Source organism: Drosophila mojavensis, unplaced genomic scaffold (genome assembly GCF_018153725.1).
Source record: "Drosophila mojavensis isolate 15081-1352.22 unplaced genomic scaffold, ASM1815372v1 contig_136, whole genome shotgun sequence".
Taxonomy (NCBI): Eukaryota; Metazoa; Arthropoda; class Insecta; order Diptera; family Drosophilidae; genus Drosophila; species Drosophila mojavensis.
In genome coordinates this window covers 4,812,215-4,873,162 of record NW_025318667.1, presented here as the reverse complement: position 1 = coordinate 4,873,162, position 60,948 = coordinate 4,812,215, and the positions used below count along the sequence as shown (strand labels likewise).

At 42.4% G+C, this 60,948-nt stretch overlaps 6 protein-coding genes and 1 pseudogene across 7 annotated transcripts in view; 4 read left to right on the top strand and 3 right to left on the bottom strand.

Moving 5' to 3' along the window:
• Positions 1 to 7,078: 7,078 nt before the first annotated feature.
• On the top strand, positions 7,079 to 19,483 carry LOC122756831 (annotated as a pseudogene).
• Positions 19,484 to 28,955: 9,472 nt separating this feature from the next.
• Positions 28,956 to 31,276, top strand: LOC6585922 (innexin inx6). Its single transcript, XM_002011510.4, has 2 exons — positions 28,956 to 29,850; positions 30,385 to 31,276. Exons 1-2 carry the CDS (start codon positions 29,167 to 29,169, stop codon positions 31,093 to 31,095), a joined length of 1,395 nt encoding a protein of 464 aa, XP_002011546.1. The 5' UTR covers positions 28,956 to 29,166; the 3' UTR covers positions 31,096 to 31,276.
• Positions 31,277 to 44,607: 13,331 nt separating this feature from the next.
• On the top strand, positions 44,608 to 45,252 carry LOC6585920 (RNA-binding protein pno1). Its single transcript, XM_002011508.1, has one exon. The coding sequence runs from the start codon at positions 44,608 to 44,610 to the stop codon at positions 45,250 to 45,252; it is 645 nt and encodes a 214-aa protein (XP_002011544.1).
• Positions 45,253 to 45,903: 651 nt separating this feature from the next.
• Positions 45,904 to 46,868, top strand: LOC6585919 (RNA-binding protein pno1). Its single transcript, XM_002011507.4, has one exon. It carries the CDS (start codon positions 46,019 to 46,021, stop codon positions 46,730 to 46,732), a length of 714 nt encoding a protein of 237 aa, XP_002011543.1. The 5' UTR covers positions 45,904 to 46,018; the 3' UTR covers positions 46,733 to 46,868.
• Positions 46,869 to 47,072: 204 nt separating this feature from the next.
• On the bottom strand, positions 47,073 to 48,629 carry LOC6585918 (syntaxin-16). The gene is made up of 3 exons (XM_002011506.4): positions 48,419 to 48,629; positions 48,209 to 48,342; positions 47,073 to 48,130 (listed from the first exon to the last, which is right to left on the bottom strand). The coding sequence occupies exons 1-3, from the start codon at positions 48,497 to 48,499 to the stop codon at positions 47,287 to 47,289; spliced, it is 1,059 nt and encodes a 352-aa protein (XP_002011542.1). The 5' UTR covers positions 48,500 to 48,629; the 3' UTR covers positions 47,073 to 47,286.
• Positions 48,630 to 48,752: 123 nt separating this feature from the next.
• On the bottom strand, positions 48,753 to 51,258 carry LOC6585917 (O-acyltransferase like protein). The gene is made up of 5 exons (XM_032733143.2): positions 50,938 to 51,258; positions 50,138 to 50,864; positions 49,657 to 50,022; positions 49,042 to 49,603; positions 48,753 to 48,983 (listed from the first exon to the last, which is right to left on the bottom strand). Exons 1-5 carry the CDS (start codon positions 51,119 to 51,121, stop codon positions 48,849 to 48,851), a joined length of 1,974 nt encoding a protein of 657 aa, XP_032589034.1. The 5' UTR covers positions 51,122 to 51,258; the 3' UTR covers positions 48,753 to 48,848.
• A 1,457-nt stretch (positions 51,259 to 52,715) lies between these two features.
• Positions 52,716 to 60,948, bottom strand: part of LOC6585916 — a 32,733-nt gene continuing 24,500 nt past the window's right edge. Inside the window, exons 4-5 of one of the 2 annotated variants that reach the window (XM_044008965.1) lie at positions 55,986 to 56,484; positions 52,716 to 55,906 (exon numbers count right to left, since the gene is read on the bottom strand). In XM_044008965.1, the coding sequence (XP_043864900.1) occupies positions 52,920 to 55,906; positions 55,986 to 56,484 (3,486 nt within the window). In that variant the 3' untranslated portion in view covers positions 52,716 to 52,919. The remainder of the gene's footprint in view (positions 55,907 to 55,985; positions 56,485 to 60,948) is intronic. The other variant, XM_002011504.4, reaches the window with a different exon arrangement.

Below are 60,948 nucleotides of genomic sequence, written 5' to 3'. Positions count from 1 at the left end.
TCGAAAGTAGCGCTAAGTGCGCAAGCAGCCGCAGCAACTATCAAGTACAGCAACAGCAACAGCAAGAACAACAGCAGCAGCAACAGCAACAGCAGCAGCTGCAATAATACCCAGCAGAGAAGCTGACTAAGAGCATGCTCGACGGCTACTTGAGGGCACATATTGCATATTAATTGGATACCCATTGAAAGCTGTGTAGCACAGCGAGGGTATGTTGCTGTTGACGCGAAACTATGGAAAAGACAGAAGCAAGCAGCCCAGTATGCCCATTCTGCTGCAATTACAGGGTATGCAATTTATTTGTCATAACTTTGTTTGATGATTTAATATTAATATGAAGCCAGCAGTTGCGTAGCTATATTGCTGATGTGCACAAATATCAGGGTGTACTACAGCTCCCCCCCTTCCTGCCCTGCCCCAATCCCATCATACCGACTATCTATCTGTCTCAGCACATATTTATACTGCCATAAAAATGGAAGAGCTGCAGCGCATGATTTGAGTGGAGCTGCAGACTTCAATTATTTTCTTCCCCTGAGCCCTACCCTTGTCTATTCTTCCTCTCTCTTTCTCACTGTCTCTCTCTCTCTCTCTGCCTCTCTGTCTCTATCGTTTTATCACTGTCTCTAAATAGCAAAAGACAAACTGTTACCGTTTTGAGCTTTTCTATATGTAAACACATAGATCTCTTTCATTCTCTCTTTCTCTGTCTCTTTCTCTGTATCTCTCAGTCTCGCTCTTTCCCTATATATATCTGATATTGTATCTCTCCACCCTTCACACATACTGTCTATATTGTTATCTATCAGTCAATGTAACTTTCTCTCTTTCTCACTCTTTATATTGTTCTCTATTTCTCAATGTATCTTTTTCTCTCTTTTTCTCTATATTTGATATTGTATCACACTTTGTCTCTCTTACACTCTCTATGTTGCTCTCTATTTCTTAATGAATCTCTTTCTCTCTCTCCCTCCCCCTCTCACTTAGTCCGTTTCTCTCACTTTCTCTTTCAGTCTCTATATCTGTCTAGCTGTCTCTTTCTTTCTTGCTTTATATATATTTTTACTTTCTCTTTCTTTCCGCATTTCTTAGTTAGTTCACTCTCTCTATATTTCTTCCTCTTTCACTTCCTCTCTCTCTGTCTCTATCGATTTACCTCGCTCTTTCTCTTTTGCTCGCTATGTCTCTATCTCACTCAATCGCTCTTTTCTTACATTGTCCATATAAGTTATAGCATTAAGGGATATTAGACACTCACTCTTCTCTCTCTCTCTCTCTCTCTCTCTCTCTCTCTCTCTCTTTGCATTCCTCTACCTCTTTTGCTTCTACTTTATCTATGTTATGCGCCGCGAGTTCATGTTGTGACCATATTTTTAGTGTCCAGTTTGCAGTTATAAATGTCTGTGTGTCCAAACGTGTGTGTGTGTGTGTGTGAATATGTGTATGTGTGTGTGTGGTTGCAGCCTCACTTTTGCTGCTGCTGTTGCTGCTGCTGCTCTTGTTGCAAATTTAATGCCACATTTAGCGCTGTGGACGGCACGATGAATGGCAAAAACGGCTTTAAAAGCGCGCAGACATCTAAGCATACTGAAGTGCGAGAGAGAGAGAGAGAGAGAGAGAGAGAGAGAGAGAGAGAGAGTGTGTGTGTGTTTGTTGCTGTTGCTATTGGAATTGAAGTAGTTCAGTTCATTGCATACAATAGCATAATTGGCAAGTTTTATACATTGCTCGCTTTTTGTCGCCATGCGAGGCGGTCGTCGTGGCGAAGGCGGCAGGGCGTGGCCGGGTGCAAAAATACAAAACGAAATCGCTTAAACTGTGCACACCAATAAATTTAAAGCAGCTTAAGCGACAACAACAAGGACATTCAATAGTGAGCACTAAAGGCCGCATCAGACATACATATATATATACATATATATATATATATATATATATATATATATATATATACAGAAATATACACATATATGTGTATGTATGTATGTAGCACATGTATAGATATACTTATCTATCAAGCACAAAAGGCTACTTTGATGCCACGCCCACTGGAAATAATATATGTGTATATAAATATGTTTTCTATATATGTATATACATATATAGATATAAAAAAGCAGGCAAATCGCTGCAATTAAATGCAAATCAGCTGACAAAAGGACGCTGGACAAAGGACAAAGGCGCACCACACTCTGCACCACAATTGCAGCGGTTTGCCTCCGCTCGACCCATCTCACTGTGGCATAGCATATGTGGAGCATAGCAAACAGTGGGCGTGGCTCAGCTCAACTCAGCCCATTCAAGCTGCTCCTTTCGCTGGCAGCGCTCGAGCTGTGTTTAGTTTGGTCGCCAGCCATGCATTCACACTCACACTCACATTCACATTCGCATTCACAGGTAAACATAACCGTTATACCCTGTAATCATGGCGGAAAAGCCCTGCCCTGCCCTGCCCTGCCCTGCCTGAGCCAATGAATTCTTAAACATTTCCTGATTGTGGCCCAAAATTTCAATGATTCTAAAAGGAATCATGATTCTAAAAGAATCATAACTTGAATGAAATCTACAAATTTAAGAGTCTTTATCTAAATTGCAAATTTGAAATCAAATCGAAATAGTTTACTCCAGTCATAAGTTTTGACATTTTATCATCATATCATATATGTCATGTCTCTTAGAAAAATTATGAATAATAATGAATCAAAACATATATTCGTATGACATAAATGTATGTATATTAAGTAAATTGTATTCGATGCTAATACGCCCATTTTTTCGAATTCACTGAAGGTCAGAAGTGCTTAATAACATTCATATGTATAGGGAGTATGCGAGAGTCTATGAAAATTCCATAAATATTACCAAATGAAATACCCTACAGTCATACTCAACAGTATATACTCAATTCAAACTCTATTTCTGTACATCCTATATATCTTGTATATTGGCTAACGCGCATATATAGATATTATGTGTAAGCACACTATATATTATCTATATAAGTCTCATATCAATCCATTTTTCATTTGCATACCCAATTTATATATCTAAGAGACTCCAAAACATTTATGAGGATCGCCTAGAAAGCACATTGAAATAGAAAACTATGATTATACTCGAAATCCTAATTAGGAAAGTCCATGCAGATCTATAGTTCACTGAATAGCTATGGCTATGGCGTTCAACACAATTTACAGGGTATCTTCAAGTCGTGCCAGCACTGCAACTTGCTTTCTTTATATGGCGCAGTTATACATAATGTGATGCATGCTTATAGCTGCCATTCAGACAATATATACATACATATATATATATATATTCGTTTGTATATATGTATATACATATATAAATAGATATATATATACATATATATACTTATGTAGCATAGGTATGTCTGTGGCCACACCTCAGCGCACCTCAGCACACGCCCCTGGCCATCATTGCTCACCTGTCTGGCCGAAAATTTGAGCAAATGGGCAGCCGGCTTCTGTCTGCGCCTGTTTTCACCTAGCTGGGCAAACACAAACGCTATTCAATTCATTCCATGAATGCATTTGGACAACAGCTGGACGAGCCGCACACACACACACTCAGGCACTTACACCCTACTGCATGCATATATTTAAGTGCTTGTGTGTGTGTGTGTGTGTGTGTGCTTGTCACGCATCTGTTGGCCATGAAATAATCCTTAAAAGACCACAAAACGATTTTATTCAATTAAAATGTCAAAACGCTGTTTGTTTTCGTTATTTAATGCAATAAATATTTACACTCTTGTATATATAACTCTCTTTCTGTATGCGTGTGTGTGTGTGTGTGTGTGTGTGTGCTACAACAACAATGAGTGCTGCCAGCCAGACGAGCACATCAAGCAAAGCATCCAAGTGACTCGCCAAGTGACTCTGTCCAGCCAGTGCAACTGATTTACATTCAAAATGATTCAAAGTGAACAGCGAAAGCATCTCAAGACAGTTTCCATCAGATGCTAGCATTATTCATATAACTCAAACAAATTAATGAATGGATCATCCTATGAATGTGCAATATTTCAGAATTAATCAGTGATCTCTCAAAAGTTTCATTCGTTCCTTAAATAATATGCATATATTTGAATGATTCAGTGGCCCAATTTTTTAATTCATTTAGGTATTTAAGTATTCGAATTTATACCTAAATCATAAAAACTGATGAATGGAATTAAAAAACTCCAGAGAAATAGTTAATGAATGACTCATATCAACAAAAACTCAGACATTTAATCAGCTAAACTCTAAACGTAATCAAAAGTTTCATTTGATTCCAAAAACTCATTTTATGAAATTCACAAGATTAAATCATGCATTAAATCACTCAAGTAATAAGAACTATGAACCATTCAGTAGAATAAAACATTCGCTTAAAACTCAACATGAGATTTTAATCATACATGCAAAAGTATTTTGTTAACTTGCCTTCTGAATCATGTTTAATTGATGCAGCTATTCCGTTAAAAACAAAAAGTAAAAAAGTCAATGAATCATATTATATGAATCAATGAGATATTCAATTGATAAAAAATACTCAGAGAAATATTCAAATGACTCATTTCAATCAATTAAGAGCAACTCATGCAGCTCATCCCTCAACAAGGTACTGAATTGATTCATTCTGCATTTAAATATATTCGAATGACTCATTTGGTCAACTCATAAGCACTCGAAGTGGTCAAAATGACCTTAAAATGTAGCTTGAGTGCATTTTGAAGTGCTTTGCTCTTTTTTCGAATGGCTTCTGAATAGCCAAAAGCATAAACATTGCTTTGATAATGATTATGATAATGATTATGAATATGAAGGCTTGTGGATGTGTAGCGGGGTGGGCGTGGTCGATAATTTGTTGTTGCATAAAATAAAGTAGACGACCAGGCGAAGAGGCGAGCTGGCGTGAAGGCTGGCGGAATTGTTTGGCCTATTGCAAATTTTGGGCACGTACAACTCGTAAAGACTATTTACGATTCTAATAAAAACCGTTGGACGCTCCTTTGACACAGGTCCACAGAGATACAGAAGGCCGGAGAGGGAGCCGGAGCCGGAACGGATGAGGTTAAGGGCAAGCGAGCGGGCGACCCAAAGTTCTTCTTCTTCTTCTTCTTTTTTCCTTCGTGACAATAACGAGCGGGTTGTATGTGTGTGTGTGTGTGGAAAATTGTTGAATTTGCTGCTAATTAAATTGCCTCTGAAGCGACCGAAATTTGCATTCGCTTTTAATATAGAGCAGACGGTGTCGGGCACTACCCGAGTGGCTGCCTGATTAGAGTTAGCTGTGGCCACTTGCTTATCCCTGACGTGGCACAAAAATATCTGTTGCACACCACAATCTGTCAGAGGCTATCGCATTTACGAGCCATTCAATTTGTAGCTGACCCACCAGTAACCGCAAACCCAACCACAGCGCCCGCAGTTGACCCACCGTTTGCCCGGCCACCGCATGGTCGTAAAACTCTTTTCCACCAGGGTCGACCTCGAGACTTGCTAGCCTGTTGGCTGTTTGCTTTTATCTACTAACAATGATCTGCTGATTGATTGATTGACTGAGTGAGTGAGTGATTGACTGACTGATGGTCAGTGCTCAGCTAAGCAGTTCAAGTCTAGATTGATTGACATCGTATACTGTATGTACAAGCAAATATAGTAAGGAAAAAGTGTTAAAATCGATAAATATAAAGATTCGATTAAGATCGATCGTAATTGTAAGCTCCGATCAGGCTTTCAAACTGATCAAATATGAATTGTCAGCAAAAGTGTCTAAAACTGACAAATAGTATATCAATATATGTTGATATATATATCAGCATGTTCATTAAAAGAAAAAGTCAAGCAATTTAAAAATATCGATTCCAGTTATCTGGATCAGCCCCATTCTCGAAATATATTATATAAATATATAGTAAAAATATAAGTATAATGGATATATAGTACAATGATTTACACATTAAACCAATATCGATAATTATCGATTATCTGCAGCAGTTAATATATAGACATATAATTTAAGATTGCATTTTATTAGATATATAATACAAAAGCTCATATATATCTTAACAATGGTTTACACATCATAATACTATTTATAATTTGTACCAATATCGATAATTATCGATTATCTGCAGCAGTCCCTATTTTGACATGTAATATAAAACATTTTTCTAGCTAATATGCAATATAAAAATGTATATATGTATATCTTAGCAACAACTTGCATATTCTACTAATATCGATAATTATCGATTATCTGCAACAGTCTATATATATACATATAGTATGCAAATTATTCTATTTGATATATATAGTACAGCAGTGCGTATATATCGTAACAATGATTTCCACATCATACTAATATCGATAATTATCGATTATCGGCAACAGTCTCTTAAGGTCTGCGTCCAGGACTATAAGAACAATCTCTGCTTTCGTATACCCAAGGATACATGGAATATGCCAGAGTGTTTGTTTGTGTTTAGGTCAGCTCATAGCTAATTACAGGATATGTGACAGTCGTGCACTCCCGAGTGAAGCCCATGTACTTGTTGCTTTTGTTGCTGTCGCGTTCGTTTGTAGCTCTGATTTTGATGTTGGCTGCGCTTGCAATTTTTTACTACCTTTAACTCAAGCGCTCATTGATGTTGATGTTGTTGTTGTTGTTGCATTGATTTCCCACTGGCACCTGTACAATGGAGTCGGCCAGCCCCCCCCCTCCCCAGGGGAGGCGTGGCAATGGCAATGGCAGCTGACTGCAGTTTTTAAATCAATACAACAAATTTCGCTGCTGGTGGCCGCCGTTTAAAATGTTCCGAGTAATTAACACGCGCCGCATGTAACCCCCGAAAGGCAGCAGCTACAACTTCGATTGGGGCGAACGATGGAATCGACGGGAACGATGGGAGGGGCTGCCGGTGTGTGTGTGTGTGTGTGTGTTGGGTGGGGGAAGGGGGGGAGGGGTTTGGCTGTGTGTAAATGTGCAGCGTAAGCGCAGGCTATAACAGACGCCCACGCACATGGGTCAAAAGACCAAACGAAAACATAGTAAAGAGCAAGAGAACATGAGAGGTGCACGACTGACAGATACCCTGTACTGCGTAGAGAGTCGAGCTAAAGAAATGAGTTCGTAAGACGATTGAGCTGAACTGAGAAGGAAATAACTGTGTGTCTGAGATAGTTAAGCACAGAGCAAGACGACTAATAGATGCCCTGTGGAACGACTAAGAGATACCCAGTAGAGTGTGGAGTGCTGGGCTGAGCTGACAGGGAATTGAATAGATGACAGGCTAATCTAGCAAGCAATTATGTTAACTATGTATACAGAGAGAGAGAGAGAGAGAGTGAACAACTCAGAGATACCCTGTACATAGTGAATAGCTTGGCTAATTTGGTTGCTCTTTTAATTTTCTTCTTCTACAAATTTATCCATTTCTATACAATGCATGCCAACTCCAGCTAAATGTTTATCGATAAACTTTGTTATCGATGCGCTTGCCACGCATTTTTCTTTCCTCCATCCTTTTCTCCTCCTTTTATCCCCACCATATGCCCCATTTAAGCAAATTCATACAGAGTATCAAAAGTTACACATTGCCACAGCTTTATAGCTCTGTGTGTGTGTGTGTGTGTGTGTGTGGATGTGTGTGAGTGTGCGTAACTTTTATTTATTGATTTAATACTTTTTCAATTTACTGCAAATAGCCAAAGGAGCTGCGTTGCGGTTGTGTGTCTCAGCCATAACTAGCAACTGCGCCAGTTACCTTGCCTGGAGAGAGCGGACCAAGCAGGGCACACATATACATACATATACATACGTATGTATCTGTGTATATGTTGCACTGTGTTACATTAAAGAAACGAACGATCCATGGCCATTTGGCATTGGCAATTCCCGGCGTCGCAATGCCAATGTCGCGTTCCCAGCGACACGAATGCAGTGCGGCATTAACGACATGTCCCCAGCGCATAGAGGGGCTCACACACACACACCCACACACACACACACCCACACACTCACTCGTGCCCTTCACTTGCTCCGCTCTGGCTAGCATTGCTCGTAATCGCTGTTGGCCATGGTGGCAGCTTTTAATTCACAATTTAATTTCACAGTTAGTTGCTCAATAAAAACTTTTCACAGCAGCAGCAGCAGCAGCAGCAGCAGTTGAATGTCTGTCAGAGAGCAAGGCAATGCGCTGCGAGGGGGCGTATGTCTCGGTGTGTGTGTGTGTAGAAGGTGTGGCAAAAAAGTTGAGCGGATCACGGCTGTTCGGAGTCGCTTTTGACTGGCGCAACTCTAATTGAAATATCTCATAATTGTCACAAATCAAAAATTTGTGAAAGGCAAAAAAAAAGCGAGCATAGGAGAGCTACATGAGCATATATAATCAATTTATTTTTTTAATTGGAATTGGATATATAATAATAAGAAATGCTCGCTCAAAAAATGTAATACCAAAAATCACATACAAAAAGGTAGAAAACTGCTTTTATATGGCTTCATTTGAATGAATTGATTAACAATTACATCTGTATGTAATTCATATATATAATTATATATTTGATTCATAATTTTTTCTGCACTTAGCGATCTAGTTCTCTTTAGTATTTAACTTATTATACATCCAGAGCTTGCCAAATAATATTTTAAAAATTTTAGCTTCTTGTTTTTCGAAATGAAATCTTTTTGAAACTCACACAGCTTAGTTTGAACTTTGACAATTTTCGACTTTCGATTTCAACAGTACTCCAACTGCTCAATAGCCAAAAGATTTACCAAAAATATCATCCAAGCTCTTGCTTAATACTATAATTAAACTATAATTAAACTTGCATAATACTATAATTAAATCTTCCCAATTGTTGACTATTCAAATCAAGAAATAATGGAATTCTTGGCTGCAACTGAGGGCTAAGAGGATTTACAATACATCCTTACGTTCAGACTCGATCCAGCAGATCTTGAGCATGGTGACGTCTAGGCCTTCTCCTGCTACTGGAACCCAACCTCACTTTTGGGCACCTCTTGGATGTAGTTTCTAATTTTTGTCAGCTTATGGCTAAGGGCGAGGCTAAAAACTGACAAAAATTGGGAACTACATCCAAGAGGTGCCCAGAAGAGGACTTATTAGGCCTTATTAGACTCTGATATACCTACAGTTGCATCCCGATCACTGTTATCTCAAGCACTTAACTCCTCGAGCTCTAACAGCTATGTTAATTCAAAAATGTAAGACTGTTAAAAAAAACGGTTAAAAAAGTCATTGGCTCAGGCAGAGACTTCGTTATTCGATCTATGCCAAGACCAAAACTAAATATTTCAAAGAACTAATTATTGCACTTTGGAGAGGGCACATAGTTAATCTGTAATTCCAATTCGAGATGTGAAGCCAAGTCCCTGGAATGCCAGAAAGACGAACTTGTTGCAGCAGTCTTTGATCTGCAAATTGAAATTGCCAGCGAAGTATTCCAGCGGGATGTTTGAGGGTTATTATATGTGACGTGACTGTGCGCACCAAACAATTCGTTCAATTGGCTTCGGGGGCGGCTGTGCTGGGCGGGTTACGACTTGGCTTGCGACGGGCCATAAAGAAAAGAAACATAACAAGCGAGAAGAAGCGACAACAACAACAACAACAACAACGACAACAACAACAGCAACAGCAGCAGGAGCAGCAGCGCTGGACAGTGTCAAGTAAGTAGGCGTGGTCGCTTGAATGGGGTCAAAGAGGGCAGAGCGAAAGGGAGGAGGGAGAACGTAAAGCGTGCAGCGTGGAGCGTGGAGCATGGAGTCAGGGGCAACTGCGAATGGTAAACATTCAATGAAGCGAAATTGATTTGATTCAATTTAAAGTTGGCGCTGAGCAAAAACTGATTTTCATTTCATTTTCATGGCCGGCTCGCGGCTGCAATTGTTAACAATGATTGGCGCATTGTTCAATTGCATTTTCTTGCTGCAGCCGGGCGAGAGCTGGAGAAATGGAGGGGCAGGGCTGTGGCCAATGAATTGACAAACAAAGCCCAGAGCTCAGCGCCCGGGGCCAGCTTGCGCATTTGCATCTTGTAAATACAAGGAATTGATGAGTGTGCGTGTGTGTGTGTGTGTGTGTGTGTGTGTGTGTGTGAGCCACAGGCATATGTGTGACAATCGAATTTCCTTTTTGCTGCCCTTCACTCTCTCTCTCTCTCCCACTCCCTCACTATTTCTCTTTCTCTCCTTGAACAAGTCAGCCAAAAATTGCGTATACGCATTAAACATTGCGTATACGTAATATTTGCATTTATTGAAATGTTTACGCACAAATTCCAAATATTTTGTTGAATTTGCATTTCATTTCTAATTTCAATAAATTTTAATAGCAGCCTTTACACTGTATTCACACATGATATATGTATTCAGATTTACGTATTTTACACAGCCTCCGCATCTGTGTGCACGTGATTAGCTTTGCTCTATGCTCTTCTTCTTTTTTCCTCTCTCGGGATGTTGGGCTTTCTGTCTGCTGCTTTTCGGTTTCCTTTTCCATTCATTTGTCATTTCTCTCTCTCTCCCTCTCTCTCTCCCACTCTCTCTCTAGCTCCTTGTCTGTCTCCTTATTTCCCTCTTCCTCCCTCCCTCTCTTTTTCTCTCTCTCTCCCTCTCTCTCACACTCTCTTTGCTTGTTTAAGTCTTTCATTTCATTCAACTTCCATTCTTCTCTCCGTCTTTCTCTTTCTCTACATCGTTTTGCCTCATATTACTCCCTATCTCTGTTTATCTACCCTTTTCTCAATTAGCTATTTTCTCTCTCCCGCTATATCTCTCTATTCATCTACACATTTCTCTCAAACTGATTTTCTCACTTTATTTCGCGACTCATCTCTGCCTCCCTTTCTTCGTGCTTTTCTGATCTATCTCCTCTCCCATAACTTTTCTTTTCTCTTTTTCTGTGTCTATTATTCTTCCTCTCTGTCTCTCTGCCTTATTACTGCTTCATGGTCTTTATCACTGTGTTTCTCTCTCTCTCTCTCTCTCTCTCTCTTACTCTCTATCTATATCGTTTGATCCCTCGCTCGCTCTCTTTCTCTCACTCCTTTATCTATCTTGCTCTTTCTCCCTCTCCCTCTGTCTCTCTCTCTCTCTTTCTCTCTCTCTTTCTCTCTCTCTCTCTCTCTCTCTCTCTCTCTTTCCAACTTTGCAATAGAATTGCCTTTATATTCCTTTTGCCTTACACATTCGCTCACTCATTTACACACACATGGCCCTATTTATGTATATAGATTGTATGCCTCGCCTATTTATTACCCATATCAGTTGTCGGTTTTCAGAGCGTCAGCCACTCACTCACCACGTACCTGGTACTTGTTCGTAATAACCATTCAGATAGTAATCGAAGCTCGCTTTTGGCTGTTTCGGTGCGTTGCTTCCACTGACAGCTGGTTAATGCTTGTCCATTGCCACGCCCACCTGCATTCGATGAATGCGCGCATTGTGCGCCTTTATTGTTGTTGCCACTATTCTTGTTGTTGTTGTTGTTGCTGTTGTTGTTGTTTTAGCTGGTGCAGCTCCAGCTGCCGATATATCATCAACGGAAACAACGTCAACTCGAGCGTCAATTGCAATGAAAGGGCGAGAATGCCCATAGGTTTTATACGTGGCGAGCCAGACAATGGGGTAGTCCGATTCGAGCCGCTGGCGAACAATGGGAACTTGATTGATGTTGATTGATAAATATGTGAAGCACACATTGAATATGCATACATAGATCTATAAATGTACTGAGTTAATGCCCATATAAATCAAATAACTGTTATGATGATGATGGGTGTAAAAGACTTTACAATTTGTATCCACATACGTGTGAGTGTTGATTGATTGGCCAAGATTGATGACTTTCAAATAATGTTTCTGATGATGATGATAAATATGATGATTATGATGCTTAATATGTGATCTATTATATTGTTTTCTTTTGGTTTTAGTGATTGATGCACTGTGATTGATGATGATTGATGGATGTCAAAAACTTGCCGCTCTATTCCATTAGGCCCTTTCAAAGATCTACGCAGAGTTTAAGGGCAGATGATTGCTGTTTGATTGACTGATGATTGATGATGATTGATATATGCAAATTACTTGTTCTATTTCCATGCCATACATTTTCTAGATCTATGCAGGTTGTAGAAAGACTGTTGATTGACTGATGAGAGCAGCAAGCAAGCAACATGAGCTACAGACCTATATAAACGCTCACAATGATTGATGATCAAACAATGAATGATTGATTTACGATGTACATGGCTTCTATACTGCAAGAGCTATTAGCCCAAAGAGTAGTATAAGCTGAAAGTAAATTTAAACTGGAATTTTTCACTCCGGCACTCCCAGGGCATCTATGAACCGTACACGCCCCAAAACGTGCGCTGACAATATTTATTTTTAGCTGTTGTTCACATGTTAATATAGCGCCAGATAGAATGCATGTGTAAACGCCTTTCGATCCGCCTTTGTCTGGCGAAACAGAGCGCAATCGCTGTTGTAGCGAGCGAGGCTGCGGCAGTGACCTATGGGGCTTAGCCTGGCTGCGGGCCTAATGTCAGGCATATATTGTGAATAATTTGATGTTATGGTGGTTATTAGGAGCTAACGGAATTGCGACTGTGATTCCATCTTGCGGTGCATTATGTAAATCTATCAAATTTCCTGATTAATTATCGAGGATATTTCAAGACCGGCCTAATGGCAATGGCTTGCATTGTCTGCTGTTGTTGTTGAGCCTGACTCTCTAACAATGCCAGCCAAAATACCTGAAATACTAGAGTTCAATGTGTGTGGGTGAGTCTCTTTATATATGTGTGTGTGTGGGGGGGTGTATTGGCTTTGTTTGTGTGGTTAGCTCGTATTTCAGTGCACTATTATCCGCTGTTCTATGCAGATGTAGGCAATTTGTGCCAGCTCCGATTGCAGCACAAGCGAGACAGAGAGAGAGAGAGGAAGAGAAAGAGAGCGAGAGAGAGAGCGGGAAAGAGAGAGTGTCTAATGAAGGAGCCAGCGACGGGGGGCTTAACATAAATCAAAGTTCCAAACTCAGAGCGAGCGACAGGCATACAAAAAGCGTTGCTGCACTCTTGCTTCAGGTGGGGGTGGTACTATAGATCAGGGGGTGGGAAACGGGCGTGGCAGGAAGTGCCGTGTGACACACATCCAGCTTCATTTTGGCACGTGCACTTGAAAAGCCGTGCAGCGCTTTTGACATATTGCCGACTTGAAGAGCGAAACAGGCGACTGCAATAGAAGCGGCTGGCAAGAGCCGCAAGGGAGAACTCGAGCAGAGCAGCCACAGGAGAGGGGACTGTAAGGAAGATGTATGTGTTTGAAAGACTCTAGAGGAGGCTTAAGAGAAAGGACAGTGAGAGAGACAATAAGATGGTGTCTAAGGGGAGCTATGAAGGGGGGGTAAAAGAGGGTCTAAGAAGCTGGAGAGCAAGTGATCTATTGGGGTATAGAGGGTGATATGAAGGGGGAGGTAAAGGAAAGGAGCGAGGGATCTATTGATGAAGAAGGGGTGATATGAAGGGGAGGTAAGGGAAGTAAGAGATCTGTTGAGATCTAAGGAGGGATATGAAATGGAAGTAAACGAGGGTCTAAACAGCAGGAGAATGTGAGGGATTTATGTGGTCTAAGGAGAGATATGGAGGGGAGGTAAAGGCGAGTCTAAGAAGCTGAAGAGAGTTTGGGGTCCATGGGGTCTAAGGAGAGCTATGAATGGGATATAAGGGAGGATCTAAGAAACAGGAGAGAGTAATGGATCTATAAGGTATCAGAGGTATAAGGGGGGAAATGAAAGGGAGGTAGAGGAGGATTCAAGAGGCTGAAGAGACTAAGAGGTCTATGCGCTCGATAAAGACTATGTGGTCTAAAGAGATATATGATATGACAGAATGAGAGATCTGTTGGGTTAGAAGAGGACCTATAAATGGAAGATAGAGGAGGGTCTATGAGGCCGCTGAAAGTAAGGGATCTATAGGGTATAAGGAAAGATAAAGGAGGGTCTAAGAGGCTGGGGAGACTGACGGCTATAAGTCTGACCAATTGAGGAGAAGCAGATCTATAGATAACCAACTATACTAGCTAGTAAGAGAGAAAAGGGGGATAAGAAAAAAACAGCTAGTATGGAAGACGTTGCTTTCTAGTGGCGAGGGGAGGGAGAAGTGCGGTCGTTAGTTGCCCAGAAGCTGCGCCGTTTTGTGCAAAATTAGACAGTTCAAACAAACTTCAGCGTCAGTTTCATTCGTTCTTATTTGCCTGCTCCTTACAGTAGCATCGATGGGGGCCAGCTAGAGGGGGGAAGCTGATGTATGTCTGTCTATGTGAGTGTGTGTGTGGGTGTGTGTGCGGGTGTGTGTGTGTGCAGCTGAGAGGCGTCATTGCCAGTCATATCCTAAGGGGATAAGCGCACTTTATGCAAAACGCACAAGTTTTATTCTATTTTGATTTCTTTCGTATGCTCGTCTCGCTGATGCTGCCGCTTCGCTTCGCTTCGTTTTCTTTTTTCCTCCAAAATGGGGGGCGTGCCTAGTGGAGATTGCGGGGCCGCGCGAGGGCTGCGAAGGCAGTGAGAAAAAAGTGTAAACAGCTACAGCTGCGTGTCCTTGTTATGTCGCTGACAATGCCTGCCAGTTGATGGCTTTCAGCACAGATTTGCCTGACGACGGCAGAGGGTGGTGGGCAGCGAAGAGCGCGAGGGCGTGGGCGGGGCCGGGGCGTGACAGGCAGTAAAAGGCACAAAGGCAGCGACAACGTTAAAAGCGAATGGGAATTGATTGAAAAGTAAAGAAAGGAAACGAGCCCAACTATAGAATAAAGACATGTCGCATCCTATATCCAAATGTATGTACAAACATACATGCATATACGTATATGTGTACGTATGTTTGCTTATAAGCATATTGACTTGCAGACCCCATAGAAAACCTTTTGATTATGCTAATGAAATAACAAGCACATAAACTTAAAAACTATGCCAAAGCCCATTCACACGCACGCAATGCCTCTTCCACCACCGCCCCTCCCCCCTCTCTCTCACAGCCTCCCCCAAAAGTTTTAGACATAAAAACTGTAGAGGAGTTGGGCACTAAGAGCCTGAAAACATAAAGAAAAAAACATAGCTAGGTCTCAATAGTAGCTAAGCCATGTCTAAGCAGCTGAGATGCTTCACGGACTGAGCTGCGACTGAATTCGTTGCCTTCCTTCATAAGCTCTCTTATCTGAAGACCCGCTAGCCAAGTGGTAATATAGCCCTGAAAATAATAAAAAGAGAAATGTTTGCTAAGAGTTTTCAATAAGCTATTGTGCGATAGATCAAGTCAAACGGAATAACTGGGCATTGCCAAGGAAATAATTGCTCAAAACTTTTAAGTGAGTGGAAGGAGCTGCAGTGGGGCCAAATATAGTGCATGCATATACATGTATATATGTAGGTGTAAGTATGTATAGAATGCAGATGGAAACTGAGGAATACATAAGAGGCTAACAGCAATGGCTAAAAGTAGAAGCCAACAGCAGAGGCTAATAACAGAGTGTGGCTACAGTCAAAAGAGGCTAACAGGAAAACGTAATTGGCTAACAGTAGAAGCCAACAGTTGAGTCTAACAGGAGAGGCTAACAGCGGAAGCAAGCAACGGAGGCTAACAGCGAATGGACTAACAGAACAGGCTAGGCAAAGTCAATCGGAAGGGTATAACAGGAGAGGATAACAGTAGAGTCTAACAGCAGAGGATAATAGCAGAGTGTAACAAGAGAGTCAGTCAGAAAAGGCTAACAGGAAAGTGTAACAGCAGAGGTTAACGGTAGAAGCCAACAGTTCAGTCTAGCAGCAGAGGCTAACAGCAGAGGCTAACAGCATATGGGCTGACAGTACAGGCTAATAGCAAAGTGTAACAACAAAGTCAATCAGAAGAGGATAACAGAAAAGTGTAACAGTAGAGTCTAACTGCAGAAGCTAACAGCAGAGGCTAATATCAGGGTGTAACCAGAGAGTCAGTCAGTGAGAAGAGGCTAGCAGGAAAGTGTAACAGCAGAGTCTAACAACAAAGTCTAACAGCAAAGTCTAACAGTAGTAGCTGCAAAAACCAGGCAAGCTAACAGCAGAGCCTAGCAGCAGAATTTAACAGCATATGCTAATAGGAAAACCTAACAGAAGAGGCTTTCAGCTGAGTAGCAGCCAGAGATCTAACAGCAGAGTCTAGACTCTAGACTGACTGAGAGCTTGCACAGAATTGAGGGTGGAAATATCCGAGTGAGTTCTGACTCTTATGCTTAAAGTGTAAGTGCGTAAATGTTGTTGCTAATTGTAGTCCCGGCGATTGCTGAGTAGAGATAAGATGAGATGACTTATTAGCCCATTGGGACGATCCTGTTCTGATGATAGTGAGTGTAAGCAGGGAACTGACTGGAAATTGTTATTGTGAGAGGGAATTCATTATGGGAAGCGCTTATGCAACTAGACAATCAGAATGGAATATGACTAATATAATATAGGTTTGACTTATTCCATATATATTCCATAAATCCCAGAAATCTTCACTTGAATGTTAGCCAAAGATCCAAAAGGATAACTGAAAGCGGAATGTAGAGCGATTTTATATGGTGGCCAGACATCAACTGACTAAAGGCAGAGCTCATAGAATAGGTTCGCTCATAAATGTTATCGATAACCGATATTTATCGTTCGGAAATAGTATCACTCTAGCTTGGTTAGCCCAAGCAAAGAGAAAGCTGAATCACGCTTTAATATTATTAATAAGCTGAGCGAGCATTATGCAGTCATGGGCGACCGACGACAGCGGCGTTATTTAGAAACATCTACTGATTGCTGTATACATATATAAATTGATTATTTCTATAGAGTTCAAAGTAATATATATCATAAAGGAGAGTGGAAGGAGGCAGGAAGCAAAGAGAGAGAGAGAGAGAGAGGAGTATAGAGTCGTGCATTAAATGGCTACTAAAAGGTATATGAGTATGTGTGTGTGCATGTGTATGTGTCTATTAGTGTGTGTGTGGCTTAAATTGCTTGGGGAACTGCAGCAACACCTTGCCATCGGAAGGTAAAGCGAAGCGAAGACGGCAGCAGCACGCGACTGTGCAGTGGCAGAGCCAGAGACGGCGGCGGCGACGGCGACGGCGAGGGGAACGGGAACGGCAACTGGACGAGGGAGTCAGCAGCACGCCTTGACGCCGCCTGTCGTCAGCCGCCCGTGGGGCATTCGCAATGCAATGCAATGGCCAGCCAAACACTTATGCGCTGCAGGGCTCGCTCAGCTCGGGTCCCAGCTCTCTAGCTACAATGCCAGCTCCCCAGCTGCCCCGCTGCCCCACTGCCCGGCTGCCCGCCTGCACCCACCCATGCGCTTGCAGCTCAGCCAGCTTCCTCTCAAGCGTGCCTTGGCTTTTATTTTTTATTTAATTTTCTTCATCTTCCTCTGGCAACGTTTTTTTTTTTTTTTGCCAGCACTTTTTGCATATTTATTGTATAGTTTTGTAGTTTTATCAAGTTAGCTAGTTAAAAGTCAAGATGCTGGCTACCTGCACAGCCCCAGTTCAGGCCCCACTCCGCCCAGGTGAGCTGCTGGGCTGATGGGCGTGGCACGTGCTGAAACGCCTTGTCGGCGAATGGCATAGCTAAAGCTTCACATCTTCATCTGCATCTGGCGCAGAGTCGTGGTGTGGCTTTTATTAGCTACGTGCGACGCGTCGGGTCAGCCGCCCACGCCAAGGGGCGTGGCTGCAGGGGAGGGGTGGAGGGGGAGGGGGTGAGGCAATGTCTGAGGGTTGCAGTTGTTGAGCAGAACTTGCCAGCGTTGGCGATAAGATGAGCGTGCTAAAGTTTTATTGCCGCATATTTAAGCTATTAAAAAATTCATGCATAAAATGACACACTGAGAGCGAGAGAGAGAGAGAGAGAGACCGAGCGAGCGAACGAGATGGCGAGAAAGTGAGTAAAGCATAACAAGAAAATTAAAAACGCAGCCAGTTTCCAGGCAGCCCGTAGAGTTAACACAAAACTCCCATACACTGCGACGTGTCCAGTCACGCGGAGATTTTGAAGATATCGCCAATCTATCGGCAAAGCGATATGCGTGAGCTCAAGGAAAACTTTGCGTTCACTTGACCTACATCTCTACAGTTTCTGTACAGGCAACATCGTTCGAATGTTTACAAGCGATATGTCTACAAGCGATTGGCTAGCTTGTCGTCGGTATCGATAGACCATACTTCTCGATTTACGTGAAACACTATGTGGAAAAGTTTATCGATCAAAACAAATGTCGATCATATAAGATCGAGTAGTTCATCGATAAACACAAGCTATCCAAACTTTATATAACTACAATTAGAATATATCGAACGAAGTTTGGATACAGTAGAACCCGATAATTCGAAATGGCAAAGGGATATTTTTTTCGATTTACACTCAAATTACCGTGAATTTTTGAGAACGAGTTTCCTTCAAGAGATAGTATTTTTTCGATTTATTGCGATTTTCGATTTAGCGGGGTACAAATTATCGAGACTCGACTGAAGTTAGTTACTCAAGCGCCTTAAGAGACAAGAGTTAAGACAAGAGTTCCGATAATTATCGATATCAATACCAATTTTAGATAGTTACTCAGCTGCTTCTTATTACAGCTACTATGGGTGCGGAAAATCGATTATCGATACCAACAAGAAATCCATACAAATATCGATTATAAAGCAACAAGCAACTATCGATAACAAGTCTTTGTAATGAGCCTAACGAACAGTAATATATGTATATCAACAAACTATCGAGTAGCTGCGAACTGTCGAAATGAAATGCTCGCTTTTGAAAACTAGACTATCGATAAAAACTATCGAAGCTACGCAGTTCTCCCGCATGTTTGATTTAACGCTTCCCAAATAAGCAATTCAATTTGATTTAAGGACCTGCCTAGACTAAACAGCTCTGCGACACATCTTTCCTGAACTCCCAGTCGATAGACAATGAGACCTGGCACAAACTCCATTCAGTTGCTGTGGAAATTGTTTGCCAAGGAAAAAAAAGGTTCTGCAATCATTTCGAAACCACAGTGAAAAACGCAGCCAACAACGTTTTGTTTTAAATATACCGCAACGTTATCTCTACCAGTGACCTGCGCCCTTACTTTAGAAGCGGGAGGCGCAAATTGTGGTCTGTGGGCAGCAGCAATAGCAGCAGGAGCAGCAGCAGCAGCAACAGCAGCAGGAGCAGCAGCAGGAGCAGCAGCAGCAGCAGCAGCAGGAGCAGCAGCAGCAGCAGCAGCAGCAGGAGCAGCAGCAGCAGCAACAGCAGCAGCAGCAACAGCAGCAGCAGCAGCAGCAGCAGCAGCAGCAGCAGCAGCAGCAGCACCAGCAGCAGCAGCAGCAACAGCAGCAGCACCAGCAGCAGCAGCAGCAGCAGCAGCAGCAGCAACAGCAGCAGGAGCAGCAGCAGCAGCAGCAACAGCAGCAGCAACTGAAACTGCAACTGTTGCTAACTGCAACCGGCGGTCCACAATAATAACTATAATAATCAACATGGCGGCTGCACGAGCACACACACACACGCACGCACACATAGACACACACTCATTCACTCACACAGAGAGAAAACACATTACATGTTTTGTTTTTTTTTTTTAGTCTTGTTTTCTTCCTTATTCGCTTTATTTTCTTAATTTTATACACACGCTTTTCTTTGCATTTTCTTTGGCGCACTAACCTCGCCTCCTGCTGCCACGCCTTCCCCGCTCTCGTGTTATTCCCCTTAATTTTCTTTCTCTGTATTTTCCAGCTTTTTAGTATTCATTAAATTGCATAATTATACAATAAGTGCAATGGCTTCGGCTTTATCCTCCCGCACGCTCTACCTCTCCCTCTCCCTCTCCCACTCTTTCTAGTTTTTTTGGAGGCGGCTGCAACGCCCACTTTAGCAAACATGCATATGCATGAGTACATATACACACACACACATTCGCCTCCATTCGTGCACATCTAAAAACCGTCAGATATGAGTTGTCTTTAAGCATTTTACAACACTGCGAACCATTTGAACTAGTTCAAATTCCGCATACGTTATGTGAGTCTGGAAACTTTTGGCAGCAGCTAAAAGATTTTTAGCCAAGAGTTTGTTTTATTTTTATATTTTTATAATATTTACAAGAATTTTAAAGCTAAATGCTGTTGGGGCTGTAGCTAGATATTTAGCTTTAAAACAGCTGAAAAATCGAAATGCTAAATGATTCAAGAGAGGGAGAGAAATAAAGTCTTCAATGCATTATTTTTTCAGTAAATTGACTAGTTGATTGATTGACTGACTGATTAAGTGTTACACCTAATGATTGATCGACTGATTGGGTATCTGATTGACTAATTAATTGTTTGATTCAATGAAACTGTTTTAATAAGTCTCTGGCTTTCTTCTTCTGGCTGTTGAACTGCATTGCATTATTATTATATTCACTCAGCATTTAAGTAAATTTTACATGGAGCAATTCAGAGATATTTTCGAAAAAATTCCACCTGAAGTTCGGACACCAAATGGACTCCAACGGAGTTTGCTACAAAATGCATTCGTTCTGCAAATTCCTCTACATTGTTGGATTTTATTTAAGAAAATCGAAATAGTGGCAAATACAAACACACACACACACACATACATACAGCCAAATGTGTGTCTGCAGATGTGTGCTCATTTTATCTATTTAGCTAAAAACATTTTTGCCTATTTTATATCATTTCATTTTATTTTGTGGATTGGAATTTCAGCCAGGAGCAGGAATGGGAGTAGCAGGAGACGGGAGGCGGCAGGCGGGCGGCAGGGATAGTTGTTGTGGATTATTAGGCAGGATTATGAATACATGGGCCGTTCAGTTGGCCGCATTGTTTTTATGTTTAAGCAACTTGCCAATTTGCAGCAACAAGAGAGCAGAGAGCGGAGTTGGTGGCAAGGGGAGGGGGAGGTTGGGGGGGTAGACCTGGGATCTCTGTTCAAATCGTTTGACCCAAAATGAGGCAGCAGCATAAACAAATCCCTTAAACGTTTAAATGCCTGCAACTGAAGCAGGCAGCAGCTGCCAATGACACGCCCACCTCCCAGCCAAACGTGCAACGTGGTCAGTGGTAGAGAAATAGAGATAGAGACAGAGACAGAGACAGAGAGAGAGAGGAAGAGAGAGAGGGACAGAGGCAGACACATAACTTGGTGGCAACCCAATTGCCATTGGACTCTGGACATTGGACGCAACTTGGAGCATGTGTGCGCGTCATTTCAAGCTCGAAAATAGTTTTGGCCACACACACACACACGGAGAGAGATGTGTGAGAGGGTGGGAGAGAGATTGTGTGTGTGTGTGCAGCCTTAGCTAGGGCCAACAGGCATCGCCCTCATGTGCATCGTAAAAAATAAGCAGCAGCAAATTGTATTTTTATGAGCTGAAACTGTTTTGGGGCCACATTTCAATGTCGATAAAAGCCCAAAAAAAAAAAAAAAAAAAAAAAAAAGAAGCAAAATAACAAAAAAAAAAAAAAACAAAACCAAAAATAGAAAAAGTCCAAAAACCTGCAACTGAAACTGAAACTGAAAACGGAACCAAAATCAGCAGCAGCCACAGCAGCATAGAAAAATACCGAAAGACAGCAGGAGATGAACGAACATTGAATACGCTAGCCAGCATACTGAATGACTACTGTACGCTCGTGAGTGTTGTAAAGTGCCCAAATATCACAAAGTTCGAGGTAAGGAATTTAATTAAACCCAATGAAATTATTCAGTTCGGTGTTGCAATGGGACGAGACAAGATTTGATTTTCTGTCTCTCTCACTCATGAGCTAGCTATCTCTCTCTATTGCTATCTTCCTATTTTTACATATGTGTCGGTATGTTGCTTGTGCATTTGTTCTCTCGACTACTCTCGTTCTCCCTGCCTGTCTCTATCTCTCTCGCTCTCTTTTTCTCTAGCTATCTCTCTCTCTTTCTCTCTTAGCTGCGACTCTTCCCTTTTTCTCTCTTGATCAAATGACTTCCATTCGCCCATTATTCTCTCTCTCTCTCTTCCTGTTTCTGTCACTCGCTCTCACTTTTCTCTCGTTATCTCTCTCTCTTTCATAATATTCCTTCTGTCAGTGCTCAGTTTCTCTCTCTGCCTCTCTCTCACTCTCTCTCTGCATATGCACTTCCCTTTTATATCTCTCTCTTTTACACTCTCCCTCTCTCTCTCTCTCTCTCTCTCTCTCTCTCTCTCTCTCTCTCTCTCTATGTATCGCTCTCTCTCTCTCTCTTTCTCTTAAACTCTCTGTCAACATATCTCTTCTACTACTTTTCTATTTCTATTTTGTTTCTATCTCAATCATTCTCTTTTCTCCGTTTTGCTCTTTCTCTCTCACGCCCGCCATTTATCTCTCTCCCCATCTTTTCTCTCGTAGTCTCCAAACCGTTTACAAAACAAACATACCCTCGCCTTGGCAGTGTATACTAAGCACAAGGAATGTGCTGGAGATAATGGGAACGGAAATGGGGGGAATGGAATGGGGACAAGGCTAGTGTTAACCGGCAACTAGCAACAACAATAAAAACGGAAACAAAAACTTACAACAAATTACAAATAACGAGCCAAAGACCATATGAGTGTCTGTCCCTGTGTGTCCCCCTGCCTGTCTCACTGCCCGTCCCGCTGCCTGTCTGTCTGTCTGTCTGTCTGTCTGTGAGAGGGCCAATTCGGTTGGCCAGCAAACTAATAGAAAAGCGTGTGGGAAAATTGCATTGGCCAGCAACGGGAAATACGTGCCAGGGCCGTGACGGCTAAATATTCATTAGAGCTAATTAAACATGATCTGCCCCTGGCGACGAGCCGGGCAGACAGGAAACGGAAATGGAGAATGAGAAGCAGAAGCAGTTGTGGCTGGAGTAGCTGGAGTTGTCCAAGATGAAGTCGATGCTGTTCAGCTAACTAACTGGACAAGTGTGGCAGCCCATGCAACTGGTTAATTGGCTTAGGTTTTCTAGTTCGAGCCAAGCTCTTTGGGGTCAGCTCGCTACAATTGAAAGCAAACGGAGAATTTAGGAATGCTAAACAAGCAAAGGAATAGCATGCATATATCAACAAATATATATCGGGAGTGAGAGAGAAATGGAGGGGGAGAGAGAGAGACAGACAGAGAGACAGAGACAGATATAGAGAATGAGATACAGATAAAGATAGAGATAGAGATAGAGATAGAGATAGAGATAGAGATAGAGATAGAGATAGAGATAGAGACAGAGATAGAGATAGAGATAGAGATAGAGATAGAGATAGAGATAGAGATAGAGATAGAGATAGAGATAGAGATAGAGATAGAGATAGATATAGAGATAGAGATAGAGATAGAGATAGAGATAGAGATAGAGATAGAGATAGAGATAGAGATAGAGATAGAGATAGAGATAGAGATAGAGATAGAGATAGAGATAGAGATAGAGATAGAGATAGAGATAGAGATAGAGATAGAGATAGAGATAGAGATAGAGATAGAGATAGAGATAGAGATAGAGATAGAGATAGAGATAGAGATAGAGATAGAGATAGAGATAGAGATAGAGATAGAGATAGAGATAGAGATAGAGATAGAGATAGAGATAGAGATAGAGATAGAGATAGAGATAGAGATAGAGATAGAGATAGAGATAGAGATAGAGATAGAGATAGAGATAGAGATAGAGATAGAGATAGAGATAGAGATAGAGATAGAGATAGAGATAGAGATAGAGATAGAGATAGAGATAGAGATAGAGATAGAGATAGAGATAGAGATAGAGATAGAGATAGAGATAGAGATAGAGATAGAGATAGAGATAGAGATAGAGATAGAGATAGAGATAGAGATAGAGATAGAGATAGAGATAGAGATAGAGATAGAGATAGAGATAGAGATAGAGATAGAGATAGAGATAGAGATAGAGATAGAGATAGAGATAGAGATAGAGATAGAGATAGAGATAGAGATAGAGATAGAGATAGAGATAAAGATAAAGATAGAGATAGAGATAGAGATAGAGATAGAGATAGAGATAGAGATAGAGATAGAGATAGAGATAGAGATAGAGATAGAGAGAGAGAGATCATACATACAACATAATCAATCGAGTTAATATCAGCGCCCCTTCTGAGTCTTTTTATGATTCTAATTTCTACAACAACAACAATTTCCTAACATTCAACTTCAACTGTGTCAACTAGTATAAGTAGTATTAGTAACTCTAATAATTTTCACAAGTATATTATAACTCATGATCAAATTTTAGTCTAGAATATTTCAATGGCTCAATGGGATGCTTAAAGGTGTAAACTGCTCAAGCCTTAGCATGGAACTTATGAGCATCTGTCACATACAAAATAATCGACTACAGGATCATATGATCGTAAGACTAATTGCGAGATTGTTAAGATACCCTCTCGATCTGTCCGCGCATCGAGAGCTGGGTCGGCCAATCAGCTCTGCGACCATAATTGCTAGATCTCTCTGATTTGTTTAATTTATAAACCATTTTTTTTTTTTTAATTTATATTTTATATATGTATATACAAAATTTTTCTCATTTTTTTTTTTTTTTTTTTTTTTTTTTTTGTAAGTGAAAAATTGTATATTTTATTGCCAAGTTTACTGCTACCGAATTAAATTTTAATCATGTTATTTTTACCAAAAAATGTCTTTAAAAAATTCTAAATGCCATAACATGGAATAAGTAGTTAAAAAATATTACTCAAATATATACCGATTTTTCAAGAACATATATACATGTATATACTTATATATATGGAAATTTTTATATACATATACATATGTATATGTATATATATATATATATATATGCACATATGAAATGCTTTAATGCTTCATATTAATTAAAAGCTCAAGTTGAACCACATGCTTATAGCTTAATGGTTGGTATATGTGTGTGTGTTTAGTAAATGAATACAATTAGCTGGAACGTTTACACACACACACAGATACAGAGAGTTGCAGATAGGCAGGGAGAGAGAGAGAGAGAGAGAGAGAGAGAGAGAGAGAGAGAGACCGCTGACCAAATGAGATGACACTAAATCAAAGTTATTCAGCGCACGTCGTTAAGTCATTAATCGAACAATGCACGGCAGCTAGATGCCACACACACGCACACACACGCACACACACACACACGCACACACACACACACGATGCTGTAACATATGCTGATATCGTCGCCTCGCCTTGCCATCACGTTGACGACCATGTTGGCACATAATAATAACAGCGACTGGCCCCCAAGGTGCCACGCCTGCCGCCCACCCACACATATGCGCCCATGTATGAATGTATGTAGGTATGTGTGCATGGCCCCATCTCCGCTCTATGCTAATAATAATCATGCTGCGGGGCAGCTGACGCACTCAACGCGCATTGAAGTCTTGGCCATATTTGAGAGCGGTTGCATTATTAAAGGCCAGCTACTCAGCCAAGCCAGGCTAGCCACTGTCCCTACCCATCCCACCCCGTCGCACACACACACACACACACACACATTCGTCGCGTATTCTAATCTACCCCTCGCTTTGTCTCTGCAGCATCTTGCGGCGGCATTTTGTGAGCCGCAATCGCAATCGCTATCCAAGTGCAATTGACAAGTGCCCGACGCAGAGGCACAAAGATAACCGCAGCGCTATGGCAACAACAGGCTGCTGCTGCTGCTGCTGCTGCTGCCATTGCTTCATCTCTGCTTCTTCTTCAGGTTCGCTTACCAAATGCCACGCCCATATCGAGAAAGCACACCTGCGAATTTCAGTCCAATTGTTGTTTAATTTTTGTGCAGCTGCTCGACGTATTTCAACAGCAAATGTAATTCTTTTTTTAAGCAAAAAAAATGCTGAACGACTGGCACATACCCTGTAATCAGGTAAAGTGCATAGCAGCAAATAACATACAAAAGAAAAGACTGCAGATTTATAATAAATTTTTTTTTCTAAATTGAACAAAGATGAATAAAAAGTATAAATAAACAAAATAGATATCGACTGGCAGGTACCCTGTAAAAATATACTGAGTCAACTTATACTACTACTACTACTACTACTACTACTACTAATTGGGAATTCTATATGCATATAAAATAAAAATACATATTTTCTTCTCCATAGAAATAAAGTTATCTGCTCGACTAGCAGATACCCTGTAAAGAAATAAGACTAATAACAACTACACGACAAATAACATAGAAAAAACATAAGCTATAAGATTTTACAAAATATTGAATGCTATATATATTATAGTTTTTCATAATGGTCGACTAGCAGATATCCTGCAGTAAGTTAAAAGATATTAAATGACAGAAAATAAGTAAAAATAAAATCATATTTTTAAGCAGTGTTTGACTGTCAAACACCCTTTGACGAAATCTACCTTCAAAACAAAATAAAACATTACTAATAAATAAAACATATTCAAATTAATTTTCCATCTATATCATTATAAAGAAACGGTACTGCTGAGTCGAGTACAGCCGTTGGCTCAGCAGCGGGCATATGTAAGATTACAGGGTATCTATCATATAGCATAGCAGCCGGTAGAAGAAGAGCAAACAATATGACCGCAAACGGAGTTACAGTGAATGGTAATAGGATTATGTCTGGGGACTGAGTGCGGACTCCATCAAAGCCAAAAAGAACCGCAACCACGCATAATTGTTCAATTTATTTATTTAAGCGCGAATTGCACAGCGATGCTGACGCCCACACACACACACACACACATACACAAATTTCCACCAAAATGTGGGCGTGGCAGCAGTCAACAAACGTTTTTCGGTTATTGCGGTCAAAAATGGTGGGGTAAATCGCTTTAAATAATGCATGCGATTTCAATAAATATTGAAAATGCTGTCAGCGCAGACGTTGCTGACGATGGCTGGCGCCACCTGGCGGCAAGTGCCCGCAAATGGTAGACTATTACTATTGGATACCCTCTATGCAATGCAAGGGCATGGGCGATATGTGAGCAACTATATACAAGACATTCTATAAAATTAATCATTTCGATAAATATCGATATCGATAAATTAATACTCGTAGGCAACTGCTTATAAATCTATAAGGTATATTTGATATTTTAGCTCAATAGGCGGGTCAAAGTTTATATTCTCCCATAACAATTGTGACTATCGATATCTGTATCATATCGATATAAATCGATAATTCAATTTTCAGCTCAATATGCGAAAGCACAGATAGTCTCCATTAGTTCTGCATATACGTTTTGCTGGCGAAATAGAGCATCTGCCCGTCGAGCAGACCCCAAGTGAAACTCACTTCGTCAGTTTAGTTGACCCCATGTTGTATAATTCATGGCAATCAATGGACATGGCAAAGAAATCAATGCGCCACGAGAAATTATAATTATAATTTGTATTTGTAATTGCACGAAATAGAAGAGGGCGCCGATGCTCGGTAGGTAGGTGGAGGGAGTGGCAGGAAGGAGGGGACTGAGGACGGGTCGGGCACTAGCTGGCAGTGGATACACTCGACTAATTAGTCTCCTGAGCGTGTTCGCTGATTCCCGATGCCTGATTATAGTAAATCTCTGGTCACGCACCAGCGAAAGAATTCATAAATTTAATTTGCCGTCAAGCAGAATTGAAGCAATGGGGGGAGGCAAAAGATGGGAGAGGAGATGGGGTATGGGAGAGGAGCTATGGAGGCGACACGTCGCTGTAGCTGCAAACGAATTCCCACAATAAACATTTGCACGGCAGCCGCGTGCCCAATGATAATGATGATGTTCAATGTTCACAATAATGATGATGATGATGATGGAGATGGGAGATGGAAGATGGAAGAATAGGTATGGAATGAAGTGGTGTGTGCAGGAGTGGCTGGTAATGACGCTGAATGACGACACAACACAGCATTGGGAATTACAACCCCCAACCCCTGCCCTTCCTGCCCGTCCTGCCCTCCACCCTTCCTCACGTCTCCCACATCCTCAGTCGGTCCACCCACCCATCTGCCACCACCCACCTTCCACCCCCCACCTGCTTTGTATATGCAGTCATGTAGCATCGATTAATCATTTTATTATTATTATTATTGTTGCCGCCATTCGTTGTCGTTCCCAGCGCTCGTGATCCTCCGCATGCTCACGATGCTAACGGGCCTTGCGCGGCACTTGGGCAATATACCGTATATTAATATGCGTGCCAAATAGCAAAAGTCATCACAATTTATAAAATGTACTAGAGAGAGAGAGAGAGATGCGAATTGATATGATCGTAGCGGAAAATGGATGTTATCGATACTATCGATAACGCAACGAATGGTGAATAGCTAAGCTCCAAGAAATTGAAGCTAGGGAGGCGAACTGCAATAGAACAAGATGTGTTCTTTTTTTTAGGTTTCGACTTGATTCGATATGTTTGCTCACTCTAACCGATCCCACATCGATAGCAATACATATAATTATATACAGTAGAATCCGGTTGTAACGACTGCGTCTATAGCATCCGTACGGCTATAGCGTCTTCTGGGTATAACAACGGTCCCTTGGCCGTATTCGTATATGCAAATGCAATGCTAACTACTTGAAGTTGACGAAAGTATATCGATACTATCGATTAAGAATTGTAGTCATATTTTCTGGCAGCACTTAATGTACTTATTTAATAATTTGGCGTTCACAAAAGAAATGTGAAATGTGAAAACTAAAAATAAATCTCAATTTATATCGATAACAGTTGCATGCTAATTAAAAATCGCACAGTCATCGCATGGTCAGAGCTAACGTACTTATAAAAATCTCTGTTGCTCTCATCGCTGCTTGCACGTTAGCCAACACTGGCGGCTCACAAACTTGCGTGCGTTAGAGCGAGACAACTACATATATGGGGAGCAACTGAGTAGCCTGTGAGCGTGTGTTCAAAACACGTCTCGCTCGCTCACTCATCCATTCTCTCTCCGTCTCGCTCGCTCACTCACTATTTCGGCACGTTTCTTGTGTGACTGTATGTGTGTGTGTGTGACACGCCAGTTTTTGCTCTTGCCGAACTGTCAGTGAGTACATTGAATTCTCAGGCGCTGAGCAAGTCGAAAATCAAAAAGTGAAGAGAATTATTTCGAAGAGCCCAAGATGTACGCCGCCGTGAAGCCGCTCTCCAAGTATTTGCGCTTGAAAACGGTGCGCATCTACGATCCGATATTTACGCTGCACTCCAAGTGCACCATCGTCATTCTGCTGACCTGCACGTTCCTGCTGTCGGCCAAGCAGTATTTCGGCGAGCCGATACTCTGCCTCAGCTCCACGAAGCACACGGAATATGTGCAATCCTACTGCTGGACCATGGGCACCTATATACTACCGATGGAGAACGATAGCGTCGATGCCAGCAAGCCCGTGCCGGAGCTAGCGCTGCTCGAGCACCAGCACCAGCGCCTGGCGCTCAACAGGAGCGGCCTGAGCGCCCTCCTGGCGGACAACGAGCAGTACGCGCGCATCATCTCGATAGCGGAGGGCGTCGGGCCAGAGACGCGGGGCGTGACGAAGCGCATGTACTTGCGCTACTACCAGTGGGTCTTCATGATACTGCTCTTCCAGTCGCTGCTCTTCTACTTCCCCTCGTACCTCTGGAAGGTGTGGGAGGGCCAGCGCATGGAGCAGCTGTGCTGCGAGATCGGCGATGCTCTCATACTCGAGGACACCTACTGCATGCGACTGCGCATGCTCACGAAGTACTTTCGGGCTCGCTTCTCGGCCATCCACTGCTGCTATTCGATCAAGTACGCCTTCTGCGAGCTTCTCAATCTGGTCATCAGCGTGAGTATTCAGTAGTCGAATAAATCGAATGTATCGATAGCAAAATAGATACTAACTAGACATACTGATGTATATAGTAAATAGCAAAACCCTTTCTTGATATTTCACAAACTATCTGTTATCGAAGTTAGCCTATCGACTGATGTTATCGATAAATCAAGTCCAGCGCAGCTTTCAGCCTGCTGAATTATATATTGGTAAATAATTTGTATTCACTAAGCTATATAAAGAAAGTCTTTATACATAACTCATGAAATTTTATCGATAAAAATTATCGATACATCTTTGGCTAACCTAAAATACATATTTTGAGCACCTGTGACCAGCTCTATAGGTACATTATATAAGGGCATTTCTTGATCAGATTAGTATGCTATTGATTGGTGTTATCGTTAATCGATTTATCGAAAAAAAATCTTGCATATTGAGTATTTGACACTAAGCAGAGCTTACATAGGTATTATATCTGCTCAATTCATATATTTGACTACCTCAATCCTATCGATTACTGTTATCGATAACATTTTCTTACAGGTTTTCAACTTTTGGCTAATGGACGTAATCTTCAACGGTTTCTGGCACAAGTACATCCACGCCCTGGCCGCCATACCCGTCTACGATTGGAATCTGTGGAATCTGATGACCTCTCGCGTCTTCCCGAAGGTGGCCAAGTGCGAGATGTTCATCTACGGACCGAGTGGATCGCCCAAAGTGCTGGACATACTCTGCGTGCTGCCGCTGAACATACTCAACGAGAAGCTCTTCGCTGTGCTCTACGTGTGGTTCCTGTTCATTGCGATGCTGGCGGCCATCAATATACTCTACCGCCTGCTGCTCGTCTGCTGTCCGGAGCTGCGTCTGCAGCTGCTGCGCACACACCTGCGCGGCATGCCCAAGGCGCATGTGCGCCAGGTGCTCTCCAGTGCCGGCTACGGTGATTGGTTCGTCCTAATGAGCGTCAGCATCAATGTGAATCCAACACTGTTTCGTGATCTGCTCGAGCAGCTGTATATGGAGCATGCGAACAAACAATACGTACAATCGGCCAATCAGCCTAAGCGTGATGATGATGCTCTGGATGAGCAAGTGGAACAGGCTGAGGATCGTGATTCGGATCGAGATCGCGAACAGGATCATATCAGCATGGTAACGGACGAGCATTCGGTAGACAATATGTCCGCTGCACCCGCAGTGCCTGCAGTCAATGTTCATCCGATCCGCTTCTACACGGAGAGCCAAGCCTAGAGGAAACAGAAGAGAGCGTGAGCCAGCGTGCCTAAACCCAGTGCGTCTCTGCACCGTCTCCAGCCAGAAGAGTTGTAATTTGATAGTTGTTCCTATTATTATTCAGTTTATTTGCGCAAAGTGCAAGACAAACACGAAAGCGCATCGAAAGGCAAATAAATGCGATAATCAAAATGACAAACGGGCTGCAACTAACTAGCACTAAGTATGTGGGCTAGAGCGATACCCTGTAGCATAACAAGTGAGTTGCCAATGGGTATTATGGGAAACATTTAATGGGGGACAACCAGATCGATATGAATATAGTATATACATATATGAATATAGAATATAGTATAGTATATAGTTATCTATAAGTATGCTATCGATAGGCCGTTAATTCATAGTTGAAGAGCTTTTAAACGGTTATCGATAAAGGAGAAATATTCTCAATAGATATCAATATAACTTATATATAATCCATTAAGATTACTTAATAGCATTCAAGATATCTATCTATCGTTATTTATAAGTATGCTATCGATAGGCCAATAGTTGATAGTTGAAAAGCTTTTAAACTGTTATCGATTAGGACTTAGTATTCTCAAAAGATATAAATATATTTTATATATACTTCATTAAGATTGCTTAATAGCTTTCATGATATCTCTCTATCGTGATTTATCGATAGGCCACATCTATATAAATTGACAAGCTTTTAAACTGTTATCGATCAAGTCAAAGTATTGTCAATACATGTGCATACAATGTGCTCTAACAATAGCTCTTAAGTTGGCTATCGATAAGAAGGTTTAATCGCCCTTAAGCTGACTATCGATCAATTACCTGTGTTATCGATATGCCATTTATCGATACAATTTAGCTGTCGATCATGCTGATTATCTTTAAAATAAGGTCTTTTCCTATCTATGAGCCAACCATTACAGGGTATGCCCTAGCACGGCAATTCGAGAGAAGAGCGCGTGGGCCTTAGCAAGCCGACAGGCATAACAAAAACTTGGCCAAAGTTGCAAAAGTTACACAAACCGAAAAAGAGCGACAAAAAGAGAAAGAGAGCGAGAGTGTGTGAGAGAGAGAGAGAGAGTGACTGAGCAAGTGGTAAAGTTGATGAGGACGACGATGATTGCAAAACTCAGCTCGAGCGCTTCTGGCAGTCGGCAGCTGGCAGTTGCCATTTGCCAGTTGACAGTCGGATGAGCCGACTGCCAACAGGTAAAGCTAACAACAACACGGCGTGGAGCAAGGCAGAATGCGGATGCGAATAGCGGATGCGGAGCTGCTGCAAGGACAACGCAAATGGCTGCAATTACAAGCAGCGACAACTGCAGCGACAACAACAACAACAGCTAAAGTAAACATCACTTTGAAGGCGAACGAAAGACAAGGCCCGCGAGGCGGAGGCGTGGCAGTGGGTAGTGGGAAAGGGGGCTGCGTGCTGCCTGCATGGAGAAAAGCGCTAAATAAACAAAGTTAATTTTAATTAAAAACCGCAGAAAACCGAAAAAAAAACAACAACAACAACAACAACGGCAAAATGCTAAATAAAACGGGGGGGGGCATTGGGGGGGCGTGCCATGCCTTCACTTGTGGGCGTGGCAGCGTCTTGCATATGCATGTGCAAAGCAGAGCGGCGAAAAGCAAACAACAAAAAACCCAAAAAGAATGAAACGAACAGAGATGACACAGAGCAGCAGGAGCAGGAGCAGCAGGAGCAGGAGCAGCAGGAGTCGGAGTCGGAGGAGTCTGCACTCAGGCAGCTGGCTGTCTGTGCCACTGCACCACCCACCGCCCGCACTCAGCTAAACCACCAATGATAACTGTAACAAAAGACACATGTAAACAATTTGGTTTAGTTTAGTTTTAATTATACAAAGCGAAAACTTTGCCAACTCTTCAGCTGGGACGAGTGCGAGAAACAGTTAAAGGCAGTCGAAGGCAGTTGAAGGCTAACCAGTGCCGAAACCACTTCCCAATTCAGCCTAAATGTCAGTGCTCAAGTAGCCGACAACTCTCCCACTCCCACAATCTCCCCTTCCCACTCTCTCTCTCTCCCTCTCTCTCTCTCTCTCTCTCTCTCTCTTACTTTGGTATTTGGCAGCTTGGCCTTTGGCTTAAGCCTCTGCACTTTGGAAACTTTCAAATATAATGCATTCAAACATAATGGAAGCGAGAAGAGTTGGACTAAAACAATGCACAAAGTTAGTGAGAGAGAGAGGAAGAGAGTGAGAGCGAGAGGACAGGCATAAATCTACTATATCCTCTAGTCAACAATTAGTTGTATACAAAAGTTCTCACACAAGAATTTCCCCATCAATGCATTCAGAGAACCAAAACAAAATCGAATATATATTCAATTTCAATTTCAATTAGAAAACACAATTGGATACAGTTTGTATGTATTTGTATATATAGAGTAGCAGATCGACTGATGAATGATGAACTGATATAGATTTCATGAGGTATCATCCATGAAAATAATGAGTCATAAATAATAAATGATAAATTGTGAAGAATGATTAGCGACTGCTCATGATTGATCAATAATGACGTATGAACAATGAATGAAACCCCAACAATGATCCATGATAAATAAGAAAGTAAACAATGATAAACGGCTGATGATGAATGATAAATAATGTAAAAAGTAAAAAATGATCAGCTACTGATGTGGAATAATGAATAATAATATACAAATAATGATTATTGAGTGCTGAAAAATTATAATTTCTGAATAATTAATTACAACTGATGAATGCAGAATAATGCATAAAATGGGATCATTCCTTATATATGAATCATTATTTCATATACATATATAAATATATATCAATGATAAATTATGACACTCAATAAGCGAGGAGTGATGAATTTGCAATTAATAATCATAATGATAAATGATAATGAAGTTTAAAGTATTAGTGATGAATTTTTATGGAATCTAAATGAAAATAAAAAATAAAAATATACAAAAGAAAAATGATGAATAATGAATGCTGAATGCTGATAGAAGTACCATGTAATATGAATGATGACAGCTGCACAATGATCATTGACAATGAGTAATAAAGGCAAATGAAGTGATGACTGCCACATTCATTAAATTTAGTTGCTCAAAGAAAACTAAATAAAGTGCGCTCCAAATGATTGGCGAATGAATCTTTAAGTTTCGGAGTGAAATGAAAAGTTGTCTACAAACAAGATGAGTGGCTCGTATTATAGCAAACAGAGCCTAACAAGCACCGAGACTTATACACACAAGCTGCCCCCTCTCTCTCTCTCTCTCTCTCTCTCTCTCTCTCTCTCTCAAACTCTGTGCATGTGTTTAGGCAAGCATCTCTCTCTGACTCTCTCTCTCTCTCTCCAACTAAATTTAGATACAGATAGTTATATCCATCAAATGGAGGCGGTTAGCTTGCTTGGCCTAGAGCCCAGTCAGCAAGTCAGCCAGAGAGCAGTGAGACTCCATTCCGAGACAGGCAATATGCCAAGCCTGGGCATACCTGAGCTTCGTCCTGCGCCCATTCACCCTGGCACTTGCCGCTTGACTCGACTTCGGCCTGGCCTTTTACCTAGAATTTTGTGTTATTTTTGCAGGCGATGCGAACAAAGCAAATGACAAATAAATTAACAAGTTAATTGAGTTTCGTGCCAGACACGAATCTTCCTAAAAACTAGCAAAAGAGTCTGTGCGTTTGTATGAGCACGGCTAGCAGATACCCTGTGCAAGCTAAATGCAAGCATTACTAATAAGATTTGATATATAAATAACTATTTATGAGGCATAACCATTGAATACGAAATTAGAATCGATTTTTATCGATATTTCAGAATAATTTGATGAGTTGTAAAATATTTTGAAATGATGTTCACTAGACAATCAGCTATATGACAAATGCTCAGCTTTAAGGGACAACTATCGACATCGATCACAATCGATATTAAGATCGATAATTATCGATATCAAGAAAATCATCAGTATTCAAGCAAATCTGGAAATCTCTCCATTCTAGTCGTCTCTTTGATGTAAGCCGAAACCAATATTCCCTGCTCGATCACCTGTTGATGGGTATGCGGATTAATGAAGAGCCTCTCGGGAACATTGGGGTTAAGTGGAAACTGTCGCCCGCTTCTCAACTATAAACAATAAACAATTAATGCTAAATCAATAAGCTTTCACAACATATTCGCAATTTTGTCGAAAATGTGGGCGGAGATGTGCATGGGGCATGGGGGCGTGCCGATGTAATTTATATGCTAATCAGTTGGCCAGTTAGCGACCAACGCCTAGAGAAAGTTCGCGACTTGGTTGATAAAATCTTCTCTTTGCTCTGGATGTGAGCGATTTTTTCTCTTCTTTCTCTCTTTTTTTTTTAGGGGGGGGAACAAATTAATTAAAATTTGGAGCTCGGCCACGAAATTATCGACAGAGGCTGCCAGCGAAACGTTGCAAGGGCAACACGTGCAACAAAATAATTTTTCAATTACATTTTCGGGTTACGTATGCGGTGCCAGCACTCTGTGTCCATTTCGAAAGCAGCCGCTCAGGCCAAACCACATGGCTTTGGGTGTGGAGGAGGGCTAGCCGGAGAAGGAAGGGGAAGTGGTATACAGGATGCAGGTGCATAAGCATTGCGTGTGTGGTGGCATTCGTAACCGCTAAGCCTGGCTCTCATTCTCTTACTCTACCACACGCACACACACACATACACACATTCTCTCTCTCTCTCTCTCGCACACCCACTCTGCACCTTCCTCTCTCACACACGCTGTGTGCAAGCATCACTTGTGCCTTTTTGCATCAAAATTTGATGCAAAATTGATTCCATGGCATTTTTGCGGGCAATGCATTGCAGCCGCCAGCCCTAGAGTGAACCAGCTGCGTTTAGAGTGAACCCAAATTGCCATTCGAATTTGTGTATATATGCTAGATCTAATGCTTTCAACTGATGCGCTTCAATTGTCGAGTTGTAAGAGAGGAACTACTAGGAGTGCCTAAATATCTCTATATATGACTACATATGCAAAAATACCTAGATGTATCTATATGTATATGAGTATATATATATGGGACTGTAAGCATACCCATATACAGTTGCAGTAGTGCGTCTAAGCTCCAAATGTTGGACACAAAAATGTAGAGACTTGGTAATCAAGACTTAGTAATAAACATTTAAGAATAATATTCTTCATATGTGCAATAATTATTTTTTATTTTTATCATATAAATTAGTTTTAGTAATCAAACATAATTGTTTTTTTAATATTGTAGCTTAAAAAATAATACTCACTTTTTTTTTAATTTTTCTATAAAAATTATAATCTTTATGGTTCCTGAAAAATATTGATTATAAATAATTATTATTCTCAATATTTATTTCAAATTATTTATTTCAAATTGTATCGCTAAGCATCTCTTACGCATATACCCATATACATACCCATATATATACCTATATGCATGCATATTCACATGTAGGTAATATCAAGTTTCTCCTACTTCAGAAGTACCAGCCGAGCTTCCCAGCGCTCTCAGCTATAGCCTTAAGCCCAAACTTAGACACCGACTCAGCAATTAAAATACAAATATGGAAATAGTCTTCAGTTTTGTATTTCTTATGACAAGTTACAGATTCCGAGTTGATTACATTTATTATAGTATAAAACACCAGATAAACGACTTAAAGCATTCATATCTCAGCTGATTTATGTATATCATCCGATTCTAATTTCTTCATTATGTTTTCTTGTCAAACCTTTCACATTAAAAATTATTCACTTCCCCTGGCTTAAGCAACATATGTTATCCCTAAATATGCAATTAAAAAAAAAAAAAGTAAATAAATTAATTAATTAAAAAAAAAAAAAAACCTATTTCTTCAAAGTTTCATAACTAGATAGTTTTAGTTCTATGTTCACATTTAAACTCATTCGAAATTATTTCAAAGTAAACCTTCCCGAGTGCCAAAAAGCCCTTAACTCAAATTCCCACAATACTCTCTGATGAAGCTCTTTTTATACAAATGTGAAATTCAAGCCATTTTCGCAATGCTCTCGGCTCCACTCATCATCAATATTGTTGATATTACAAAAAGTACGAACAGTTTCTGCTAGCTCTTCGGATCAAATATCAAACAAAATATCAATGTGTAGAAATAAAAAATAATATATAAAAAAATTTATATGTATATATATACATATATATATATATATATATATATATATATATATCTATAAAGTATCTTCCATCACTTTGAGCATCATTTTGCTCTCTCTAAATTTTAGCTACAATTGCATAAGCTGGCATATTCATTGAATTTTGAGCATTGCCCAACACTCAGCGTACACTTTGCAGTATTGTTAAGTATTTATTGTGCACTTGTCAATGATTTTCATAGCATTTACCTTGATTTTTTTTATTCCTTATTTTGGTGTATTTTCGAGCACTGTTTGTTTTTTTACTTGTGTGTGTGTTTTTTTTTTTCTCCTTTAATTTTCCAGTGTTGCAAATGACTTTATTGAACACACCGAAAGCAGAGTGTAACATGATATAAATGTAATTGCATTCAAATATAGAAATGAAGCGTTTAGAGAAAAAGAGAGAGAGTGTGTGTGTGTGTGAGAGTGAGAGGGAGAGAGGCAAATGGATGCCATCAACTGAACTGATTCAATTACACAAAACGCAGCATTCGCAGGCGATTCCACTTATGCAGCATGGATGAATGCTCGGTTAGATAGTTGGTTGGGTTAGTTGGGCTGCTTGGCTTGGTTGGGCTGGGTTGGGTTGGGCTGGGTTGGGCTCGGTTTTGGTTTGGGGTTGGGTTGCGTTGGTTGCGACTCCGTTGTCCGTCTCATTTTAATCAATTATAATTGCTCGCATTTTTGATTAGTTGGCACCTGGTTGGCTGAAATTGTTTTCCTGCCACTTTTTGTTGTTGTTTTTATACACATTTTTTGTTGCTGTTTTGCCCAGCTGTGCATGGTAAACATTTTACGTAATTGCGCACATATTTAAATTGCATTCACACAGTCAGACACACACACACACACACACACACACACACACACACACACACACACACACACACACACACACACACACACACACATACACACACACACCTAGCCCACACACTCTCGCAGAGTACATCAAATTATGGGGCCAAAAGTAAATCTGACTGCATCTTGCGTCACAGCGTCCGATTTCCCTATACCATTTCCATATGCACATAGTTGAGCATGCTGCACGAGGGCCGCTCAACAAGTTATTGATTATGTCTGTACTTATTTTTCATGATGGTAGCGAATTTGCAGGGAGCTTTAAAGCGCTTGAGAGTTATACAAAGATATTTGACGAATGTCTTCTTTTTCAACAGGATATCTTGAAATTTACAGGGTATATTGATGGTATTTGTTTACTATTCAGTGTTTTATCAAGGTATAGCCTATGGATGGCAGAGCTTTATATCTTTCGTTTTATTACCCCTCATTTCCTTTACTTCCAGACAGTTTATTAGAGGAAATCTACAGGGTATATTGATGGTGTTTGTTTACAACTCAGACTTTTATCAAGGTATAGCTTATGAATGGCAGAGCTTTATTTCTTTAGATTTATTAATCTTCATTTTCTTTACTTCTAGACAGTTTATTGGAGGATATTATGAAATTTACAGGGTATATTGATGGTGTTTGTTAACTATTCAGAGTTTTATCAAGGTATAGCTTGTGGATGGCGGAGCTTTATTTCTTTAGTTTTATTACTGTTCACTTTCTCTAATTCCAGACAGTTTATTAGAGGATATCTTGAAATATACAGGGTATCTTGAAGCTATCGTTTGTTTACTATTCGGATGTATATGAAAGTATAGCTTATGGTAGAGCTTTATGCTCGCAGCTTCCGTTTTCTTCCAATTCTAGGCACTTTTGATAATTACAGGGTATCTAGAAATATGCCTACCTACTTTTAATGCTAATCTCTATGACATTGATTATATAGAATAGTTGCACAGCTGAATTCGCTTGAGCACATCGACCTTCTCTTAGCTAATATGATGTTGTAAGCCTGTCTAATATTTACAGGGTATCTAATGTGTGCTGTTTTGCCCGACCTATGCTTTTATGATTAGGCATTAGGCAGCTAGAGCTCAAGCATCTATTTCCTTGCACCTCTTGGGCCCGCCTATATTTACAGGGTATCTTTGGTTTGTACTCACTTAGTTTGCTAGCCGCCCTCGCCTGCCCTAAACCTAGCAACTATTCCTTCGGCCACTGCCGACAACTGTCAGTTAATAAGGACCAGAAGCGCAACGAGCATCTATGCAGTTGTTCATAAGCCTTCGGCATTGTCTGACTGCGTCTTCAGATTGCATTACACACGCACACACACACACACACACACACGCACACACACACAATTCGCCACACAATACGCCAGACACCCACACACACTCCTCATCCGTCTCCTCGGTCACCCACTGAACTACAGGCATCGTCTGTTGATTTTCCTCTGCTCTGCTCTGCTCGGCTCGGCTCTCAGTGTTTGTGTGCGGCGCAGTCGAAGCCTTTGGTCCTTCTGGACTGTCCGGCTGCATTTTGCATAAGGTTTTTCAGCCGACTGCTCACATTGGATTGTAATTTATTTATATTGTCTCGGTAAATATTTATGCACATATTTTTATTGATTTATAAATCAATTGCGAACAGCTTCAGGCAGCTGCACAGATTCTGGACCTGGACAGGCCAGGCCAGGCCAGGCCGGGCGAGGCCAGGCCAGGCCGTTTATCACCCCGTCGAGGGTTGCTCGACGCACGGGACTGCGGGACTGCGGGGCAGCAGCGGCGAGGGGTCGTTGAGTGCGCGCGGAGGGTTAATGGGGACTCGGCTCGACTCTGTCTTTGGCAGTAATTAACGCTCGGGCGACTTAAGCAGCCCTTTGGCCCACTTAACCCCAAAGAGAAATTACCTGAAAGCCATTCGCATTGAAGCGCTTGTCGCTTGTCGCTTCTTTGCTCCTTTGCTCCATCGCTCCATCGCTCCTTCAGTCCTTGTGACGCACTTAAGTGTCGTGTTATTCCATGTTGAGTCAGTTTTGTGCCGCCAAAACTTCAAAGCTAATCCCCACATACAATTAAACTGAATTCGCATTTGGCCACTCGACCTTTTAGATTGACCTCCAACTCCATCCTCCATCCTCCACCTACACCCACTTCCACTTTCCCTTCCCCTCCGCCACTCCACTCCACTCCAAGCAGACGCCTTCAAGTCTGGCTACATATAGTAACGGCTTAGCTCAGTGTTCCTCACTTTTGGGCTGCTTAGACCCTTGATTTGATTTAATCTCTTTGGCCAATTGTTCAGCTGCCTGCCATGCCTTACGCCTTTCACAGCACTCTAAAGCTTCGATTTCATTCGGCTATGCGTAGCTGCATCAATAGCCAGTATATTCAAAGCTACACTGAGCAAAATCAAAGTGTGACAGCTTGAAAAGAACAAATCCTAAGGCGTCTTGAACGCATGAGCTTGAAAGTGTTATATACCGCTTAGTCCTAAGCAAATGTATTATTCCTATATGTGTCTTTCTATATCCTGGGATCCAGATCTGACAATTATACTCTGAAGCAGCTCGTCGCCGTAGGATATCTCCTTACTAACTGTTTTTACAGGGTATACGCTTTCAGCTGTCCACATCTATTCTCTACCTTCATCTTACACAAAGCCATATCACAATACAGCGATTTTTACAGGGTATACGATCTCGCACATATTCAGGATTACTTCAAATTTCGCGCTTTCCTTTTCCTTTTCATTTATTTTATGTTTTCTTTACATTTTCTAGCAATTTCTGCACTCTACCGGCGAGCATGCCACTTGGCAAAATTTTCTACAGGGTATTCGTTCATACACTTCCAACTTGTATGTTTTCTTCAAGTGTATGTATGTGTGTGTGTGTATGCATACTTATATAGTAAATTTGGAAAATATTTCACAGGCAATTTCGCATGCTGCGAGACATATTCTGAATGTCCTGCGAGCCGTTCGTCCCTCGTCCTGCGGGCGGCATACATCGACAAACGGTAATAAAAAATTCAGTTCACGTCTCAAGCACTTATTGATACGTGAGCATAGATGACACACACTCACACACACACACCCACACACACACACACATACACCCACACGCACACATAAATAGCGCATATATATGCATAGCCCCAGTGGCTGAAGTCAAGATGAAGGCCTGCGTAGGAGGGGCAAGAGAGCAAGTCGCGTTCTGTCATCAGCCCAAGGGGACAATGCAGGACATTCAGTTAGGATGTGGCCGGAGCAGGATAAACAGAGCTGAAACTGAGGCTGCCGCTCTAGCTGGAGCTGGAGCGAAGGCTGGAGCTGGGGGCCCAGTTGCTGGAGCTGATGCCACTGATGGTGTTGGGGCCAACGTCACAGTCCTAGCCAATTACTGACCATGAAAAATGACCAAATGCCGCATAAAAAATAGCCAACAAATTGCTCGCACAAAGTTTCACGCATCAATTTGGTTAAACAGTTGTCTTCTTCTTCGTTTCCTCTCGAAGGCAGCGAACTCACTGACATATGTGAGATGTGAGATGGACAACGTCCCCTTGCTGGCTTTGGAGCGAGAAAACAATATTTTGATGAAGTCTTTGAATTTTCTCTGTCTTCTCTAACCAGAGGCTAACCGTAAGGAGGAAAACTAAGCTGAAATAGCTTTACCTCTAGCTTTACTCTCTATCTTATATTCTCTCCTCGCCCCTCTTCTCGCTCCTTCTCATCTTCTCTCATCTATACTCTCTACTCCATACTCTCTCAACAGTAGAGCTATTCGCTCATCTCCCTATCTTTCTCTCTCTCTCTCTTTTTACATTCTCTACTCTCTACTCTTTCTATATCTCTTACTACTCTCTTGACTTATTACACTCTATCTCTTTCTTCACTCTCTACCGCTTCCTATCGCTCTCTGTCTCTCTATCTATCTCTACTCTTGCTACTCTCTCAACTTTACTCTACCTCTCTGTTACTCACTCTCGCTCGCTCGCTCTCTCTCTCTCTCTCTCTCTCTCTTTCCCTCTCCCTCTCTATTGTAGATTCAATAGACACAACGTTGTAATCAGTAAGTAACGTTCGCTCCCCCCACTCTCTCTCTCTCTCTCTCCCACTCTCCCTAACTGTCTTGTCCCCCCTCTTATTGTCTTGCCCACTCGCACTCTACCCTTCAATTTGGAGCTTCCCCGATGGGCTGGACCGCGATGAAGGATATCGCATCCTGACCACGCGCGCCATGCAAATGAATTACGTGACTGAATCGTTTAACTAACGGCAATTGCAAATGGCGCACAAAAAGCGAAACGCGAACCTCGAAAAGCGGACAAAATTGTTCGAGTATTTGATTTCGCGTTGTTTTCACTCTCGACAATATAAAATGGAGTAATTAATTAATGTGATAAAGACAGAGGGAGGTGTTACAGGTCGGTACAGGTGCGACAGAGCGCGAGGACAGTGGCGAGAGTAAGCGGGAGGGAAATCAATTAACGTTATTCATTCGAATACAATTAATTTTCATAATTAAGCCCGCCCGTTGCGCTCTTTGAAGTGAGCGCAACAGCAGTCAGCACAATATCCGCATCCAACATGCGCATCCACATCCACATTCGCATCCGCATCTCTGGTTGCTGCTACTGCTGCTGCTGATGCTGCCTCCAATTTGCAGTGGCCCGGCACAAAAGCAATTGCCGAAGCGAGTGCCAATCTCAGCGACACTGACAGCGGCAGCAGCATCAGCATCAGCGGCGGCAGCGGCATAAACAGGTGACATCAGAGACAATAAGCTACAATGAAAACACACACATGCATATGTACATATGTGCATACAAACATATGTATGTGTACATACATGCATACGCTGGAAATACATAGTTAGCAAAGAAACGATATGTGCAACGCATACATAAATACTCTGCATTTCTAGAATTGTGCTATTGATAATGCTACCAACTATCGATTACTTGATCATCGCTACAAACGCATAAATGCACGGATCCTCCACTGGTTGCGATACCTTAACAAACTATCGATTAATCTGCTATCGTGATCAAACAAGGCCAGCCCAAAGCTCTTAACTACGTAATACGTTTGTATGTATATTACGTTCTTTTTATAAGTATATGTACATACATATATGTATGTAAATTACGCTATTTTCTTCTAGTACATTTAGTAAGCAACATAATTTATGACTTTATATGCATTAAAACGTTTGTGAATTGTTTTTATCTTAATTGCAATTTCTTCGCACAGAATTTATGGCATTCAATAAATCAAAATATTTCGAAATAATTATTTATTGAAAGGTTATTTCATTTGCTTTATTTTGTCAAATATTTCTTATACGTTTTGCCTGCATGAATAGTTTTTTGCATAGCTACTGGAAAGAGTATACAATTGCAGCACATACACTCACACATTCACATACACACACACACATACGCGATAAGCAACATTTTGTTAAGGCCACTTTGCGACATTTTAATTTAAATGCTAATCAGTTGCCAATAGAGTAAAAAGAGATGCTGTAGCAGCTAACTAGGTAACGGTACCTGGACATGGACCAGCACCTGGAACTGCTACTCGGCCGGATGCTGAACGTGTGTGCATGCCTGTGTGTGCGTGTGTGTGTGTTCAGATTGCAAGCAATTTGATGCCGGGAGACGCAACAGCTCTGCAATTTGTATTTAAAATGTCCGAACATGGATTAGACAGGCACAACAGCCGAAAGGCCTACATATGCAACGCCACCGACAGCGCAGCAACAGCGGATGGAGAGCAGCTCGTCTGGCGGCTGCTCGCTGGGACATCATTATCATTTGCATTTTTGGATACAATGTCGAGGGCCTGGGGCCATTTATGTGCACAGCATGCACAATAAGTATACCTGATAGCATCAGCAGCGTCTATTTTCGGGGTGTCAAAGTGAGCAAACAACAACAACAACTATTTATCAGGACTGCAATTTGCTAGGCGAAAATTAAACATTGTCAGAAGCTTGTGCAAAGCGCATTACTTAAATTACAAATAAACAAGAAGAGTTGGCCGCAAATTTGTCTTTGCACTTTTACCGCTATTTGCGCCAACAACATCAAAGTTAAAATGGAAACAAACAAAAGGTCCAATATAAATTTGACGTAGCGATAGCTGCTCGCGCTAAACGTAAGCCGTTAACTCGCACGTCCGTTACGTTCGCGCCAAGCTCAATGTAACGATGGCTTCAGCTCGTGTCGCTTCACACTCTGTAACTGACTGATGCAGCACTCAGTAGGCTATGCATTTTAAATCAAAGTTGACGTATAATGTTGATGCACACATAGAGCCCTAGTGTCAAAACGAAAATTTAGTCGACCGAGTCACGACAAAAAAAAAATAAGAAAAAGTAAACCCGAAAAATAAATTTTTCTTTTTTTTTTAATTTTTGCGAATAGAAATTTAAAGGACTCAGAAAGAACAATGAAGCGCAAAGCTGATGAAACTACCGCAGATGCTGGAGTGCAGGTGGAGCCAACCACAGAGCCCGTTGACAACGCCTCTTCTGAAGTGCAAGTGGACCACCCCACAGATAGCAATGACAACAACTCTTCTAGCCCCGAAGAGGCACCAAGGCCCAGGCGTCTACGCTATGATACTGTCAAAGTGTTCGTGCCTTCAGACAAATACGACGCACTCAGAGGGCACTGGTTGGAGATATATGTACCGCTCGTGGAGCGCATGAAACTGATGGTACACTTCAACGTAAGAACACGTAATGTGGTGTTGCGCGTCGGCCCCGAAACACCAAACTTGTATAGTTTGGTCAGAGGCGCTGACTTCGTCAAGGCATTCATTTACGGCTTCAAGATAAAAGATGCTCTGGAGCTACTCCATTTAGATGATCTCATCATAAGGACCTTTGAGATACCGCACGTGACGATGCTGAGCGGCGAGCCACTCCACAGTGTCTTTAGTCTCCTATCTGACACGGAAAACACCAAACTCATCGTCGAGAAAATAACCAAATCCCGAATTGTGTTACTTCATGACAAGATCCATATTCTGGGTTCTCATAAGAACATAAAAAGGGCACGTCGCGCCATTCGAAACCTGATCTTACCCTAATGGCCGAGCAATTTCATTTATCTGTTTTGCTGTCTGCACATCATCGACTCTCGCCTCTCTGAGCGCATGTGAAGGCGAACATCATACACTGGAAGGACCTTGCATATACACACTACACTACTACTACAAATAATATGTTTTTCCGAATATTGTATCCATTCAACATCTTCGTTCAATCCAAAATAAACAATTTAGTAAAATGCATGTTATATGAAAATATTCATTCATGGCCTATTATCCGATTTGCCACGCTAGGATTCTATTAGCAATTTACTGGACATATATGTAGGTTCTTTATAGAATCGCAACATTAGGCCGTGCAAAATTTCAGCGTTCTAGTTTTAGAACTAAAGAAGCTACAGCTTTATGTGATTTGCCACGCCCCAATAGGCGTAGATACATTTATTTATGAACTCATCACTTTTATGAGTGAGTCTAAATTACAATTTGTCTTTGCATATTTACAGCTATTTGCGGCAACAACATTAAAGCCAAAATGGAAACAAACAAAAATATGGCGTAGCGATAGCTGAGCTGTTAACTCTCACGTCCGTTACATTCGCGCCTAGCGCAATGTAACGATAGCTGCTGGCCGATTTTATTCACGCTCTTTAGCTGACTGCTATATCACTCAACTGGAGTGCCCACTTCTCGATAACCATTGACGTGCATCGTTGAAACCGCACGTGGAGGACAGCCATCAAACGAAAATAGAGAAGACGGAATTAAGTCTATCAAAGTATTCCCGAATAGAAAAGAAATAGCCATGGAAGTAGATGCAATAAAAGTGGATATCTTTGGGCCCACCAAGAAGGCAAAAAAGCGCAACGCTAATGCAAGTGACCAAGATGTGGAAATGCAGGTGGACGCAGCCACGGGGATCGAGGGCAAGGAACGTTCCAGCCACGGACAGGCGTCAAAACCCAAGCGCATACGCAGCGAGATTCGCAAGGTGGCTGTGCCACCACACAGGTACAGCTCACTCAAAGAGCAATGGATGAAAATCTTTACACCGGTGGTGGAGCACATGAAACTGCAAATACGCTTCAATATAAAGACACGTCAAGTGGAGCTGCGCATTGGCCCCGAAACTCCAGATATATCCAATCTGCAGAAAGGCGCTGACTTCGTCAAGGCCTTCCTATGCGGCTTCGACGTAGACGATGCTCTGGCACTGCTCCGTCTGGAGGATCTCTTCATAGAGACCTTTGAGATCAGAGACGTGAAAACGCTGCGCGGCGACCATCAATCCCGAGCCATTGGCCGTCTCGCTGGCAAGGGTGGACGCACGAAATTCACCATCGAGAATGTGACCAAAACCCGAATTGTCCTCGCCGACAGCAAGATCCATATTCTGGGCAGCTATAAGAACATTCAGCTGGCACGTCGCGCCATTTGTAACTTGATCCTCGGCTCACCGCCAAGCAAGGTTTATGGCAATCTGCGCGCCGTTGCCTCTCGCCTCTCGGAGCGCATGTGAAGGCTGTGATCATAGGGCTACAATGGAAGGACCTACCATAGACCTAGACTATAATTAAACATAAGACGTATTTAATTTTTTTTTTCTCTCTTTTTCATCTTTGTTCAATCTAAAATAAACAATTTATTATAATGTATGCATTTTATACGTTATATAATATATGTATGTATGTATATTCTCTTTTATCTAACATTCTCTTGTGAAATATTTCGTGTGGAGATCATCTGTTTCAGGTTTTGAGTTGAACTACGCGCGTTTGAGTTAAGGGAATTTTTAAACTTTGGGTATTCTAACGATCTCAACTTGATCTCATGAGAATTGCATAGAAAGGGCAGGACACTTTAATAGCGAATATCGGATTCTATTTCATTAGCTTTGCTAGTTTTTGCTATAGAGATAAAATTCAGCTCTTGGATTAATAAATAAATAATGGAATTTATATATATTTTACACAAATACAATTACAATTACAATTATACACACATGACTGCACTAACAAAAGAAAATATTAAACAGAAAATTTGCTGGCTGGGCGTTGGGGTCGGTCAAATCCTTTACAGCTTGGTTAGAATGAGCAGCACGAGCATGACGAAGGTGACGGCGGCCAAGACGAGAATGATGCACATTTTGCGATTCTTGCGCTGATACATTTCCGCACGCTGGAGCTGTCGCATGCCCTCGGAGACGCGCGTCTGGGTCTGTTCCACATTGTAGTCGATGCGATCGAGCACGGTGCCCTGCTCCTGCACCATGTGACTCAAGTCCTTGAAGATATCGTTGAGATCGTAAATGGATTTTACTATTTTCGTCACCTCCTCCTCACGATGCTGTGCCAGCCGTGTGTTCTCCTCCTCGAAGAGCAGCAGCTGCTGCTGTGTCATACGGTTAGTCAATGGCTTCTTGAAATTGTCATCAATCTGCTGCTCGTCGTCCTCGAAGAGATACGCGTTCACCTGGCTCTTGCCAGCGCCATCCAGTGGTTGCAGAAAATTATCAAAGGTATCCACAAAGTTGTTGGGTGGCTCATCGCCACCGAAGTTGCCCAGCTCGACATTGGTGAATTCATTTGCATTGTCGAAGTATTTCTGGGAGCGTTCCTCCCGTGAGTTGAGCTGCAGCAGATACGCATTTTGGCTGCTGCGGAATTTGACCGTCAAATCCTGCAGCTGGAGGAGCGCACAGTGCACCGCATTGGCCGTGAGCCGCTGCTCCACTTTGCTGCCAACGCCCAGGCTAGAGCGGACGCATTGTATGTGCCGATGGGTGCTTGCTATCAGCTTGGCCACAATCTGGCTAAGCACTTCGATTTCACATTCGTCATCTTTTTGGTCATCGAAGGTGGGGCGCAGCAGGTGGCGGGCATGTAGCGAGCCCAGCTCATCCAATTTTGGTTTGATTCTGCAATGGCAATAATATAACATTAATAACAAAGCGATTCGTAATTGAGAGCTCCGAGAATATTCATGGCGATCTCACTTGGACATCGTGTATTGCGCCTCCTCGAATTTGTCGAGCCAAATGGGTGGGGTGGCATAATCATCCTGCATCTCGAGTCCCTCTTCAGCCTCGCGTACTGAATGTTTCAATAGACGCTCCGAGTCGCTGCCACGCTATTAAATTACAATATTAGTTTCACTCCTTTGAATCATTTCATCCATATGGACGATAAATTGATTTGGCCCTTACCCGCTCGTCATAATGATTGCGATTCTTGCTGGCATTGTTGCGCATGATAACAAACACCTCGGTTAGATTGCGCGAAGTCATCTTGGCGTTGTCAACAGCCTTTTGTATACGAAAAAATTGTAATTAATCTATGTAAATCTTACATTTTATTTATTTGCTATTGGTATGATGAAATAATCGAATTATCCTATCGATGCAACGACTTGTGTGAATATATTTGTATATCGATAACAGAAAAGACGCAACAGCTGTTCAAACGCAAATTGGAGTAGCGTAAGCGCAAAGCAGAGTATCCGACCAATTAACGCAAAAGCGAGCATATTTAGCGCAGCAAGAGTTGCGTTACGTTACGTTCAAAACGGTTTTATTGCAATACATTTGTAAACAAAACTTGTAATGTAACTATAGATATCAATACATATGTCTAGACTTAATTACTTTTATTCTTATGATATTTTGAGGCCAAAAATAAATTTGTGAGACTATTAAAGGGCAGCTCGAAGAACAGAGTCAATGGAATAGCAAGTGACGAAACTATAACCACAAACGCCACAATCAGACACAGCTACAACAAAAGCAAAATTAATAACGTATAAAAATCATTGCTTACAGCTTAAGCTTACCAAAATACTAAAGTCCGATGGCATTGCTTCGCTGAGTGAGTAGTAAACGTGGAGTATGGTCGTTGGATTGAGCAGATAGATGGCATAGGTAATCCGACTGAGGCGCTGGAACCAACTCGATTCAAGGAACCGCACCACCCAACGTGTGACTCTGTAGCTGCCTTCGATGCGAAAACTGCAGAAAATTAGATGCGCCGTGGCTGCGGATAATAACGAACGCAGAACTACGACAATGCTGCCCACGACTACTGGGCTGACCAGCTCCATGTTCCGCATCTGTGCAAATAGCCACAGAGTGAATCCCGCCAGTTCACATTTAGCCGTCTTGGTAGCAAAGAGTGTCTCAAAGGGAGCTTCCAAGCTGTAGGCATGTGCATAGCCATAGATGCCACCTATGAGGTAGGACGATATGCGGACTAGAGGATTCGTATAAACCCAATCGCCTATGCTATATCCGTCCTCCACTGTATTGGGCACATTCAGGAAGACGAACAGCAGGACAGTGTATACAATATTCCCACAGAGTAGAACCCGAACCAACCGTCGGATCAGCTGTGGATGCCTACGAAAACGAAACGTCAAATAGATGTTACAATGCCTGGTATGCATGCCCACCTGGTATGCGTGTACAGCAATAACATTGCCCCTATATAGAACTGCATATCGCAGCCGAGCGACCACGTCCAATTGCAGCACATCTCGCTGACCGGATACAGATTCTGCACGAGTAGCAGATTGCGCCACCAATGCTGCTCGCACTGCTCATCCACGGACTCAACAAAATGGAAGACGGATGCCTCGCGATTATACTTGAAGCTCACCACGGTCAGCAGGATCACGATGCACTGCAGCGGAGCCAGTCGAAAGTATCGTTGAGCCACTTGCCTCACAAAACGACGCGCAACGCCGGGCAACGTATCGCTGGCAATGCTGCGCTGCAGTGGAACGTTGCCCAGAAAGTTGGAGACGGTGAGGAAGCCGCTAATGAGAGGAGGTGGAACTGTTTAGTGTTTGTCTTGTCCAAGGATAAGAGAGAAAAATAGAAGGGGAGAGAGAGAGAGCACTAGATACATTCATACAAATCCTTTATAGATACCTAATGACAAAGAATACCTCCATCATGAGCGCCAAAGGAATCTGGGAACATGCCTTGACCAGCTTGTCTGACATATCCGCCGAGTGATTCACCGCGAAGAATTGATACCAAACGGTATGCAAGGCAATCAAGGCAAAGGCGCTGCAGACACGCAATCCACTGATGACTGCGATCTCCTGACCGCCCAGCTGCCAGAGACGCCGCCAGTTGGCGGCCACATCGAAGCAGCCAAGGATGCGGCTAGCTGGAAGGCAGCCGCTGCTGGCAAGGCAGGCGAGCAGAAGACTCACAGCCAGCAGCAGCAGCAGAGAGCGAACTGCGGGACGGGCGAGGAAGCCAGCGCTCAGCTCTGGGCGCTTAGCGTAGACCAGCTCCAGCTGCAGCCCCATACGCTGCTCCCAGCTGCCCTCGGCTCTGGCTGCCGCTAGGCTCTGGCCGAGCAGCTGCTCCAGCTGCTGTGGATCGCAGCTCTGAGGCACGCAGAGTCCAACGTGCAGCAGTTGCCTGGGCTTCATGCTCGTGGTCAGCTGCCAGCTGGAGTTGGCTCTCAGGTAAGCCACGCTGTAGGCGTGCTCAAAGGGCGCAGGCTGTCGCAGCAGCTGCTGATGATTCCTCGTGAGGTACCGCAGCAGCGGCTCATTGAGTGCTCGGCAGGTGAGGCGATTGCCCAGCCACTGGCTGTTGGCCAGCATGAAGTTGTTGAAGCCGCTGCCAGAGGCATCCAGAGCTACAAGAAGTCCATTTGGAGTAAGTCCAGTTCATTTGCCTTCCCAATTTGGGCTAATCCACTCCACTCTTACCTTTCAGAGCCCAGCTCTGATTCGCCTGCCAGGCGGAATGCAGATCCCGAAGCTGCTCCACACACTGCGTCGACTCCAAGGTTCCATTCTCGTTCCGGGCAGCCAACTGTGCCAGGTCCAGCAGCAGCGACGTAGACTCCAAGGCGCCGACTAGTACGGGCAGCACTAACAACAGAAGCAACATAATGCCCTAAGATTGCAGCCACCATTCGCATCGAATGCGAAACACAGACTAAGCAGCAACCGATTCAGTACGAGATATCGTTGAGAGAGGGTGAAGATCTTTTGTTCGCTTCGCACGTAGAGGCAGCATTTTTGTTATCCAACATTTTGGACCCAATCAAAAAGTAGCCCAGAGTCTAGTGTCACTAGACCTAGCACCTCGCTCAGACTATTAAAAGCAAATTAGTTTGATCGTAAAATATAGTTTTAAAGTCGAAATTGAATAATAGAGAAAAGTCTTCTAATTAGCAAGGAATAGTTCGGTGGAGTGAACCTTTTGATAATACTCTGGATTTCTTTAGATATATGTATATGTATGTATATAGCAGTGTTCCAACTGTAGTATGGAATTATGTAGATGGATGACAATCTGAATATTTTGAATACCCACCTACCCGATTTTGTGGATGGTAGGGCGTATTCTGAAGAAGAGTCGGTTTTCAACAGGACAATGACCCCAAGCCCAAAGCGAAAATCATCAAGAACTGGCTCGACAATACAATATTTTGGATTATGGAGTAGCCTGCACAAAGTTTAGACCTAAAACCCATAGATAATATATGGACTTTGGTTAAAAAAAAGGCTCTCAAAGTATGATACAACAGAGACAGAGGCAGGGTTGGGGGTGGGAGTATGACTAAACGCATTGCTAGTGTAATTAAAGCCAAAGGTTTTTGGACAAAATATTATTATTATTATTATTATTAGTATATAATATAAAGAATATTAAATACAATAATTTTAAACGAGCAAAAGTGAATATAAAGCTCGTTTTATGTATCCAGCTGAAAAACTTTAATGTGAAACATATTTTGACTTCCAAATCGACTCAGCTTGCCTTGAAAATATATATACTTTGTAAGGGCAGCCACGCCCTTTAACAAAACCAATATACCCTGAAAAACCAATTTCCCATTTTCAATGGATTCAGGGATTCAGGATTCAGAGAGACGCGAGAACTGCAGACAATGCAGTCTATAGGGTATCAGTTAGTCGAGCACTGTCCAAGATTAATAGAAATTTCTTAAACCCTTGCTTATCAAAGTGGCGCTATTTTAATTTTCGCAGCTATATATAGCACTTTTTTTTATTTTTTATTATTTTTTATTTTGGCACTTTATTTTTTTCTTGTTTTTTTTTATTATTATTATTTTTATTATTATAATAATTATAATTGGAATTTTTCTGCTTTTTTTTTATTTTTTATTTTTAGCAATGAATTAATATTAATTTTAATTATTATTAAGTATTACAATGTTTATTTGATTTTTGTTGTTGCTTCTTCTACATGTTTAAGTACGTTAATTAAGTAGTAAGTGGAAGTAATTAATTAATCAATTAATTAGTTAGTTGGCTCGCTCGCAAGTATTATTATTATTAATATTATTATTAAATATATATTTATATTTAACGTTTAACTATACAACAAAATTAGTAAAAAAAAAAAAAAAAAAAAAAAAAAAAACATTTAAATTTAAAATTTGTATATAATATATGGAAGATATATGTATATATAGAAAAATGTTTGTATATAAAAATGTATAGCAGCAAAAATAAAGTGAAAAAAATGAGAAAGAAGAAGACGAAAAATTTAGCTGAAAAAAAGCTATATTTGTGTGGGCCTTTTATATTTATTTGCCGCTAGTCAAATGAAACTAAAAGCCAGAGGAGAGTGATAGAGAGAGAGGGGGGAAGGGGGAGTGAAAGAGAGAGAGAGAGAGAGAAGAAGTGAGTGAAAGACAGAGATAGGCATATAGTGTTCACTTGCGCTGGCGCAGCTCAATGATGGTGGCGCCAGAGCCGCGACGCAGCTGCTGCTGAGCCGCATGCATATGATGTGGGTGTGCGTGTACGTGTGCATGTGCATGTGTGTGCGTGTGCTGCTGCTGTTGCTGCTCGTCGGCATAGAGCTGCCGCTTGTGCTCATCGCTGCTGCGTCGCACAATGCTCGCCGTGTCCTTGTTGAGCTCGACGGTGGGCGGCGAGCGGGAGTCGAGGGAGTATTTCGGCTGCAAAGGATATTTGTGGCGCGTTGCGGCATAGTCGGCCTCGTCGCCGTGCAGCACGCGGTACAGATCGGGCGCCTGCTGGTGCAGATTGCGCAGATAGAGCTGCTTCTTGTTGTTGTTGTCCTCGATGGCATAGAGATCGTCCTCGTTGCTGGTCGCAATCTTGGTCAGATCCTTTTGGCTGCGACTGATCAGATTCACAATCGATGGACTCTTCAGGCCGCTCTTCAGTGAATTGTCCTTGGCCTGGTAGAGATGCGGATTCGATTTGTAGGCCTGCAGCTGTGACTCCTGTTTGCCGTTGCCGTTGCCGTTGTTGTTGTTGTTGTTGTTGTAGTTGTAGTTGTTGCGTGTCAACTTTTCAATGTAAATGGGACTAGGATCATTGCTGCCATTCATGCCGTGCACATTGAAGCTCTTGCTGCGATTCAACACCTTGGCATAGGTGCGCGCCGGCTTCGCGGGCCCCTGCTCCAAGGCGGTACCAAGCTGACGCGGCGCCAGCTGCTGCTGCTGCTGCTGCTGCTGCTGCTGCGGAGTTGCCGCTGCTGTCGTCATGTACTGCGGCTTCTTCTCCAGCGTCTGATTGTAGCGCGGCTGTGGCCGATATGCGTTGACCGGCTCGTGCAGCTTGCGCGGCAGCGTCTGGGCATTCCTAAAGTCGGGCTGCATTTGCAGCAGATTGGGCGTGGAGCCACTGAAGCGCTGTCCATGCTTCTGGTAGCGACCCAGGGTTGTGGTTGTTGTTGCTGCCCCTGCGCCTGCGCCTCCTGCTCCTGCTGCTCCTGCTCCTGCTCCTGCTCGGCTGTCATAGTAGTCGTCCTCCGGATACCTGGGCTGCCGTGCGGCGGCACGTCCGTGCGCATGCCGCTCGTAGATGTTCTCCTTGCCGTAGAGCGTGCTCGAGTAGGGATCCTCGCCCAGATAGTAGCGCTGGCGCGGACTCACCGACTGCGTCTCGGCGGACTCGGCACGCTTGAAGCTCGCTGCCTGGCGCAGCGAACTCTCCGACTCGTTGCTGCTGTGCCGCAGCTGCCCATTGCCGTTGCTGCTGCTGTTGTTGTTGTTGTTGTTGTTGTTGCTGTTGTTGCCGCCAATATGCCCGTCAATCACATTGTACTGCTGATACGTGGTCAGCTGCTGGGCGGCCGTCTGATTGGGATTCGGTGACTGCTCGCGCGATTTGCTCGCGGCGCTCTTCATGCGAAACTTGCGCTCCGCGCTAGCCGAACGAATCTTGCTGACCAGCTTGCGCAGCGAGTTACCAATGACCTGGCCCATCTTGCTGGGCTTGCTGCTGCCGCCGCCGCCGCCGCCGCCGCCGCTGGACAGATTCGAGGTGGACACGGAGCTGTGGCCATTGATGCCTGTCGGATAGCTGGAGGAGCTGGGCGCAAAGCGTGTGCGCTGCTGCTGCTTGCGGTTCAGCGTCATTGTGCTGGAGACTGGCGGCTCCATTGGCACACTGGCTGCCATCTGCCTGGGCCGGCCGATCATGTAGTCCACCTGGGGCGACGAGCTGCGACTGCGGCTGCGACTGCGCGGCGGCGGCGAGTAGTCGGGCGGCGGCTCCAGCTGCGTTTGGGCATTCGCAGAGAGCAGCTTGTTGTTGTTGTTGTTGTTGTTGTTCTGGCTTCTGTTGCTGTTGCTGATGTTGCTGTTGATGCTGTTGCTGATGCTGATGCTGTTGATGCTGCTGGCAGCATGGCCATGCTCCACGATCTTCTTCTCGATGGCACGTCGTCGCTGCGGCACTGTGGGCCGCCCCAGATTGCTGCTGCTGCTGCTCATGGCAAACTCCAGCTGGGTGCTGCCGCCCTTGCCACGCCCATTCACTGGCAGCTGACTAACCGGATTGCTGCTGCTGCGCCCATGGCCATGCAGTTGCCCATACGCCGGCCGCTTCAGCGTGGGCTCCTCGTTGCGCACAACGCCAATGCCCGGTGACACGCCCATGCCCACGCCCACGCCCACGCCCACAGCAACTGGCGGCGCTGCAGGGCGCATGGGTCCCGGTCCGGGTATGGCATCCAGATCGTCGAGCGCATCCCGCGATCCGCGCGCCGATCTGGCCAGAAACTGCGAGGACAAACTCTGGCGCTTCTGCTGCAAGATGTCCTCGCGGCTCACGTAGCTATCGCTGCCCGGAGGCAGCACGTCGGGCGCCACCTGCAGCTGCTTGCGGCGTATCGTCTCCTGCAGATCCTCGCGAAAGGCCTGCGTCGAGAAGTGATTCAGCGTGGGCGCCTCCTTCCGCTCCGACCAGTTCGAGATGCCCTGATAGTATTTACCACGTCCAGCGTCCTTCACATACTTGCGCTCCAGTGTGCTGCGATCGCGCTCTCGCTCTCGCTCTCGCTCCCGTTCGCGCTCTCTTTCGCGCTCACGCTCTCTTTCCCGTTCCCTTTCTCTGTCTCTGTCTCTGTCTAGAGTTCGCGGCAGCGTTTGATTGCTGCTAACGGCTACTGCTGCTGCTGCTGCTGCTGCTGCTGCTCCTCCTGCTGCTGTTGGCTGCTGGCTCTGCGATTTGATGGTCACGTTGAAGTAACTCTTCTTGGTGGGCTCCACATCCAGCTCGTTGGCCTCGTCGTCGCGTGAGTCATTCGAGGCCGTCGACTCGCTGCCAAAGTGTGACTCGAGCCATTTCATGGTCTCGCCCTTGCGCGTCTCCTCCTCGCGATCGAAGTCGAGGGGTCGCTTGGTCAGCGCATCCTTGCGATCCGCGAGCAGGGCGACCTCTGAAAGAAAGCGAGAGAAAGAGAGAGAGAGAGAGAGTTTGGTTCTGTTCACAGGGTATCTGGGCTGGCTGGCACTCACCTTTCTGCTGCTGCTGCTGCTGTGTGCGGCGCAGCTTGCGCATGCGATCCGAGAGGCTGTCCCAGTCGCCCGGCCGCTCCAGCGAGCCATCCTTTTCCATTTGCGTTGTCTCCGCCGCGTAGCGCATCTCGGTGGCCACCAGTTTGCCGTCGGCTATCAGATCCACATGCTGTTCGTCCCGCTGCTTGAAGAACCGCTGATTCGCCGCCGTCGTGGTCAGCTGCTCATTGCCCAGCAGCTGGCCCGTTAGCTGATCGGGTTCCTCGTCGCCGTCGAGTATTAGCTCGTGCTGGGTGGTGCGCTTACTTTCGGTCACCAGTGTGCCGTCCTCCTGGGCCAGGCAACGCTTCTGCGTGTCCTCCGAATCGATGGTCTTGCGCGATCGGCTCGTATTCACCACCAGCTGCGGCCCGAGCGCCACCAGCTGCTTCTGACTCTCTGGCGAGCAGAGCACCGCCTCTAGATCCTCGACACCGTCACGAACGGCCTTCACGTAGGCCTGCAAGAAATCGAAGCAAGCATTCATTAGAAATTCTGACTGAATCAGTTACATGTCCATTGAGGATCACTAGGTAAAGTTTCGGTAGAGACCAAATGAAATCGGGTGAAGATCAGATGAAGATCGAGTCAGGATCAAATGAAGATCAGATGAAGGCCAGATGAAAATCAGATAAACATCGAGGGATCAAGTAAAGATCTCATGAAGATCAATTGACAATGAGTCAAAGATCAAATGAAGAGCTGAAGAATGATCGGGTGAAGGTCAGATGAAGATCAAGGGACCAGCTAAAGATGAAGTTAAGATCAAATGAAGATGAGAAGAAGATCAACTGAAGAGCTGAAGAATGATCAAGTGAAGGTCAGATCAAGATCTGATGAAGACAAGATAAAGATCGAGTGAAGTTCAAGTAAAGATTAAATGAAGATTAGATAAAGATCAGATGAAGACAAGATGGAGATCGATTGAAGATCGGGTGAAGATCAGATGAAGGTAAGAAGAAGATCGAGTGAAGATCAAATGAAGATCGGGTGAAGAGAAGATGAAGATCAGTTGGCGATCAGATATGGGTTACCTGAGAATCAGATGAAGATCGGATGAAAACAGATGAAGACCAGATGTCTACATCGAATGAATATGAAAGATCAAATGAATGCTATTTGAAAACTGAATATTAATTGAAATGAATATTCATTGAAAACGAAATAAGGATTATATAAAAATCAATATTCATTTTCATTCTGATATAACATATATGAGATCATTTTGGTATCTCTATGAAAATTCACTAAATTAATATCACAACAAAATCAATTGAATAACAAATGAATCAATTTTATAAACAACATATATTATATCATGAAAAGATCAGCTAAGATAAGAAATACTTAAGCTACCAATTGATGTTGGTATTCGATGAAGATCAAAAAGAAAGCCAAATAAAACCAAATATTAATCAATGCAATAAAAACGAACAATAAATAGAAACCGCCCAAAATTAGATAGACATCGCGAACAAAAGGATGAATCGGAATTATATGATATGCTCCAAAGCAGATTGTCAAATGAAATGCACACTTAAGTGAGCTATTGATCATGTTCGTGTCAAAACGAGTTTGACAGCATTTATAAACTCATGTGATGATCATGTTTATAGAGATTCAAATCAGGCGAACAAGTGAAAATCAATTAATGATACCAGCGGATCTGTTTACATATTAATAGATATGGTAAGAGATCAGCTAAAAGCTAAATGTAGATCATTTACCAAACGGAGGAACATTAGATGAAAATATAGATAAAAGTGAATAGATATCGGTATGCATATCAGTGTAATTGAAGATTTTGTATTAAAATGAGAAAGAAAAGTTCTTATGATCGATAAGTAAGATCATATATTGAACTTTGACAGATCCAAATCAGTTAAACATCTTTTCTTCACATATGAACAAGATCTATAAACGAGACGGCGATCTCCTATTAAAGATCTTTAAATAAAAGAATCTATAAATTCGAAAGCAATATATCTAATTGCAGTTAAGATCATATAAATATAACTTTGACAGATCAAGATCAATTGAAGACTTACTCTCCACGTAAAGCTGAAGGATAACAGGACACTTTCATGATTCTCACTTTTAATGAACTAGATCTTTGATTTTGAAAATACCTAAAAAAAGATCAACAACTAAGATCACATATGTAGATCGTTTAAAGATCTTTAATTGTTATCTCAACAAAAGCAGAGCAAATCACGATCTCTTTATTGGCAATAAATATAGAACACTTGAGGATGTCTCAAGAGATATCTAACTGATCTTTGGCTACAAAAATCGCATTTAAAAAGTAGAAATCAGAGCATACACAGTTTCTATACATATTGAGATCAGTTTGAATAACAATTAAGGTTAATATACGACCCCGAAAAGCAGAAATTGAAATTTACATAGGTAAAACGGCTTTCTCACAGTTTTAGCTAAATTTGATGTCAATTGAGCAGGAAGTCGAGAAATGAGCTTTGCGATCTACAAACAAATCCGGATTCATAACGTGAAAATTATCAAATGGAACAAAAGCCGGAGACAGACAGACAGACGGACGAAACAATGGATTCACACAAATTTCTATCATTAAATTGTTCTGTCTGTGTATGTGTGTGTGTGTGTGTGTGTGTGCGTTGAATGTTGATCAGGTTGCATCATCGACATGGTCGATGCGTCGAATGCTTCTTGCTTTAAAGTCGATGCAATTGCCACACACACACGCAAACATAAATATATATATATATATATGTATATAGATATGCATATAGTGTAACTTAGAGAACGGCTTGGCTTGGTATTCAGAGCAAGACATAAACCACAGTGCACCACACTGCACCACAATTTATTTCGTTTCGTTTCGCTTTTCACAAGTGGGCGGCACACCATTCAAATTACAAAGCCAACTTTTGCAAAATGGCAAATAACGGTACAGAATGCGACACCTGAACTGAAGACGCATATGAAGAAGAAGAGGAAGAAGAAGAAGTAGCTGAAGAAGATGAAGAAGCAGCAATAGCATTGCCTCAAGGTCAGCTCGTGGTTGGCTTTGTCCCTGTTGTTGATGACAAGCAAAATGCACGCATCGCTGACTAGAGAAAGACAGAGAGAGAGCGAGAGAGTGAGAGAGATAGGGAGAGTGTGGAGGAGAGAGGGAGAGACTCTTTAGCTTCACTGAGCAACCACTTGACCACTTGATGGAACATTCAGTTATACATAACATGGTGTTGCTGTTGTTGTTGTTGTTGTTGTTGTTGTTGTTGTTGTTGTTGTTGTTGTCGCTGTTGGCGACCTTGTTTAACGGTAACGCGCGTAGAAAGTGTTTTTTGTTTTTCTTGTTGTTTGGTGCTTTTTTTTCGACTTTAGCTTCAAGCTGCAAAACTTGACTGTCAGCTATAGCCACCACAATAACATGAAATTCATCTTCTCCCCTGCCAGCCCCTACCGCTTACGCCCCTCGGCCCCACCGCACATAACGCTTAAGCCCCCCTTGGCACTAGTCTGCAGCCGCCGGCGGCGCTGAGTTCGACTGCTCATTGAACGATCGATGGACACGAATTCATTAAAGCACAAAAAAACAACAGCAACAACAACAACAACATTGATAAAAAGTAAAAGCGTTTAAATACCCTACACTACACAAATACTGAGCTTCATTTCATTTCATTTAGTTATCTCAGCCATTTATCTCTTAATGGAGAACGAACTCCTAATGCGAACAAGCCAACGAACATAACCAAATTTGGTAGCTCGAACTCCAAGAGCTGTCGAGTTAGCTGGCTTCACAAATGGGGATGAGCAGTTGACTGTTTCAAAATATGTGCAAAAACTTTTGAAATCTTGGACATTTTTTATAGCAATTTTTAAAGTTACATTTACTTTATTTCACCTTACAAGCATGACGGTCGTCTTGAATACTTTCGTTTTACTTTTAATGCACATAGATGGTATGCCTAAGATATATACCAAATATAGTAGCTCTAGCTCTGATAGTTCACGAGTTACTTGGGTTCATTTGATACTTGCACTAGAATACAGTTAGCAAAAACAAGACTTTAAGCAATTTAGGTAAGCTCTTATAGAGCAGAAGTTGTTCATATATATAAGCTTTGTATTTTTGATATTTTTAGTAGGATTCACTAAGACTTCTTTTACTCTATTTCAATTATTCGACAAGGAGTTCGTACTGCCCTTAAGACTTTCGAATTATTTCTCATGTATATGAAATACGTAAGCTACATAAAAAATTTTGTGCCACTAGCGCTTAGAGATCCCGAGTTACTTGGGATCATATAAGGGCGTAGACAATATAAAATACTTTTTCTGAATTTTTTTACACAATAACTGAATAGAAGATGTAGATGATAAGCATAAGCCACATACCAAAATCTCTTTATTCTAGCGCTTAGAGTTCCCGAGTTACTTGGGATCATATAAGAGCGAAGACGACATACAATTCTTTTTCTTAATTTTTTACACACTGAGATGTAGATGATAAGCATAGGTCACATACCAAAATCTCTTTACTCTAGCGCTTAGAGTTCCCGAGTTACTTGGGATCATATAAGAGCGAAGACGACATGATAGGCATAAGTCACATACCAAAATCTCTTTACTCTAGCGCTTAGAGTTCCCGAGTTACTTGGGATCATATAAAAGCGAAGACGACATACAAATCTTTCTCTTAATTTTTTACACACTGAGATGTAGATGATAAGCATAGGTCACATACCAAAATCTCTTTACTCTAGCGCTTAGAGTTCCCGAGTTACTTGGGATATTTTATAAACAGGGGAGGGTATTTACAAATTAACAATTTTCTATACATATATAAATATTATAATTATTATTAGACTCGAATTGTTATACATTTTCATGCAGTTCAAGGCCCACTAAGTCAACTGATTTTCGTTTATAGGGTATA

Bases quoted from the DNA above. Each gene is read 5' to 3' on its own strand.
- LOC6585922 (XM_002011510.4), top strand. From the start codon at position 29,167: ATGTACGCCGCCGTGAAGCCGCTCTCCAAGTATTTGCGCTTGAAAACG. The intron at 29,851-30,384 runs GTGAGTATTCAG...ATTTTCTTACAG, and splicing joins TTCTCAATCTGGTCATCAGC to GTTTTCAACTTTTGGCTAAT.
- LOC6585920 (XM_002011508.1), top strand. From the start codon at position 44,608: ATGAAGCGCAAAGCTGATGAAACTACCGCAGATGCTGGAGTGCAGGTG.
- LOC6585919 (XM_002011507.4), top strand. From the start codon at position 46,019: ATGGAAGTAGATGCAATAAAAGTGGATATCTTTGGGCCCACCAAGAAG.
- LOC6585918 (XM_002011506.4), bottom strand. From the start codon at position 48,499: ATGACTTCGCGCAATCTAACCGAGGTGTTTGTTATCATGCGCAACAAT. The intron at 48,343-48,418 runs GTAAGGGCCAAA...GTAATTTAATAG, and splicing joins GCAATCATTATGACGAGCGG to CGTGGCAGCGACTCGGAGCG. The intron at 48,131-48,208 runs GTGAGATCGCCA...TTGCCATTGCAG, and splicing joins GCGCAATACACGATGTCCAA to AATCAAACCAAAATTGGATG.
- LOC6585917 (XM_032733143.2), bottom strand. From the start codon at position 51,121: ATGTTGCTTCTGTTGTTAGTGCTGCCCGTACTAGTCGGCGCCTTGGAG. The intron at 49,604-49,656 runs GTGGGCATGCAT...TCGTTTTCGTAG, and splicing joins TTGCTGTACACGCATACCAG to GCATCCACAGCTGATCCGAC. The intron at 48,984-49,041 runs GTAAGCTTAAGC...CTTTTGTTGTAG, and splicing joins CATCGGACTTTAGTATTTTG to CTGTGTCTGATTGTGGCGTT.